The sequence below is a fragment of the Dipteris shenzhenensis genome, chromosome 4 (assembly GCF_047967505.1).
Source record: "Dipteris shenzhenensis isolate YYH24624 ecotype China chromosome 4, Dip_SZ_1.0, whole genome shotgun sequence".
In the NCBI taxonomy this organism is placed as follows: Eukaryota; Viridiplantae; Streptophyta; class Polypodiopsida; order Gleicheniales; family Dipteridaceae; genus Dipteris; species Dipteris shenzhenensis.
This window is the reverse complement of record NC_141599.1, coordinates 2,409,233-2,481,321: the sequence shown is the minus strand read 5'-3', so window position 1 is coordinate 2,481,321 and position 72,089 is coordinate 2,409,233. Positions and strand designations below refer to the sequence as shown.

General features: G+C 42.8%; 1 protein-coding gene across 1 annotated transcript; it reads right to left on the bottom strand.

The window, feature by feature from the left end:
* Positions 1 to 41,626: 41,626 nt before the first annotated feature.
* On the bottom strand, positions 41,627 to 70,159 carry LOC147902321 (uncharacterized). The gene is made up of 4 exons (XM_087373534.1): positions 69,917 to 70,159; positions 69,750 to 69,820; positions 69,474 to 69,593; positions 41,627 to 42,167 (listed from the first exon to the last, which is right to left on the bottom strand). The coding sequence occupies exons 1-4, from the start codon at positions 70,068 to 70,070 to the stop codon at positions 42,147 to 42,149; spliced, it is 366 nt and encodes a 121-aa protein (XP_087229660.1). The 5' UTR covers positions 70,071 to 70,159; the 3' UTR covers positions 41,627 to 42,146.
* Between the last annotated feature and the right edge of the window lie 1,930 nt (positions 70,160 to 72,089).

Genomic DNA, 72,089 nt, shown 5'->3' with positions numbered 1-72,089 from the left:
GAACTGAAATAGGCTTACAGCCTGTCATCCCATATTTGGACAGCATGTCCAATCCATACTGCCTCTGCAAGAGCTGTATCCCACTTGGTGATCTAATCACCTCAATGCCCAAGAAATAACGCAGCTCTCCCAAATCCTTCATCTCAAACTTCTGCCTCAATAGCATTTTCACATGAAGGATATCTTCATCACTATCACCTGTGATGATCAAATCATCAACATAAATGACCAGCAGCATAATCCCTTTCTCTGTTTTTCTCACATAGAGTGAGAAATCTGCCTTGAAAATCTGAAAGCCAATAGTGACAAGATACTGTCCTATCTTGTCAGACCATGCTCTAGGTGCTTGCTTCAAGCCATACAAGGCTTTCTTCAACCTGCAAACAAACTCAGGATGAATAGCATGAACATAACCTGCTGGCTGCTCCATAAAGACCTCTTCTTGCAAATCACCATGCAAGAAGGCATTCTTTACATCCATCTGATGTAAAGACCATCCCTTTGATGCAGCCATAGCAATGGCTGCTCTTACGGTTGCCATCCTTGCAACCGGGCTGAAAGTTTCTTCATAATCAATGCCATATGTCTGTGCATACCCCTTGACAACTAATCTTGCCTTGTATCTATTCACAGAACCATCTGCATTGTGCTTGATCTTATAAACCCACTTACAGCCAATTCCATTCTTGCCTTTAGGCAAAGGCACCAATTCCCACGTAGCATTAGCATCCAAGGCATCCATTTCTTCATCCATGGCTTTCTCCCATTTTTCATTTCCCATGGCTTGCTCAAAAGAAGTGGGTTCTGGTTCCTGTATCACTTTGACCATATAGGCATAGTGAATGGCTGTAAATCCATCATATTTCAGCCTATCCACAGGATACCTAACCCTGGTAGACCTGCGCAAAATAGGCTCACTTCCACGTGCTCTCAAAACATCCCTGGTCTTCCTTACTTCAGGTGTAACAACAAAAGGAACACCCAACTCATCATCAATGCTCTGTTCTGAGCCACTGGATTCACCATCCACACAAGAGTGACCTGCATTCACATCAAACATGGGCTGATCTACCTTCTCTTTTCCTTTTCGTGATACCTGCGTACCACTCTCTGCATTGCTTTGAGGGGATTCTCCTGATCTCAATCTACCTGTCCATGGCGAAGCATGTGAACCACTGGTAGAGGACACTCCAGGTCCACTGATATTTTGTGATTGCTGCTGTGCATTCTGTGCAGCATTACCATTTTGTGCATCTACATCAATCATCACATTTACTGGTTTATACCAGCTGCTCATCTCATCAAAAACAACATCTCTGCTCACTGTGAACTTACGTGTAGAAGGGTTATAGCATCTATACCCTTTCTGCTACAGAGAATAACCAATAAAGACGCACTTCTCAGCTTTTGGATCCAACTTGGACCTCAACTCATCTGGCACATGGACATAAGCAATGCAACCAAAAATATTCAAATGAGAAATATCTGGTTTCCTACCAGTATACATCTCCTCTGGCGTCATGCCATGTATTGCTGCAGTGGGAGTCCTGTTCATTATATAGACTGCTGTAGCAACTACTTCAGCCCAATAATAATCTGGTAGATCTTTTTCATTTAGCATAGCCCGAGACACCTCTCCAATATGCCTGTTTTTTCTTTCTGCAATTCCATCTTGCTGTGGGGTATGACTGCATGAATATTGCTGCTTTATACCATGCTCCTGCAAGAACCTTGCAAACTCATTTGAGAGGTACTCTCCCCCTCCATCTGACCTTAGGCATTTTATTTGCAGGCCTGTTTCTTTTTCAACCATAGCTTTGAAAGCTTTGAAGTGCCCAAACACTTCACTTTTCTTTTTCATAAAATACACCCACAATTTTCTGCTGAAGTCACCAATAAATGTGACAAATAGTGACAGCCTCCAATAGATGCAGCTTTTGTAGTCCACACATCAGAGTGGATTAATTCCAATGGTTTTTTACTCTCTTGAACATGCCTAGGAAAAGGTTTCCTTGCCTGTTTCCCAAATTGACAGGCTTCACAAATCTTGTGCATTTCTGCAACCTTGAATTTTGGCAATCCTGCAACAATATTTTGGGCTTGCATTGATTTAAGTCGCTGTATATTAACATGACCAATGCGTTTGTGCCAGATATCAATATCTGCAACTACACCAGTCCCATGTGCAAACATTGCTGCACTCAATTCAGACATGTCTGCATCCAACGTAAACATCCTGCCCTTCTTCTTTCCTTTTGCTATCAAGCGACCATTATTTTTCATATCCTCAACAAAGCATCCATGAGGATTAAATCTGACCTGCAAGCCCTGCTCAACCATCTAACCAACAGAAACCAGGTTCTTGGTGATGTTCGGGACATGAAATACATCAGACAAGTATTTCTTTTTCCCATCCTACATAGACAAAGGAATTTTGCCAATCTGCACAATAGGATGTGCAGTATCATCACCAGTCTCCACAAATCCTGGTTTTTTCATTTTTCTTGCATCCTGCATCCATTCAGCGTGACCTGTCATGTGGTTTGACACACCCGAGTCAACATACCACACATCATTGCTTTCTTCTGCACTTGTTACAGAATTTGTCATATGGTGCACCATAAACAAATGCTCATTTCTATCATCACCCTGTCTACTAGAGGATATATAATTGCCTTGCTGCAATTTTCCATTCATAATGTCATTCTGCTTTTTATAGCAGTCCTTAGCCATATGACCCATTTTGCCACAATAGTAGCATTCAATATTGCTGTTTGCATTTTGGCCTCTCTGCCATCCACCACGGCCTCTTTGGCTCCCCCTGCCTCTAGAGTTCCCACGTCCTCCTGCATAGGACTGGTTTTCTTGCGTTTGCTGCATATTCTAATTTCTACCACGGCCTGCAGATCGGCCTCCTCTACCTCTGCCTCTACCTCTGCCAGCATTTGAGTAGAAGACAGTTTCTTTTGAAGTTCTTGCTGAAGAAGATGCACCCCCATTTCTCTGCTCTTCAGAAATTAGAAGAGCAATCAACTCCTCAAAATCAGGAAAGTTTTCACGGACGGCAATGGATGTCTGGAACTGTGCATAATCCTTTCCTAGACCATTCAAGGTCACAGAAACCAAATCGTCATCATCCACTGGCGACCCAATGGAAGCAAGTGCATCTGCAATTTTCTTCACTTTCATGTGGTAGTCATTTATGCTCAAATTTTCTCTCTGCACATTGTGCAACTCTTGTTTGAGTTGCATTTTCCCGGCTTGCATATTTGTGCTATACATTTTTGCCAAAGTATCCCATGCCTCCTTTGGCGTATTTGCATCCTGAATATGCACAATCATGGAGTCCGAAATACTGATAGACAGCCAGTACATAACTTTCCTGGCTCTCTCATGCCATCCTTTGAATGCCTGCATTTCCTGTTGACTGGGAACATTAGGAAGAACAGGTTCTTCTTCATTTCCTGTAATGAATTCCCAATAGCCTTTTCCCATCAAGAAATTCGTCATTCTAAACTTCCATGCCTGGAAGTTGTTCTTGTCAAGCTTTTCAGTGACAATTTGTGAAAGAGAATCAGATGCCATTACAGAACACTGCAAAATATTCTGTCACTGCAAAAAACACAGCTTTTGCCTCACACGGGCAGATCTGCAAAACTGACGAAAGTGGTATTTCACCACACAGTCACTTCCTAGTGACGATTTTGCATCAACAGGCAACAGGCATGAATCTGCAACTCCCAATATCTCTGCACACAGGCATACGATGCAATTTCTGCGGCACCTTTCCACCGACTAGCCACGCAGTGGTCGCACAGCAAAAAACAGGGCCTTTTTCTGAGTGCCTGCGAAGAACTTCCGCCTTCAAAACGGGCCCCGAAACGGCCTCAAATCAGAAAAATAAAGTCACTGAGGGCTTCGCCCACACCCGCAGCATATACTGCGCTCTCGCCACACCGCGAAGGGCGTCTCAATCTGAAACAGTGCACTCCTACACTTCTGGCTGTGCTACCTGCAGAGATTTGCTCCCAAACTCGAAATAGGAAAGCAACACTTGTCCTCTTACCAGGACACCACGAACTTGGCTTGCTTTCTTGAGCTCCTTACCACGAACAAGGCTCTGATACCATGTGAAGATTGTGGGAGAGAGGGAAGGAGTCTCACTTGCGGCTTTCTCACATGCACAATGGGGGAATACACACAAAGGTGGAGGCTAAAAACAGTTTTCCTCTTCTTAGTTATGTAAGCCAAAAGAACCCTAGTACAAAGAAATAGAAGAAACCTATATGCGGGTCTCAAACACAACTCAACTAACTAAGGTGGCATACTAACTGAGCCACAAACTAGAGTAGATAAGGATAGCTGTCATCCAGCTATTATTCGTGGGCGATGTACCAACCACATCTCCAGCTAACAGGTTGGTGACATAAATGCACAACAGTCACCCTGGCATATCGCGAGTGGAGCTCGATATCTCAACACTTTGCACATTGTAAAGTGCCGACGGGCATAGGATGACGGTGTGGTCATCTTGTTTTTTAGCCTATGGCTGATTGTATTATATGTGTACTATACTCCCTTAAAGGCACACTACCTTTAAGTGGGAGGTTGTTGGGGTAAAGGGCAGTGTGCCCACCCACTTGTACAGTGCCCATGTATACTCATATATATATGATAGAGGAATAAGCTGGAGTAGCTTTTGCTCCACCACTTTTGGTGTCTCCTTATTCCTTTGTGTGTGCTCTCCTCTCTCACACTCACCCTCCGCCTGGATGATTTCCCAAGCCTTGCCCACGAACCCCCCTCCTTCCTACTCCCCTAGCCCCTCCTGCTAAAGAACTCGGAGTCAATGACCTTGCCAAGGCCCTGAATGATCTTTGGCTAGAGATGGTAGGCATTAGAAATCAAGCTAATTGCCCTCCAAGAGAACGTGCCAATGTTGTGTGCTACGAGTGCCACCAAAAGGGTCATTATCGAACCAAATGTACTTATATTCCAATGGTGAATCTTCTAGGTGAATTAGGCACCGAGGATTCTAATGTAGAGGTCCTTAACCTCGAGAGAAGTCGTACCACCTGGGACCCCTCTCCAACGGGCCACCCCAAAAAGAACTTGGTGTCCTTCTCAGAGCCCCCAGATGCTGAGATGATAGACCCACCAACAGAGAAGGCTAAAAGATCTCGCAGAAGTAAGTGGTTGCCCTCAAATTTTCCTATCAGCTCAAGGCAAGAAGACTATTCAGTCATTTAGGACCTTGCTCATCGATCTTTGAGCATCACGCTTTCTGACTAATAGCATTAAGCCCTAAGATGAGATGTGAGTTACAGTAAGGGCTCTCAACAAGGAGGAGCAAGAAAAAGGGAAAGGTACAAGAGATTTCTTCTATCTCTAAAGAAGTTGATCGGCACCCACATACAGTAGATGTCATCATAGATAATTGTCGTATCAAAAGTGTGTGTGTTGATGGGGGAGCTGCATGTAATATGATGGTGCCCCGTATTATGAAGAAGTTGAATTTGAAATGAACAAGGCATTCCTCCACTCAAATCAAGGTAACAGATGGTCGATGACTTGCCACCCTAGGAGTCATTTAGGATTTGCCCATCACTGTCAATGGGTTGACCACCACCGTCAATTTCTATGTAGTGGACATTGAAGATATAAGCAGGAGTTACGCAGCCATACTCAGGAGACCGTGGTTGAGAAAGAGTGATGCAGTCAGCTATTGGAAGACAGAACACATGTCTTTTGGTGCTTCAAAGGAGAAGATCCCGATGCAACCAAGTGCCACTGAACCAGAAGAAGAAGAGGAGCAAGACAGTGATACTATGTCATCCTCGATGTCTGAGTCAATGGAAGATTCAGGCAGGGAGGAGGAGTTCTCAGATGAAGAAGTTTACATGATGGGGGTGTCTCTGACCTCGCCACCCATGGAAAAGGTAACAACTAGTTCTCAACAACTTGAATCTATGCTTTCCCTAGACCTCATTCCGAGTGAGAAAGATGAGTTCCTAGAAATGTCCAAAGGTTTTCCTGACCTCTTAAGCCACGTGACTGCCATAGAACACAAGATAGAGCTGAAGCCTAATGCTAAGCCAGTGGCTCAGAAGTATCAGAGATTAGGGCCCCTATAGACCGATGCTTTGCACTCAAAGTTGCAGAAGCTTGTAGAAGCTGGGTCTATTGTTCCAATTCACAATACTGAATGGGTTTCACCAGTGGTAGTCACCCCAAAGAAAAACAACAAGTGGCAGGTCTGCATCGATTATAAGAAACTCAATGCAGCCACCAAGAAGGACCATCATCCTCTACCCTTTCAAGACCTCATTCTTGAGAAGGTAAGTGGTCATGAGATGTATACTTTCTGCGATGGTTACTCCGGGTTTTATCAAATCAGAATTGCCGAGGAGGATGTGCTTAAAACCACATTTGCCACACCCTGGGGGATGTTTGCATTCAAAGTAATGCCATTTGGCCTCACCAATGCTCCTATTACCTTTCAAAGATTTATGCAAATGGATTTTGCTCCTTATTTGGGGTTTTCTTGGAGGTGTTTTTAAATGATTTTTGTATATTCTCAGTATGTAAGGAGCATGCCATGAAGGTTAGGTTGGCCTTCCAAAGGGTCAATGATGCGAATGGCAGCCTCAACCCTGATAAATGCACCATTGGAGCCACTCAAGGGAGGTTAATGGGACATATTGTCTCATCCGAGGGCATCAAGCCTGACCCTGAGAAGGTAGAAGCTATCTTCAAGCCCTCCCCACCAATAACCAAACATCAGGTACACTCATTTGTCAATCTAGCAACGTCACCGCTTCATTGATCAATAAGCTGCTTTGACGTGACCCATGACTAAGCTATTAAAAGATGGGGTTGATTTCTCTTGGGATGAGGATTGTGATTATGGGTTTGTACAACATGGGTTTGTACAAATCAAGAGTGCTCTGGCTTTAGAACCCATTCTACACAATCCTGATTGGTCAAATACTTTCTATATCAATCTTGGGTTTGGTGAGCACACTCTGGCGAGTATTCTTCTCCAACAAGGGGAGGATCGGTTCATGTATCCTGTTCGATTTGCTTCTCGACAATTGCTCAAAACTGAACGACGCTACTCTAATACTGACAAGCATGCCTTGTCTTTGGTGTTTTGCATTGAGAAATTTAAGCATTATGTGGCTAGAAAGTCCTTCCTCTAGCAATGGTCTTGCAAAGCAGGTTCTTCAATCACCAAATCCCATGGGCCAGTTGGCCAAATGGTTGGCAGTTCTACAAGAATATGATTTTTCTTTCAAAATTGTAAAGGGGGGTTGTTCCAACTTGAAGAATGCTTTGATTGATTTAGAGGAGTGCCTCGATGTAACCCTTGTAGCAGCCATAGAAGTTGGGGATCCATGGTATGGTGGTATCTACAGGTTTTTGACCGTTTTCTCCTTTCCTCCAGAAAGTACTAGCTACTATGAGAGAAAGAAGATCCGTAGAGATAGTAGGCGCTACACTCTCTTTGATGGGGTGTTGTATCATCAAGGCATGGATGGGGTACTAAGATGGGCCATTGATGCAGATGAAGTACCTAAGGTATTGAAGCATTATCATGATGGATTTTGTGGAGGCTACTATGCCGGTGACTATACAGCTAAGAAGATTTTACATGATGGGTACTATTGGTTGACCTTGTTCAAGGATGTCATTATGTATTGCAAAACTTGTGAACCATGCCAATTCTTTGGTAGGAAGGATTTGCATCCTAGGAAACATCATCTAGTGATGTCCATCCATCCATTCAGAAGTAGGGAATAGATTGTTGGGCCCATGCCCATGACTGCCCGCAAAAAGAAGTATCTTCTGGTAGCCACTCAGTAAGTCACTAAGTGGGCTGAAGCTATCACCCTCCCCGCTGCAAATGGTAAGGCACTTTCAAATTTCATATTTGAATGTATCTACACAAGGTTTGGTACACCCATGGAAATAGTATTTGACCATGGGAGTCCATTCTTAAATGAAGTAGTGGAGTTGCTCATGGATCGCATGGGTATTGAACATCGCAGTTCTAGCATCTATTATGTAGCATCCATGGGACAAAAGGAGTGGACCAATGGCCTCCTTTGTAAATCCATGGGAAAAATGGCCACAAGGTATAGGAGCTCGTGGGATCAGAAGGTCACTAAAGCCATGTGGGGTTACAACATCACCCATAAAACATCTATAGGTCACACTCCTTTTGAGTTGGTGTACGGTACTGAGGCAGTTTTACCACTAGAGATAGATATTCTGCCTTGAGATTGGCACAAGAATAGAGGATGACAGAAGATGAACATGTAGAGGCCAGGTTGGTACAACTTGAGAAGTTAGATGAAACCTGATGCCTTGCACTACATCAAACAGAGATCCAAAAGAATCGCCAAAAGGCCCGCTTGGATGCTAAGATTTGCAAGGGATGGGAAAGACACTTTGCTGAGGGGGATGTTGTGCTATGCTTTGATAACAGATTGGACCACCAAATGGATAAAAAGTTTCTCCCACTGTGGACCGGTCCATACAAAGTCATCAAGGAATGTAGCAATGGGTCTGTACAAGTTCAGGAGTTACATGAGCCATATGGCAAGAAGGTGATCAACAAGCATTATCTAAAGCCCTTCTTTGTGCGTGATGGTCCCAAGCATGGAAATGTTGTGCATTCCCTGCCTGGGAGGGGAGCTATTATGGATAAATTTGACCAAGGTAAAAGGCATAAATATGCGTGTGTGCTTGTATGTGTGTCAATAGTATAATAAAATATGGTGTGCATAGGGCCCATGTTTGAGGTGGCACGGCATGACCATGTCCCACCCTTCCACATAAGAGAACCCATAGGTGTGTTGTACATAATCCATGGTAGAAATATTATAAAATGTTAAGGTTGCATGGTTCCTCCATGTGCCACCCCTCCACCTAGGCAGTCCCATGCCTGCATTTAGTGAGACATGGCCCAAGGACCATGGGAGAAGTAATATAAAATAGGTGGAGATGGATATTATATTGGATAATTCCCTCCATGTAGGATAGGCCCATGTGGGGGGGTGTAGATAGTCCAAGAATGCAAGTTAAATAATGGGGAAAGTAGGATGAGGTGGCAAGATTCCTTGTGACAACACTCCACTTGTCCTACTAGATGTTTGAACATATTATAAAATTGAGAAGAGACCAAGGGAGTATCTTAGACTTGGGATATGGGGTTTGATTTATGTGGAAAAAATGAGGCAAAGGATTGTCGCACACAATTGAGAGTTCGTACCCACCTAGCCCACATGGGAGATTCCTTCACACACACCATGCATGTGGGAGGATGCATTTATTGGGAGAGACCCCCTCTCTTGGCTATAAAAGGAGGGGGCTATTCCTTGATGTGACACACTCATTCTTGTAAAGCCACCATGCTAGTACTTTGATTTCCCCCATCCTTCCTTCTCTTCAAATAAAGCATGACTCTCTTCCCTTGATGTCTCCGTCTCTACACTCCACCTCCCATCATGTACATGCTCCTCTTCCCCCTATCCCTTCCCCCGTGTGCCATAGTCTCCCTCTTCATTCCGCCCCTCTCAATCCCTTTTCCCCACCCATGTTAACACTTCTCCCCTCACGTTCCCTTTCCCTCTATGGCCCTTGAGCATTGCGATGCCTAGCATTTAGCCTCATGCCTTGATTTCTTTTCTAGCTAATAGTACACAGAAGATTGTAAATGTGCATCTTCACAAAAAAATACATACCCTCCTTTTTCGCTATATTCTTGCTTTTGTACAATGACCGCACAGCAGATTTGTTCTTGTGTTGTATGTGGCGCTTCATCTTAGTAAGAGCTTCCTTAGCTGGCAAACTTTCATCTGTTGAACAATATATAATACATGAATAGATGCAAAATATAAAACAGGAATAAATGAAATAGATAAAACAAGAACTTATAAAAATAAATACCCTCTTTTGGCCACATAGGAAAAAAAATTATCCTACCCCTCTCCTCTGCAACTTTCATGTCCCCCTGTGCCACTACCTACTGCTTTTTTACTTTGTCCAATATTTCATCCTCGTCGTATTCCTGATCCCCAACATTCTCCAAGGAGTTGGCATCTTCCAATTGACTTCCATCGACGAATAGTTGTTCATTGTCTTCTTTTCCACACAAGGCATGCCCCTCTACCTATTGTTCTTTCTTCATGTCTATGAACACATTTGAAATGTTAGGAGTTTCGCATTTCTCATTTTCAATAGCTTCAGCTTGGTTTGTACCAGTCTTCAACTTTTTTGGACATGGTATTTCGATGTCTTTACCTATTTGTGTAAGGAAAGGACAATTATTTCAAAAGGCAAATAGATTATTTAAAGATAGACAATAATTAAAAAAATAGTAGTATTTAAACATGAAGGAAATATGGCCCTTGAGGGGTCCCCTTTAGGGGCAAGGGACATATTCCAGCATAGCCCTTGCCCCTAAAGAGGACCCCTCAAGGGCCATATTTCCATTGGTTGTGTTGCAATCTAGATGTGATTGGTACTAAATAGTACTAAGTGCTAAGTGCTACTAATAGTGCTAAATACTACTAATACTACTAAGTACTGCTACATAGTACTAAATACTACTAATACTGCTAAGTACTAAATAGTACTAATGCTAATCCTAATACTACTAGATAATATTAAGTGCTAACTAAGGTATTAAATACTACTAATACTAAATATTACTAAGTGCTAACTAGTGCTAAATACTACTAAATACTACTAATAGTACATAGTACTAAATGCTGCTAAATTCTACTAAATACTACTGATACTACTAAATAGTACTAAATGCTACATATTAAATGGTACTAACTGCTAACTTAGAGTGCTGAATAGTACATTAAATAGTATTAAATGCTAAATAGTAGTGAATGCTGAATAGTACTAAATGATAAATAGAACTAAATACTAAATTATAGTTCTAAAAACTAAATAGTACTAAATAGTAAATAGTATCAAATAGTACTAAATGCTAGATAGTGTTAAATGGTACTACATGCTTAATTAGTAGTATTTAGCCTTTTAGGGTATCCTTTTAGTACTAAATGATATATAGTACTACATGCTAGGTGGTGCTAATATTACTAAATGTTGAACAGTCCTAAATGCTAAATAGTACTAAATGCTAAATAGTGCTGAATAGTACTACATGCCAAATACTACTAAATGCCAAATAGTGTTAAATGTTAAATAGTGTTGAAACACACAGTACTAGCAGTGCTAGATAGTGGTAAATAGTACTAAATGCTAACTAGTACTAAATGCTTAGTAGTATTTAGCCTTTTTAGCTATCCTTTTAGTACTAAATACATAGTACTAGCAGTACTGTACTACGAAATGCTAAATAGTTCTAATCCTAAATGTTAAATAGTACTAAAGTATAGATAGTGCAAAATGTTAAACATTTCTAAATGCCAAATAGTTCTAATCCTAAATATTGCTAAATCACATAAATAGTACTATTTAGTACTAAATAATTGACTTCAAATGTTCAGCATGTACAATATTATATTACTCTATTGAGTAATAAGTAATAAGAAAAAAAGAGTGAAGAAAATATACCTACTTTGTCAAAGCCCATGGAAGCCAACCATGCATTTGACACCAATACAATGCAAGACGGATGAATACATTGCAAGTTCTTAGAAAAATGGAATGATGCACACATGATGTGGTATGTGTGCAAGCATGGTGCAAAAAGCACATCAATAGTTTCTTGAGAAATCCAAGCCCACAGAAAACACACTTGCACATTTATTGAAAGGGTAAGTACACACTACTTGTAAGAGGACCCAACTCGAAAAACTAAAACATCGATTTGTACATGGAATTTAAGAATCTCACCATTCAATATTCACATTCATAGTCACTGTTGCAGAGCTTGTGGGATGGTGAGTTGGTGCGAGATTCAAAACTCGGGGACCCTAACTTAGGAGCTTCTCAATCAGATGTTGCATGTTGCTTAAAAAACTTGAGCTTGCTTGGTAGTGCTCTTCAATGCTAATTCGCTGCCTTTTTGCTGATTCAAATATTACTTTTGCTGCATCCAGCTCTACCTCAAGTTTTGCTACATCCATCAAGAACTCGTCCTGTAGTACACTACCATGTCATAAATTGTCTACTTTACTATGCACCCAGCTAAGTGTATGTAAATTGATTCAACTTTTGTGAGGGCTTCGCCCTCAGTTGCAGTAGCAGCCTCAAAATTTGCATGCAATCTTACATTCTCCTTTGACATTGTATCCTTCCACTCATGTAGTATACCTTCTTACTCCATGCTGAACTTCCGTTGATCTTGTAAACTTACAAGCTCTCGTTTTGCTGTAGACATTCCTACATCATGTTCGTACTTTACTATGCACCCAACTAAGTGTATGTACAATTGATTCAACTTTTGTGAGGGTTTTGCCCTCAGTTGCAGTAGCACCCTCAAAATTTGCATGCAATCTTACATTCTCCTTTGACATTGTATCCTTCCACTCATGTAGTACACCTTCTTAATCCACGCTGAACTTCCATTGATCCTGTAAACTTACAAGCTCCTGTTTTGTTGTAGACGTCCTACATCATGTTTGTGCTTGATACACATGTTGTCCAAGCTAGTTGAGAGAGATTCATGTCTCTATGTTGGGCAAAGTCATCCCAATCCACATCTACTCCATGAGAAGATGCAGCAAATGCCCATGCTACACACTGTACCAACTTCATTGTTCGTGATGGTTTTTGAATTGTAAATCCTATAGTAAATCTTCATAAGATCGTTCAACAACGATTTCTTTAGCCGACCTATATGAAAGCCATGCCGGCTCTCTTTGTCATTGTTTCCCCATATTTCTCGGATCCAGGTGTCCAACTCCAGATATGAGTCTGGCTTCGCTCTCGGGAAAAATCTCCATCCAAGATTGACTCCAGTCAGAATTGCTATTGGTTTGTTGTCCTTAGTCTTTGGCTTCTCTTTGGTTGGAGTTAGAATAGAAGCTGCTTTGCTGTCCGTAGCCTTTGCCTTCTCTTTCTTTGGTTGCCGAATTCTTGGATGGAGATTTCCTTCTTGGAGAAAGGACATCGGGCTTCTTGGAGGTGGGAGATGTGATGCCTTTGGGCTTCCTTGGAGACATGGCAGTCTTCAGCTACTACAAAGAGAGTAACATTTTAGTACTAGGACTCACACTAAGATGAAATGGAGTAAAATAACAAAGAGAGAGAGAGAGATAGAACAACAACAAAAGTAGAAAGTTTGCATGTCGACAGAAGGAATGGCAAAAGACAATCGCATATTTAGAGAATGGAGGAAAAGAAAAGAATGAATAGAGACTAGGTGAAAATAGAAGAACGAATGGAGACAAAGAGAGAGAGAGTATGAGAGCAACCTGCATCAACATCTTGCGAGAAAATTCGACGTGGAAATCAGAAGTTCAGAGGTTCAAAAGTGAAAGCTAGAAATCAGAAGTTCAGAAGTTCGAACGTGGAAGTGATAGAGTGTAGGTTTGAAAGTGAAACACCTGAGAGGAGACGCAGTGCATGAAAATGTGTGTATGAGCATGAGAATGCGTACGTGAGAATATCTTGTGCATGAGAATCTATAATCAATAAATATATTAGTGCACATCAATTCGAGAAATATCTCCATATAGCACACTACTTAGTACTACCACATTCTTGCCAATAGTACATACACCATAGCATGCTTTCACCCACAATTCACTTGTGTAGATACTCCTCAGTAGAATGCAAGACCTAAAAGGAACAATGGTACTTTAGCAGAAAGGGCTAGAGCAATGCTTAGTGACAAGCATCTTCTTTAATTAGCTTCTGACAGAACCAATTCAGGGTATGACACCTGTTAACATCCACAGAGTACAACCACCAAATGTAGGTAATTAGTGATTAAAGGTAACCAGGTTGCATGATCTACTTCAATAGACAAGCTTAGGGAGTTTGACCCCCAAATACCCCAAGGCCAGTGATTAAAAGCAATGTGCACACAAAAGGAGTATAGCTCAAACTTAGGGAGTTTGATCCCCAAATACCCAAAGTCTACTCCAAAGTCCAAGTATTCAAGGATTCTAGGCACAAGTTGTATGTTCCAGCTAATACTCAGACCAAGGAGTGCAAGCAACGTGCACATTTCAAGTCTACATTCACGAAAATAGCCACGCCAATGAAAATAGTCATGAAAGGAGTACAGCTCAAACTCAGGGAGTTCGATCCCCAAATGTCCCAAGGCAAAAGATTGCAAGTAATGTGCGGGGTTATTGTTGAGTGTCTCGCAGAAGTTAAGCCTCACCACTCCAAGTTTTGAGTCGCATTCACGGCATTTGAGCCCCAAATGGTTTAAGGCGTGAGGGTGCTCAAGGATTTTGAGCCTCAAATCACCTAAGCCTAGGAGGGGCAAGGCTAACACAAGCTCTATTTGGGAGCCGGTTAGGAACAGCTCCTAATGCCAGGCTTGTCCCAAGCACTCTAATATGGTTAACACAAGATAGTACTACGGCGTCAGGTCAATGTAGGTTGACTGATGAAATATGGCTAATGCGCTGGTCAGTGGGGTATTTGGTCAGCAGGATAGGGCTATGGCATCGACTCGACAAGATAGGCAAACATAGTATCGCTACTTGATTTTTGATGATTTTTGAAGATTTTGCAGTTTTTGTTCATGATTTTTTGTGACGAGGGGATGCTAAACTACCTAATCTACCTACTCAATGAAAACAAAACACTTTTTGAAAGCCAAAATGCCAAATTTCAGAAAGGGTGAGTTCTAAGACACAAAACTACTTCAAAATTTGGCAAGAATCCTTATTTTTATTGTTTTTTGAGGTGTTTAGACCTCAAACACACCTTAGCAGTCAAACCCACTAAGTTTCTATCAACTTGAAATACCAAAAAGCATCAAAGACAAGCTTCCAATGCTCTCAAATGGCCTTCCTATAAGAAAAAATAGTTTTTTGTCTTCACTCTCACTTTCTCCCTCTCTTTTCTCCTACAACTCCACTAACAAGCTCCAAGTTAAGCTTGAAGACTTGTGCAATGGGAATATATCAAAGGAAGACAAGTGCAAATGCAAAAGCATACCTTTTCTCCCCGGTAGTGGCACAAAAAATGTAGTGGGTCTCAGCACTAACCCACATGTCGTGGGGATGTTGAAAATATGCCGACGGAGTCTCCACTCCTAGCTACTCCTTGTGGGAGCAATGCATAGCATGAGTCATCTGCAAGTGTCATGTAAGCGGCCTCCAGATTATTGCAACATGGTTCCACGCGAGAGAGAGGGAAGGGGAAGAGGGGAGTAGAGAGGGAGAAGGGAGGGAGAAGGAGAGAGGAAGAGGGAAAGGGGAGAAGGGAGTGAAGGGGGATAGGGTGGCAACCACAAGGGCACTATGAAGGAAACAAGAGAGCACCCAAAACACTCTCTTGGAAGAGAAGAGGGAGCTTCTATTCAACTTGTGCAAACAACAATGAAGACCAAAGTCAACCATTTGGCCTTTTATACATGTCACCTGTTGAAGGGAGGGCCAACCCTTTTCCTTTTTAGCACTCTCCCTCTCTTTACAACCAAGGGCTCTTGGGCCTATAGGGTGCCAAGGCATATTGCTATTCTTACCCTCTCTCCCTACTAGTGGAAATATGACCTAACTTTTGACCACCGTCTACCCCGCCACACCGATTTAATGCATGCCAGAGTTACTATACCATTGATCTGAGAGCCATTGACCCATGACTGTAGGGCTACCCCGCCATTGCAGTGAACCCACCCCCATTCCCGTGGTCATATTTGTACCCCTCTGCTCGTAGTGTTACCACCATCACACCGCCCATTGCTATTTTCATTTGGTCGATCATCGCTATTTTGATCTCGCCGCTCGAGGTTATACACTTACACCACTATCATCACGATACGATTATTCCATCGATTGTTTCCGTTTTGATCCCCATGCCATTGTGATAACTATATCACTGACCGGCACATTGACAAAGATCCCACCAATTCCCTAGCCTTCCATCCACTATCTTAACCATATCCCTATGCCTGTAGGGATAGCACGTGCGACCGTTCATGTTGACCATGTGGCAATATCTATCCCATCAATCATTGCGATACATCTATCCCACCGCCCATGGTTACATTCTTACTTCTCCACCGTCGCTATGCACTTATGCCGATTGCCGCTAAACCCGTATTCCACCACCTAGTGCTATACCGGATCCCTTCAACCGTCACTATATAGTTATCCTGTCGACTGGTGTGATACCTCTGGGGTAGCCAAAGAATTAAATGAAAATTACAGAACCTCATTTCAGCCTAAGTGTGCCCATCCAAAGGCATCCCACATGCACTTGAGGTCCAAAAGTATTTTGCCAAGGGATCCCATGCCAGAAGAAAGCACTTTGAGCTACGCTCAACCCACCCTCCATCCTAGCTAGGAATCCAAAAGCTCAATCCCGAGCCTCCACTTGTTAGTAGGTCCCTGACCAAAAACTCTATCTAGTTTTGATGAAACAGAGAGTCTGGAAGAAGTAATGCAAGACCCCTTGGGTCCAAGTGCCTCGGAAGCTCCATTTTCAAGTGTAGCCTCTCCCAACTCTCTTGCACCTTCGGTTGCAATGAGGCTTAGAGGTATGTTCTCCAACATGTTCAGCTGCTTAGGATGAACAGAGTCGGCTGGCATGGAGAATCTCTTTACCAGTATGTCAGCAGGGAGGGAAGGCCAGCAGCAGCCAACTCCCGAACCCTAGACCGGGACGAAAACCACTTTTGCTAATCCAGGTTCCTCTGCCTATGCCAGACCTCCCCAGTGGGAAAACATGGATGATGAAGATCCATGGATGAGGGAATTCCGTAGGCTCGACAAAATCTATTCCCCACTTTTAAAATGGATGGATGGACATCACTGGATGATGCCTAGGAAACAAATCATTCCTACCAAAGAATTGGCATGGTTCACAAGTTTTGCAATACATAGTGATATCCTTGAACAAGGTTGGCCAATAGCACCCAACATGTAAAATCTTCTTTAGCTGTATAGTCACTGGCATAGTGGCCTCCACAAAATCCATCATGATAATGCTTCAATACCTTAGGTACTTCATTTGCATTAATGGCACATCTTAGTACCCCATCCATGCCTTGACGGTACAACACCCCATCAAAGAGAGTGTAGCACCTACTATCTCTACGGCTCTCATAGGTAGTACGTTTTGGAGGAAAGGAGAAAGTGGTCAGAAACCTATAGATACCACCATACCATGGATTCTCAACTTCTATGGCCGCTACAAGGTTTATATCGAGGCACTCCTCTAAATCAATCAAAGCATTCTTCAAGTTGGAACAACCCCCTTTTACAATTTTGAAGAAAAATCATATTCTTGTAAAACTGCCAACCATTTGGCCAACCGACCCATGGGATTTGGTGATTGAAGGGCCTGCTTTACAAGACCATTGCTAGAGATTATAATGAAGGACTTTCCAGCCACATAATGCTTAAATTTCTCAATGTAAAACACCAAAGACAAGGCATGCTTGTCAGCCTCAGAGTAGCGTCGTTCAATTTTGAGCAATTGTCAAGAAGCAAATCTAATGGGATATATGAACCAATCCTCCCCTTGTTGGAGAAGAATACTCGCCAAAGTATGCTCACCAAACCTAGGATTGACATAGAAAGTCTTTGACCAATCAGGATTGCATAGAATGGGTTCTGAAGCCACAGAGCACTCTTGATTTGTACAAACCCATGATCACAATCCTCATCCCAAGAGAAATCAACCCCATCTTTTAATAGCGTAGTCATGGGTTGCTTCAAAGCAGCATATTGATCAATGAAGCAGCAATAATATCCTGCTAGATTAACAAATGAGTGTACCTAACGTTTGGTTGTTGGCGAGGAGAGCTTGAGGATAGCTTCTACCTTCTCAGGGTCAGGCTTGATGCCCTCGGATGAGACAATATGCCCCAGTAACCTCCCTTGAGTGGCTCCAATGGTGCATCTATCAAGGTTGAGGCTGCCATTTGCATCATTGACCCTTTGGAAGGCCAACCTAACCTTCATGATGTGCTCCTTATGTGCTGAGAATATACAAAAATCATCTAAAAAAACCTCCAAGAAAACCCCCAAATAAGGAGCAAACACCATCTTCATAAATCTTTGAAAGGTAGCAGGAGCATTGGTGAGGCCAAATGGCATTACTTTGAATGCAAATGTCCCCCAAGGCAAATGTGGTTTTAAGCACATTCTCCTCAACAATTCTAATTTGATAAAACTGGTAGTAACCATCATAGAAAGTATACATCTCATGACCACTTACCTTATCAAGAATGAGGTCTTAAAAGGGTAGAGGATGATGGACCCTCTTGGTGGCCACATTGAGTTTCTTATAATCGATGCAAACCCGCCACTTGTTTTTCTTTGGGGTGACTACCACTGGTGAAACCCATTCAGTATTGTGGACTGGAACAATAAACCCAGCTTCTACAAGCTTCTGCAACTCTGACCGCAAAGCGTCGATCTATAAGGGCCCTAATTCTTGATCCTTCTGAGCCACTGGCTTAGCATAAGGCTTCAACTCTATCTTGTGTTCTATGGCAGTCACATGGTGAAGGTGGTGGTAGCTAGTTGCAAAGAGGTCATGGAAACCTTTGAACATTTCTAGGAACTCATTTTTCTCACTCGAAGTGAGGTCTGGGGAAAGCATAGATTCAAGCTATTGAGGACTAGCTATTACCTTTTCTACGAGTGGTACGGTTGGAGATACCCCCCTCATGAGAACTCCTCCCTCCCTCTGAATCTTCCATGATTCAGACATCAAGGATGAGAGGGTATCACTGTCTTGCTCTTCTTCTAGTTCAGTGGCACCTGGTTCCACTGGGATCTTCTCCTTTGAAGCACCAAAAGACATGTGTCCTGTCTTCCAATAGCTGATTGCATCACTCTTTCTCAACCACCGTCTCTCGAGAATGGCCGGGTAACTCTTGCCTATATCTTCAATGTCAACTACATAAAAATTGATGGTGGTGGTCAACCCATTGATAGTGATAGGCAAATCCTCAATGACCCCCAGGGTGGCAAGTCGTTGACCATCTGCTACCTTGATTCGAGTGGAGGAATGCCTTGTGCATTTCAAATTCAACTTCTTCATGATGCAGGGCACCATGATATTACATGCAGCTCCCCCATCAACACACATACTTTTGATATGGCAATTATCTATGATGACATCTACTGTATGCGGGTGTCGATCAACTTCTTCAGAGATAGAAGAAATCTCTCGTACCTTTCCCTTTTTCTTGCTCCTCCCTGTTGAGAGCCTTGCTACAACTCACATCGCACCTTAGGGCTTAATGCTATTAGTTGACGAAGCGTGATGCTCAAAGACCAATGAGCAAGGTCCTAAATGACCAAATAGTCTTCTTGCCTTGAGCCGATAGGAAAATCCGAGGGTGACCACTTACTCCTGCAAGATCTTTTAGTCTTGTTTGTTGGTGGGTTTGCCATCTCAACATCTGAGGGCTCTGAGAAGGACACCTTCTTCTTGGGGTGGCCCGGTCCACGGTTTGGAGAGGGGTCCAAGGTGGTATGACTTCTCTTCCCGAGGTCAAGGACCTCTACATCAAAATCCTCGGTGCCTGATTCACCTAGAAGATTCACCCTTGGAATATTGGGACATTCAATGCAATAATGACCCTTCTAATGGCACTCGTTGTGGGGGTTAAAGGTCACTGTGCCTTTACCCTGGTTATGTACAATACTCAAACACATATATAAATGAATGAAAAAGAAGATTAGGGTGGTTCTACACCCACCAAAACTTGTGTGGCTGTCTATTTCTCTCTCACCCTCTTCCGTTCTTTCTTTCGTTGAGAGCACTCTCAACTGGTATCAGAGCTCAGATGATCTAGCTAAGCATGCGTGAATGCCTGGAAGCTCAGCAGCTCTATGGGAGGAAGGAGAAGCTCTGTGAGAAGCTTTGTGGGTGACTTTACTTGCATCAGAGTATGCAAAGACCTTGGAGGAACCTTTGGAAAAGTCACTTTGGCTTTGCGAAGTGGTTTTGAGAGCCTGTTAAGTGTTTTCAAAGAAAAAGTCGTTTTTAAAGCTTTTCCCTATTCTGTTCGACAACAGAGACTGTGTATTGACTTGTAGAGGCAACTATTACTTGCTTTTGGTGTCCACTTCACTTCAAGAGCTTGGAAACACCTTCATTCTTGAATCTGGGATCATTTTCATTGGATTTCTGACTCACTGTGTTAGTTTCTGTGTTTTTCTGCCCGGGTGTTAGAACTCAAGTTTGGAGCAACCATTTGTAGATCTATCAGTTTCGGTGGACTCAGGAGGTCCTAAAACTTCTATGTTGCTCATCATTCGTACTCCGGTGGAGTTTACAAACAGCTCTATTTCCAAAAACTTTTTTTAGTCCGTGTGTTGGACCTAGTGATTGAGACCACGGTTTCCAAAACTGTCTGTCCCATTACGTTCCAGACACCCAAAAACCCCTACCTGTCAGTTCTTACACGACTCGGTGGAGTATTTTCAGAGTTCTAGATCTCTGTGTATTCGATTTCGTCTCTCTGTTATGCATTTTTCATTCTAAGGTTTTGAAACCTTAGATTTATGCCACATGGCAGTGGATAAGTGTTGACTCCCATTTCTCACTCATCGGTTGGGATTTTGGAGTTCTGGCAAAAGAGAGGTATTTGTAGATTTTCTTGCTGAGTTTGATTATGCAATGGCGCCCATGTTTTGAGGCATCTCAGGTTCTATTTTCAGTAGCGGTCATTACCATAGGACCATAATTTCTTGAGCATACCTTATGCAGATCACTCTGGTTGCAATTTGAGCCATGTGCCCTTATTTGTGGTGTGCATTGGGTTGTAGTGGATGATTTATAGGCCATTTGGATGCATTGCGATCCTTATTGGATGCGCTTATAGGCCCAGATTGCCTTGTGGGATGCTATTTTTATGGACGCTTTGCACATGGATGTTTATTTATGCTAAGGGACAGATTTAACACATTGTAGGTGATGCACTGATAGTGCTATGCTCTCTTGGATGAGATATTATTGATGCATATGCTAGTGGACGGTGTTTATGCTTGAGTCATTTGGCACTTATTGGCATTTTGGATTGCCATTGCAGTTGGCATTTTCTTTTGGGCCAGATTTGCTCATATGGATGCATAGTATATGCACATGAGTCAAATGCATCTTTTGATGCTTTGAGCTTTGAGTTTTGGTGATATTTCACTCTATCGTGGCATACACATTTGGGTGCACCTGGTATTTGGTGTGATTCTCTCTTATAGGCACTAACATTTGAGATTTTTGCTTCATTTGCATCATGGCATCCTCTTCCATGTCTGAAAAGGAGTTTTTCAACATTAAAAAGTTTGATGGGACAAACTTTTCTTTGTGGAAAGAACAGATAAGGGATGTGCTTATTCAAAAGAAGCAGATTAAACCCTTGGTAGGTATTGAAGCTAAGCCTGCGCATATGTCTGAGGATGATTGGAATGAGTTGGATGCATTAGTAAAGTCTACTATCAGACTTCATCTTGCAGAGTTAGTTTATTTCACAGTAGTAAATGAGCAGACTACGGAAGATTTGTGGAAGAAACTGTGTGCCACTTATGAGAAGGAAACTGCCTCTAATAAAGTTTACCTCATGAAGAGGTTGTTTAAGTTGCAGATGAAGGAAGGGGTCTCCATTGCTTCTCACTTGAATGAATTCAGGCTCAGAAGAAGAATTTTGATGTGGAGACTAAGGCAATATTTCTCTTATGTTCATTGCCATCCTCATGGGATACCTTACGTATAGCTGCCAGTAACTCTGCACTTAGTGGAGCACTAAAATTTGATGATGTTGTGGGTAGCTTGTTGGCCGAGGAGATTAGACGGAAGTCTATGGATGGCAATAAGTAGGATGCAGCCTTAAATGTGCAAAGGGGTAGATCACAGCTCAGGGGGAAGTCCCAAGAAAGAGGGAAGTCTCGTAGCAAATCCAGGGCACGAAACATTGAGTGTTACCACTATGGCAAGAAGGGCCATATGAAAAAGGATTGCTACAAGCTGAAAAGAGAGCAAAAGGATAAGAAAAAGAATGCAAATTGGGGTGCAAATAAGAAGGAAGAGAGTCCAAGTGAGGACAAAGGAAAAGTGAAGATCGAGGAGATCAATGTAGTCACACATGATAGTGACAATTATGACGTTCTCTTCATGTCTAGTTTATCTGCAGAGTTGCTTACCACTTCAGATGATGCATATTCCCAGGATTGGATTTTGGATTCTGGTGCTTCATTCCATGTTACTCCCCATACGGAATGGTTCTCCACTTATGACAGTGGAAAGACAGGTTGTGTGCATCTTGGAATGACTATGCATGTGACATAGTCGGAGCAGGTGACATAAAGTTTTCTTTTGCAAATGGGTCTGCATTTATTTTGAAACATGTGAGACATGTGCCTAAGTTGACCAAGAGTCTTATTTCAGTGGGTCAGCTAGATGATGCTGGTTTTCACACCACTTTTGGCTTTTAGAGTTGGAAAATTCAGAAGGGCTCTATGCTTTTGGCTAGGGGTGCCAAGTGTGGGACTTTGTATCCCTTACATGTACCAGGGGTATTTGATCATGTTGTTGCAATAACCAAGCAGCCAAGCACCTCTTTATGGCATTGCCGGTTGGGCCCTATGAGCCAAAATGGGATGAAACTCTCATGTTGTTTGGGTTATGTACCGCATTTGAGTTTCTCTGATTTTGAATTTTGTGAGCACTGTCTCTATGGGAAGCAGACTAAATCAGCCCATAAAAGAAGGGGAAAGAAAGCTTGATTTGGTACATTCAAATGTATGCAGTCCCATGCCTACACGATCATTAGGCGGGGCTGAATACTATGTGACATTCATTGATGATGCAACTAGGAAAGTGTGGGCTTATGTTATAGCTCGGAAGAGTGATGTGTTCCAAGTATTTCAGAAATGGCTGGCCTTGGTTGAGAATCAGTCAGGTAGAACACTTAAATGCCTATGAACTGACTATGGTGGAGAGTATCTCTCTCATGACTTTCAGCATTTCTATGATACACGTGGGATTAAGAGGGAGCTCACATCCCCTTGTACTCTAGAGCAAAATCCAATTGCAGAAAATATGAACCGTACCATTCAAGAAAGGTTGCAATGCATGCTTTCCAATGCAAGTCTTTCTGGTGGTTTTTAGGCTGAGGCAATGAAGACTGCAGCGCATGTGAGCGCATGTGATCAATAGATCACCTAGTAAGAGTTTGGATGGTGGTATTCCTGAAGACGCATGGAGTGGCAAGAAGCCCTCTTACTCTCATTTGCATATATTTGGGTGTGAGACATATGCACATGTGCCAAAAGAGCTTCAAAAGAAGCTAGATCCTAGTCTAGGAAATGCATCTTTCTGGGTTATGGTGAAAGTGGAGAGATGGGCTATCATCTCTGGGATCCAAAAGCAAAGAAGATCATACGCAACCATGATGTAGTCTTCAATGAGAAGAAATGCATAAGGCAGCCATGAGGGATGTGGAAATGAGGAGAATCACTTTCCAGAATGTGAATCCACCTGCATATGTTGATAGACAGCAAGCTGTCCATGCACCAAATGTGCAAGAAATGGTACCACCAAGTACTCCCACAGGTATACAATCAAGGGTAGATGATGGATCATCTATTAGTGGAAATGATGAGCCAAATGTGGCTAACATGCAGGTGGGATAGCAAGCTGAAATGCCCTTGAGAAGATCATCTAGAGTGTCTAGGCCACTTGATAGGTTTGTTTCAGGGGTAGACTATGTGATGCTTACTGATTGCGGGGAGCCTTCTTGCTACAGAGAGGCTATGATGCACGAGGATCAATGCAAGTGGGAGTATGCTATGCAATCAGAGCAATCAGAGATGAGTTCACTTATGAAGAATAAGACTTGGGACTTGGTTTCTTTGCCACATGGAAAGAAAGCATTGCCATGTAAATGGGTCTACAAGATGGTCACAGGTGATGATGTGCCTAGGTACAAGGCCCGTTTGGTCACTAAAGTGTTCAAGCAAGAGAAGGGTGTGGAATTTGATGAGATATTCTCTCTGGTTGTGAAGATGACCACACTTAGATGCATGCTTGGACTAGTGGCAGCAGAGGATATGGAGCTTATGCAGATGGATGTCAAGATAGCTTTCTTGCATGGGGATTTGCATGAGGAAATTTACATGGTGCAGCCGGAAGGCTTTGAAGAAAAGGGCAAAGAACATTTAGTTTGCAAGCTGAAGAAGAGTCTCTATGGTCTTAAGCAAGCACCTAGAGAATGGTATCAGAAGTTTGATGCTTTCATTCGGTCCCCGGGTTTTAGGAGTGAAATTGATCACTGCCTCTATACTAAAAGGGCTAAGGATAATAGCCTAATAATCCTGGCACTATATGTGGATGATATGCTATTGGCTAGCAAGAATACTTATGAGCTAGATGCATTAAAGGCCAAGTTGCATGAGGCCTTTGATATGAAGGATTTGGGACTTGCAGGTCATATTCTTGGTATGCGCATCACGCATGATCGGAGTAGGAAACTCCTTTGGCTTTCACAGAGGGAGTATGTTACAAAAGTATTGTAGCGTTTCAATATGGAGGGGGGAAGGCAGTGAGTAATCCATTGCCTCCATATGTGAAACTGAGTCATACAGATAGTCCCAAATTAGATGAGGAGAGGGCCATGATGGCCAAGGTTCCTTATGCATTAGCGGTTGGGAGTCTTATATATGCTATGATAGCTACTAGACCAGACATTGCATTTGCAGTGGGAGTTGTTAGCCGGTATATGGCTAATCCAGGAAAGAGGCATTGGGAGGCAGTTAAGTGCATCATGAGGTACATGAAGGGTACCAAGGAGATGTGCATCTGCTTTGGTAAAGGAGACATGCATGTACTTGGGTACACAGATTCAGACTATGCAGGAGGGCATGTGGATAGTAGGAGATCCACTTCTAGTTATGTGTTCACCTTTGCAAGTGGTGCAGTGTCGTGGATGTCTCGCGCACAGAAGTGTGTTGCTTTGTCTACCACAGAGGTTGAGTATGTTGCAGCCATAGACGGTTGCAAGGAGGCTATATGGCTTGATCAGCTAGTGGGAGATTTGGGGATTCATACAAGTGTACCAACATTGCATAGTGATTCCATGAGTGCTATTCAGCTAGCACGAAATCCGGTCTTTCATGAAAAGACCAAACACATTGAGGTCAGGTACCATTTCATCAGGGAGGTACTTGAGGACAAGCGCATAGAGCTTGTCAAGGTTCATATAGATGATAACCCTGCAGATATGCTGACAAAGAGTCTACCTAGTCAACGGTTTGAGTATTGTCGTGTATTGATGGGCATTGGATAGTATGCTCACTAGTTGTTCTCCCTTAAAGGCACATTGTCCTTTAAGTGGGAGGTTTTGGGGGTAAAAGTCACTGTGCCTTTACCCCGGTTATGTACAATACTCAAACACATATATAAATGAATGAAAAAGAACATTAGGGTGGTTCTGCATCCACCAAAACTTGTGTGGCTCTCTATTTCTCTCTCCCTCTTCCGTTCTTGCTTCTGTTGAGAGCACTCTCACTTGTAGCATACAACATTGGCATGTTCTCTTGGAGGGCGATTGGCTTGATTTCTGATGCCCACCATCTCAAGCTGAAGATCATTCAGGGCCTTGGCTAGGTCATTGACTCAGGGTTCTTTAGTAGGAGGCACTGGGGAAGTAGGAAGGAGGGGGGCTCGTGGGCGGGGTTGGGGAAATCTTCTAGGTAGAGGGTGAGGATATACACCTTGTTAAGGGTAAGTATCTAAGGGAGTACCATACATTTCAGGTGGAGGCGGTGGATACATCCCTGATGGGGGGGGGGGGGGTATGCGCTTGAGTTGGAACCCCCAGGTGTTGTTGCAAGAATTGAGGGGGTCACGAAGGGACAACCATCTTCTTTGAAGCGGGGTCAGACTGAACTTTATCAAACTTTTGAGCAATCTTGTGTGCTAGCACCATGGTATCTGGATTCTCCCATTTAAGCTTGAGGTGGAATTCATCACTTGCTCTTGCTATAAGGTAGCCCAGCACATGCTGAGTCATTCCAGCTCAAAACCTGACGTTGTCCTCCTGTGTGGCAATTAAATAGTCTAGGAGCATGACCACTCGATCTACATATCAACGCGATGTCTCACCTTTTGACTGCTTCAGGTTTGCCACCTGTAGATACACATTCTTCGACTCCTCTTCTTTGCTGAAATACTCGATCATAGCTACTGTCAACCTCAGCCAACTTTGGCGAACGTCCTTGGCGTACTTCTCATACCACACTTGAGCCAAACCCTCTAGAAATGTGGGAAGAACTAACAACCATCTATCTTCAGTAAGAAAGTTGAGAGAAACACAATAGCGCTTGAAGGCCACAAGATACTTATTTGGATTTTCTTCAACCCAACCATAGAACACAGGAATTTCAACCATGCTTGGAAAATGGAAAAGAGAGAGGTGAAATGAGGCTTATCTATTGGCAAACAATGGAAAGAGGTAGCTTGAAGTGAAAATCAGGTGAAGATACATCAACAAAGCACACATAGGCTGGGTAGGGTGTGACCGGTGTATTGTGAAATGCTATATGGGAAGAATCTTTAGCATAGAATAGCTCATAGACAATCTTAAAAGGACCAACACTTATTGGTCGAGGCATGATATTGTATCCATCTTTACGAGCGAGGGTTAGAGACATGGCGCTGCATGAGGTTGTTCATCAAGGCAAACAAGAATGCCATGACAAATGTCAATAGTTGGAGGGCTTGCACATCACCTTTAGCTTCTTCCAGTTCTTATAGTCGCCATGCTATTTCTTCAAGGGGTGTGCAGTTTGGCATCCTTCTTTTGAACAATGTCCTTAAGGACCTTTTTGATGATGTTTTGAAGACGGTAAACTCGTATCAAATATGCACAACACTTGGTTTCATGATGACCACAACTTTTGCATTCCTTACAAATGATCACCCTCATTCATGGCTTGCGGCTTTGTTGGGGCAGTGCTTCTACTCATTTCATGTGTGATTGAAGTACAAGCTTCACGTGCCAAGAAATCAGCAACTAAATTTTGAGCTCGAGGGATATACTGAATTTTTACCTCTTCAAATTGTTTGCAAAGCTCCAATGCTTGTTGATGTCGTGGAACCAATCCTTCGCTCCACACCTTCCACCTTCCACTAACTTGTTCACACACGAGTTAAGAATCTCCTCCCACCTTAAGTTGCTTGATGTGATGTTCTTGCGCCCTTTGTAGCCCAAAAATGAGTGTCGAGTACTCAACTTGGTTGCAAGTACTTGCAGGTGCAGACTTGCTATAATAATACACCTCACCCCCCGGTGAAGTGAGCTTCACACCCACACCAACAACCTTGGTCGAAGGTTTGTATGCTTCGTCAAATTGAAGGATCCAAGATGTCATTCCACCAAGACAAATCCGGACATCCCAGGTTTCTCGGTAGTCCAAGATAGGTAGAAGGAGAAGGTGGGGAGAATTCAATACTTGAGCAAGACGTTCAGCACCAAACAAACTTACTATCCTTTGTTGATAGTTTATTTTTCAACCACAAAAAATTACAACATGAAGCTCAAAATGTGGTGCAAATGGTTGATTAGGTACAAAGGGATTCCTTGGTCAAAACATTACCAACCATAGTCAAGCCCTAGAAACCTTTGTAGTGAGGTAGAGAAAAACTCATTCAAGACGATCTTATCCACAGGAATTAATAAGTAGATGCAAAAAATCTCACCCCAAGCTTGTGGATCATCCCACCCTTGGAAGAATGTCACCCTTTTAATTACCTCCGATGTAGCCAGTAGCTCGATCACTACACAATGAGTAGAGTTGGAATCAAATCCCTCCCAGTGTATCACTAGTTCTTCATCTTGAACCATCCAAGGTATAGCTTTTGGGTTAGAGTCATCCACATATACACAATGTCTTCATTTTGCACAACTTCATGCTTGTACACGGCTTATTTGTGAGTATAAATTTCTTTACTAAAAAACAGTATTTGCAATGTTTTGTGACCATGGGAAGAAGAACACACTTATAGAAGAAGCATACCGATGCACAATTTTTTAGCACTTACGTGCATGCTAAAAAATGAGAGAATGTGTGTGTCCCACTCTAAAAATTATGTCTAATCATTATAAATCTATGCCAATATATAATAACTTACTTATTTAAAGGTCTTTTCAAAGTTTCATGACACATGGAGGTATAGTATAAGCATATTAACACACATAATTTTTTGACAACAATGTATCATCCATGATTGAAAATGAGAAAATGTCCATTTCCCACCCTACAAATGATGTCTGGTAGCTATGAACCATTGTGAGTACCATACCAATACATATTATATGTTGTAAGCATGCCGATTCACGATTTTTGATAATTATGTAGACAAAAATGAGAAATGTGCATGTCCCAAAATATAAATGATGTCTGAATATTTGTGAGTGTAAGGTCGTTACTCATTGGAAGATCTTTACAAATTTTTGTGACCATCAACAATATTTATCTATGTTATAAGCATGTTGATACACAATTTATTAGCACTTATGCATTCTACATGTTTAAAAATGAGAAAAAGCCATGTCTCACAATATGAATGATGTTTGGTCATTATGAATCTTTGCGAGTATATGAGAATTAGTCATTAAAGCATACATACAAAATTTCATTACCATTGGATACATAGAGATATCATATAAGCATATTGATGCGCATTGTCCATTGTCGAAAATATGAAAATATGCATGTCCTCCTTATGAAACTTTGAAAATATAAGATAATTACTTATTGAGGATTATCTACCAAGTTTTGTGACCATTGGCAACATACACCTATGGTCTAAGCATCAATGCACAATTTTTTGCAATAGCACACTGCGCATGTTTGAAATTTTGAAAATGTGCATGTTTGTTGAGAGTTCACGCTCAACATCATGTGATCATGTGTGCATAGCACCATCACGTGATCATATGTGCATAGCACTAACCAAATAAAGTGCTATAAAGGAAAGGGTTAGATGCACTAACCGTAACCCTAAATGGGTTTGTATATATTCTACATTTTCAACTAAATCTAGTGTAAGTTAGTCATTTGTGGTGTGCTCTCTAGCTGTGCCCTCTCTCCTCATCTCCACTCTTCTCCTCTCCACTCTTCATATTTTGTCATGGTATCAGAGCTCCCTTGCCTTCCGTTGAGGCATTGCGATCCTTGAGAGTGCGAGAGAGATCGAGATAGATTGAGTGTTCCATTCACTTCCATAGAGTGAGAGAAAATTTCCGTTCATTGGAAGAAAATTCCGTCCATTGATTCCTTCCATTGCATTGAGGGAGTTCCATATATGTGAGAGAGAGTTTTTTGCTTGAACGTGCGAGAGAGAGAGCGCTTGTGAGAAAGAGAGTACTCTACTTGTGAGGTATTCTTAGATAGGGAGCGATTCTCTTGTGATAGTGCATGAATAGATTTCTTTGAGAGATAGAGAGCTTAATGCTCTTAGTGGAGATAGCCTTGCACCTCCTCGAGTCTTCACAGTATCGATTCACCTAGGCCACTTCGAATTGATTGTGAAGGACGTTGTAGAGGCTCCAAACGCAAGGCAACCAGCCTCGACGACCTTCTGCTGCTCACGCTCCGAGAGCGCACCTACAAGCAGCAAGACTCAGCCAGCACAACTAATCTAAAGCTGCCTCCAAACGACCAGTAGCTCCTTCAAACTTCCATCTATCGACGACTAGCGGCGCTCGACAGACTCTCCTCCACAAGTACCTTTGACTCAAAGCTCCAAATGATCTCCAGCCCGGACCACATCTCCAGCACCGACGACAGACTCCACACATAGCTCTATCAATGCTCAACCATCTCCATATGGGCCGCCTCACGGCACCTCCAACAACTCCTAGCGACCCAGCCTTCACGAAAAGAGTGCATCCAACGCTAGTAAGACGGGCAGTCTTCATAGCACGACTCCTGCACTACCTCGACGACCAAAGCTTCTGCCCAGCAACGTCCATACGGGCACCCGACTCTACTGAACCACCGGCCGACGGTTCTAAGACCTTGCTTCTCTGCCAACGCTTCAGCCTTGCCTCTTCGTTCGGCTAGCGCCTCACAGCAAAGATACGAAGTAGCTACCTCCAACCCAGCGCTGCAAGCTCCTGGCTCCAACCTTGCCAGCCACGGGCCTCTACACTAATGCTGTCACCAACGACTAACGCACATCACGGGCGCCTCTACAAACAACGAGCCAAGAGCTCTTAAGCTCCCTAGCCGCTCTAGCGCACACAGCTCCTCGCATCGCCATCGCCTCCATGTTCAAAAGCTCCAGACGACGGAATCCTCATATTGACACGTGGCACGATAACTCCACCCTTAGACTTGGTCCATAGTTTGCCATGTGGCCGAACTCATCTACCACATCACCTCGGGTGCCATGTCATCAACCTGATCCTCAATGACACATCAACAGTTTGCCACATCAGCCCTACCAGCTCAGTTGTTGCCACATCAACAAATGCCACATCATCATTGACATGTCATCCTACCAGCTCATCAGCCACATCATCAGTTGACATCAGCATGTGCCACATCATCAAGGTCCTAGGTACAGTAACCTTGGTCAGGTTAACCTTTGGTTAGGTTACTCAATTGCCACCTCATCAGTGCCACATGGCACTTTGACCCCTGCAGGCACAGTTAGTTGCCACCTCAGCACCCTACTCCACAGGCACACCTCTTGCTAGGCACAGTGCCACAAAAAGAAGTATCTTTTGGTAGCCACTCAGTATGTCACTAAGTGGGCTGAAGCTATCGCCGTCCCCACTGCAAATGGTAAGGCAGTTTCAAATTTCATATTTGAATGTATTTGCACAAGGTTTGGGACACCCATGGAAATAGTATTTGACCATGGGATTCCATTCTTAAATGAAGTAGTGGAGTTGCTTATGGATCACATAGGTATTGATCATTGCACTTCAAGCGTCTATTATCAGCATCCATGGGACAAACAGAGTGGACCAACGGCCTCCTTTGTAAATCCATGGGGAAAATGGCCACAGGGAGCAGGAGCCAATGGGATTAGAAGGTCACTGAAGCCATGTGGGCTTACAACATCACCCATAAAACGTCCACAGGTCACACTCCTTTTGAGTCAGTGTACGAGTTGGTGTATGGTACTGAGTTAGTTTTACCACTAGAGATAGAGATTCCGGCCTTGAGATTGGCACAAGAATAGAGGATGACAGAAGATGAACATGTAGAGGCCATGTTGGTACAACTTGAAAAGTTAGATGAAACCTGATGCCTTGCACTACATCAAACACAGATCCAAAAGAATCAACAAAAGGCCCGCTTGGATGCGAAGATTCGCAAGGGATGGGAAAGACACTTTGCTGAAGGGGATGTTGTGCTATGCTTTGACAACAGATTAGACCACCAAATGGATAAAAAGTTCCTTCCAATGTGCACTGCTGGTCCATATAGAGCCATCAAGGAAGTGCATGATGGTCCCAAGCATGGAAATGATGTGCATTCCCTGCCTCGAGGGGGAACTATTATGGATAAATTTGACCAAGGTAAAAGGCATAAATATGTGTGTGTGCTTGTATGTGTGGAAATAGTATAATAAAATATGATGTGCATAGGGCCCAACGTTGACGTGGCAAGGCATGACCATGTGCCACCCTTCCATGTAAGAGCACCCATAAGGTGTGTTGTACATAATCCATGGTAGTAATATTATGAAATGTTAAGGTGCGGCATGGTTCCTCCATGTGCCACCCCTCTACCTAGGCAGTCCAATGCCTGCATTTAGTGAGACATGGCCCAAGGACCATGGGAGAAGTAATAGAAAATAGGTGGAGATGGATATTATATTGGATTATTCCCTCCATGTAGGATAGGCCCATGTGAGGGGGGGTGTAGATAGTCCAAGAATGCAAGTTAAATAATGTGGGGAAAGTAGGATGAGGTGGCAAGATTCCTTGTGCCAACCCTCCACTTGTCCTCCTAGATGTTTGAACGTATTATAAAATTGGGAAGAGACCAAGGGAGTATCTTAGACTTGGGATATTATGGGGTTTGATTTATGTGGAAAAATGAGGCAAAGGGTTGTCGCACACAATTGAGAGTGCGTACCCACCTAGCCCACATGGGAGATTCCTCCACACACACCATGCATGTGGGAGGATGCATTTATTGGGAGAGACCCCCTCTCTTGGCTATAAAAGAAGGGGGCTATTCCTTGATGTGACACGCTCATTCTTGTAAAGCCACCTAGCTAGTACTTTGATTTCCCCCATCCTTCCTTTTAAATAAAGCATGACCCGCTTCCATTAATGTCTCCATCTCTACATTCCACCTCCCATCATGTACATGCTCTTCATTCCCCTCTCCCTTCCCCCTTGTGCCATAGTCTCCCTCTTCATTCCCACCCTCTTTATCCCTTTTCCCCCACCCATGTTAATGCTTCTCCCCTCATGTTCCCTTTCCCCCATGGCCCTCGAGCGTCGCCATGCCTAGCGTCTAGCCTCATGCCTTGATTTCTTTTCTAGTTAATACCACACACCCTTCGACGACATGGATTGCAAGACCTACTTCTAATAACGAAGAAGATTGCCACCATTCAGGTGTGCACGGGTCAGGTGGTGAGCAACCTGGTGGTCACCTATACAAATGCTAACAACTGGACAAAGATCATCCACCATGGAACTCACAACCACAATCCCGACAGCGACCTTAGTCCAGAGCTGGTGTTACAATCGGGCCGTGTAATTACGAGTTTGTCCGACAAGGTTGCCAAGGTTCCCGACATGTCATCTGGTCCAGTTCTCACCAAACTTAGCGTGATGCTTAACGACGGCCAGCCGATCTCAAGCGATTCTGACAACGGAAATCGTTTTGACTGGTCATCCGTCTTGACCAATCTCCTTATCATTTAATGCTACCAATCTAGGAAATTCATGATATTTACTAGATAGAACTATCCATGTTGTCCTCTTTGCCTATAGAATTGTATTTCCCATGTAGCTATCTCAAAAATGTGAGATCCTTATATGAGAATGAAGTTGAATTTTCCTTTCTTATATAGAGAATTTGATTAGGAATTGTGAGTTTGGATATGGAGAATGAAGTGATCGATTTCACGTTTGCTATATGGGGAATTGTAATTTCTATATAGGCCAAGTATATTGCTCTCTAAGTTTTTATATGGAGAACTAAGTTGATTTCAAGTTTGGTGTGTAGCTAATTGTATTTCCAATATAGCCCACGTATATAGATATCTACTAAATGTGAGTTCCTAGATGGAGAATGAAATAATTTCTATATAGTAAATGAGGCCTTTATCTAGCAAATTAGTAATTGTAATTATCTATATATGGAATGAGTTGTTTATCTAGAAAATAAGCAAGATCTCCATGTTTTTTTTAAATAAAAAATAAAAAGTGAGCATTGAAAAAAAGAAACATATTAGCATAAATGTCAAGCTGGTATATTTATATCATAGGGCAATCTATAAAACATTGTCTTATTTCTTCTATACATTTAAAAAATATTAAAAGATTTCAAATCAAAATTGTTCCATTATTAAGGACATACTAGACATCAGGGCTTAAATTTGGAGGTTGCAACACCCTTCATAGGGTCCCCATAAGGGCAAACTGAGAAATGAACCTTCAAAAGAAGTGCCAGGGTGGAAATTTTTTCAAAAGACATGCTACATCACCCTTCAAAAATAAGATAACTAGAAGTAGAACTCTTAAATGCTCAATTTCAAATTGATAATTAAGTGAAAGTGTCTATTATTTCTTTTTTTAATGCATAAAGCTACCACTTAAGAAAAAAGTTTCTAATGAAGGGTAATTAATTTCGCAAGCTATGAAATGCACGCTTGTAATGCCAAATTGAATTTTAAATGTAAGACCAAGCCTTTTATGATAAAATTATAACTTAAAAATTTTTCACTAACATAAGATAAATAATTATTATATTTAATATTGATTCAGTAGGTGTAACATCATGATTTCTAAGAAAAGTAATTGAATAGATATCTTGCATGCATAAGCTTTAAATTTTTGACAATGTGAAACGAATTTTCAAATATTATACTGAAATATGTTCTTAAATCAAATTTAAATTTTTTGTGAAAGCAAGCAAGCCACACTTAACACTTTTAGGCCTCAAGAATGGGAGCATGGTTGCTTCCAAGAGGGTAGAGGTTGAGGTGCGGGGAGTGAATTGAGGCCACCCAGTGCATGGTTGCCAACCACCCCAATGTGGTGCATGGGAGTAAGAGCTCCTTGAAAAGATGGAGTGACATTTGGATTTTTGAGTGCATGAGGGAAATGAGTGTGGTGAGTGGTGTGAAGGTAGTGCCTTGAAAGAGTTGGTCGCAACAAGTCACACTTAACACTTTTAGGCCTCAAGAATGGGAGCATGGTTTCTTCCAAGAGGATATAGGTTGAGGTGCAGGGAGTGAATTTAGGCCACCTAGTGCATGATTGCCACCCACCCCAATGTGGTGCATGGGAGTAGAAGCTCCTAGAAAAGATGGAGTGTGGTGGACGTGGACCCAGTCACAGCGGCTACATAGAACTTAGAGACTGTGTGGGACACTTTGCATGGTGATGGAGACCTTCCTCTTGACACAAACCACAAGAAGTGCCTCTCGGAAGAGAAGCCTCACGAGGACCCACAGGAGTCGTCTCGCTAGGAGGGTTGTGCAACACCGGAGGCCTTGGTCCCCTTCAATCAACCAATGACCAAAAGTATTTCCAAAAGAATCAAAGAGGTGGCTCGGTCGGTGAGAACTGGGAAGGAGAAAAGGCTTAACTTCTTCATAGATGCATACAAAGTCCTCACTAAATAATCGGGATGCAGTAATGTCTTGGAATATTAGAGGTTGGTGCGACAAAGGGAAACAAAAAGGTTGTCTAGCAATGGTGAAGAAATTGAGGCCTCAAATTCTTCTACTTCAAGAACTGAAGTGTGGTCCAGATGATGAGTGGTGGTTTCATTGTCGAACGTTGGGGTTTGAATTGTTTGCCAATTGCCCTCAGAGAGGCAAGGGTGGCGCGGCGCTGTTGGTTCAAGGTAACCTTTGCCTGAAGGAACTATATCGAGATGAAGAAGGATAACCTTTGCCTCAAGGTAACCTTATATTGCATGGGGAATCAATCTTGGGCACGGGCATCTCTGATCATGTGCCGCTCGTTGATTTGGTCTGGAGATGACTTGGTCCTCGTTCAAAAAGCCAGTGGGACGGCACTGGCATTAACTTCTACGAACCACTTCCTCTTGAATTTTATGGTTGAGGCAGAGTCAACCTTGAAAGTCAAAGAGCATGAAGAGGCAGAATGGACCAGAGAGAAGTACAAAGCTATGGTTGTCAATCTCGGGGATCGACCCTCTAAATTTCTCTTCGAGATGGTCAAAAAGAAGCATGAAAAGGATGTCATGGATAGAGTCATGGACAAGGAAGGGAATCTGGCCATAGAATTCTTGCATATCACAGAAAAAAGAGCCAAGCACTATCATAGGAGAGAACGCTATTCAGGATGATCGCTGGCGGAAAGAAGTGGCAGATTTGATGGATGGAATTCGCCCCAGAATCTCTAAGTACTAGCCAAACCATTCTCTACAAAGGAGCCGAAAGAGGCTCTTAATGCCATGGAAAATGATAGGGCACTAGGTCTAGGCGGCCTCCCGACAAAGTTCTTTAAGGATTTTTGGGACGTTTTAGGGAATGACATGAGGGATATGGCCAACATGGCAATGGCCAAAGGCTTCTTATCTAAGGACATTAACATCACCCTAGTTAAGCTCTTCTCAAAAAGGCAGACCCGCATAAAGGTTGGCACTTGGCACCCAATAACAATGCTAAACACAGCCTACAAGCTAATAATGAAAGCATTAGCAATCAGGATCAAAGAAGTCTATTCGGAGATTTTGGATCAAAAGCAGAGTGGCTTCATTAAAGGCCAAGACATCTTTGATAACACCCTGAGAGTCTCTCTAGCGTTGGACCATGCTATCAATCCTCACTGTTTTAGATGACTTCGGTTTTGGATGGGTTCATTATAGATGGTGTCTAGTTTGTTTGGCAACTCCTCAGTCATCCTCTATCTTAATGGAGGGGTCATAGGCATGTATTCCTCTTAAACGTTCAATCTGTCAAGGATGTTGCCTAGCCCCTCTCCTATTTACTATCTACACCATCATATTAAAGTCTCAGTGTCTCAATGTAGGATTAAGGGAGTGTCCCTTCCCTTAGGAAATTAACTAGTCACGCAACTATTTGTAGATGACACGATCGCATATTCAATCGAGGAGGAGTCGAGTGTGGCTAGTCTAATAGATGTAATGGACAGGTTTTGTCGAGCCTCAAGCTCTCAGTGTAGTCTTGCCAAAACCTTTTCTCTAAGAACTAACCCAGTACCCCCTCCAATCTGATTGAGTGCTTTGGAAGTCAATATGCTCCCGAGAGGGGAAGCGGCTAGACACTTAGGAGCTCCGTATCGGGGTCTCGGTCAAGCAAAGGTTCAACTAGTTTATGGAGAGGATCAAGGGCAAGATTAAGGTATGGCATAGCCTCTAGTTGAGCTAGAATGCAAGAGTGTTGGTTATCCAACATATTTTGTCAGCCACCTCAACATACTTAGCTACCATTTAGCAGTTCTCTAAAACCAATTGGGATGGGTTTGAGCACCTATCATGATCCTTTCTATGAGTTGACTATGGAGGAAAGAGAAAATTACACCACATCCCATGGGAGCTCCTTAAGCCTCCTAAGCTCCAAGGTGGGCTTAGTATCATGGACCTAAGGCTATGAAACCAAGCCCTCATCTATAAAAGATTGGCACATCTATTCAACAGCCGCTCTCCGTGGCTCATCATTCTTAAATATCTAATCAAGAAGGACCAAGGCCAGGGCGTTGGATCCTAGAATGATCTCTATTTATATGATCGACAGGTTTTTGGTTTCGGAATCAAGGTGGTTGGCTCAGATTTGGCTACAGGTTAGTAACATCTTGGAAGGAAGGGGTGAAGCTCCTCACTTGTAAAGGTCAAAGTGGTGTGAGAGACAACACTAGTCTCCTCGAGTCAATTTGGTGGAGAATCCAAAAGGTAGCTTCTATTTATAAGATATTGGTTATATGTGTAGATTTCTTAAACAGTAATGTATAGAATGAAAACCATTTTCTTCTCTTGTTTATTTATCAATAGATAATTCGATAGTGTAATGTTTAGCATACTAGACTCCAATGGGTCACAATTGCAACTTATCATAGGTGATAATGCAATATCTCATACTAGACTCCAATGTCCCACAACTAGTCATTCATTCCAATACAAGCATTTTCTGACAAGTTCTTGCATTGGAACGTAATTTGAGTGCATTTGTACTTTCGATTAAGTGCATGAATGGGAACATTGTCAAATTGTGAACATTATCATGGTTAATTGGGTGCCTTCAGAAAATGATTGTGTCAATGTAGTAAAGCATTGTGGCAGGTTGTTGGGCTATAGTAATGCTTTAATTATGCTCTCTATTTGTGTTATTGTGAGCCCATGAGGTCATACTTTTTTTATACATGGAGTTTATGAGGGATATACTACTTGGCAATGTGGCAGTATGCTATATTTTTTGAAAAATGATTGCATTGGAACATGGTTTGAGTGCATTTTGGGGATGTGCATGAGAAAAGTGATGCAAGTGAGAGTTTGAGATAATATGAGGTAAGTATTCAGGGTCTTGGCCACCCAAAGTCCCACTTTTACATGGTTTTTTTAGGGCAATACAACATTTTGTTTGGACTATGTGCGGCATGTGCTCAATTGAAGAGAGAGATTGTGGGAGTTTTGGGAAAGAAATGATTGCATAATTGGATTGGAGGGGATTAAGGGATTACTTTGGGTGAAAACCTCTATAATTTGAAGCATTGTTAATCCCTTTGTACATCAGTCCACATCATGGTCCACATGGCCAGTAGTCGTCACAAAAGTCTCTTGGATGGGATGGTCTCACGGTTGAATTTTTTCTTGCGTATTGGGATATTCTGAAGTCTATATAATATTGCTCCTTGGATCACCATAAAGAAGGGGCATTTGATGTTGGCACTCATTGTGACGGGCAAGCATAAGGTGAAAAACATGGATATGTATCTAGCCCCTCTGGTGGACGAGTTGCAAATATTACAGAATGGCATGCAAGTTTATGACATTTCAAAGCATTTGGGTCAAAGTCATTTTCAAGTGAAAGTCATTCTAATGTGGACCCACTACAAGACACGAGCCGCTTTTCGACGTTGATACCCATGCTAAATACAAAGAAAAATAATTTAACAAGTGAAAAGTGTCAGAATGTCCAGCTATGTGTACATTGTAAAGAAAGCATCGATGTGAGCATCGGTATAGGCATCGTAAGTGATACTTGTTAGTGTTGGTATAGGCGGTGGTACAGACGTCGATATATACCGACATTGTAGTGTCAGTATAGGCGTCAATATATACCGTTGTTTTGATAGGATTTTAAAAAACAATTGTGGGACAAGATGGGGCTTTCTCAATCCGATCCTATCCCATAAATATTTTTTTCATTAGAATCATGATTAAATGTTACAAAAGAGGTCTACAAAATTATGTTACAATGTTACAAAAAAGGTCTACAAAATGGCAAAAGTAGTGCCAAAGTTTAGAATGGCAAATCTGCTGACGTAATGCGCTACAAAATAACAAAAGTGCCAAACTCAAAAATGGAAAATCTACCAAAGTAATGTGCTACAAAATGGCAAAAGTGCCGAAATACAAAACGACCAAATGTTCTATCCTACTATTGCTCCTCCTCCTCCAAATTCTCCTCGTCCTCCTTGCCCTCCTCATCCTTGGCCTCTCTACATAGTCCCGATGCCTCATCCTCCTCTTATGCTAGCCTCTCCACTTCCTCTTAAGATCCATTCTCCAAGTCTGAAAGAGAAAATGAGGAGAGAATAAGAAGAGAATAAGTGAAGGAAGCGAGGAGAGAAAGAAGAGTAGGAAAGAAAGAAAGAGAGGAAGAGAGGAAAGAAGGGAATAATAAGGAAATAAGTAGAAGAAGAAATGAGAAAGATCAGGAAGAAGGAAGAAAGAAGGAGAAAAGAGGAAGAGAAGAGAATAAGAAGAGGAGAGAGAGAGGAAAAGAGTGGAGCTAAGGAGAGAAAAGAGAGAACAAGGGAAAGAAAGAGAGAAAAGAGAAGAGGGAGAGAAAGAAGGAAAGAAAGAGAGAAAAAAGAAGAGGGAGAAAAGAGAAGAGGGAGATAAGAGGAGGGAGAGAAGAGTAGGAAGGAGAGAAAGAAGAAGAGAAAGAGAGAAAGAGAGAAAGAGAGAACGTGAGGAAAGAGAAGAGGGAGGAAAAGAGAGAAAAAGAGAAAGAAGGATACAAAGAGAAATAAGAAGGGAATAGGAGTAGGAAGAGAGGAGAGAAAGAAGAAGAGAGAGAAAGAGAGAACGAGAGGAAAGAGAAGAGGGAGGAAAAGAAAGAAAAAGTGAAAGAAGGGTAGAAAAGAAAGAGGAATAAGTAGAAGAAAGAAGAAAGAAAAGGATGGAGGAAAGAAGGAGAAAAGATGAAGAGAAGAGAATAAGAAGAGGAGAGAAAGAGAAAAAGAGAGGAAAAGAGTGGAGAGTTCCTACGCCCATCACTACAGGCCAATGTATGTACAAAAAGAAAAAGAAGGGGAGAGAGAGCACGTTCTTACCTAGAAAGTACGTGTCTTCGACGCAACCACAGATGATCTCGCTCAAAATTTCGTGTTTTTTTACCTATAAAAGAGAGAAAACATAGCATTTTAAAGAAAACTAACTAGTGAAAGGAGGAGTTTGGAGAAGCAACATATCAAAGGAATGAAGACGAAACAAAGAGAAGCCTATAAACAAGGACAAAGCACGAAAACAAGAGGTAGAACTTTCCTACTCCTCTCTTTCATGATTTTTTTCATGTACTATTCTTTCCTTGAGAGAAAGAACACGAAAAGGAGGAGAGAAACGTAAGAGAAAGGAAGAGAAACTAGAGGAGAGAGAGAAGGAAAGACAAAGAAACAACAAAATCTTGAAATAGAAGTAGATGAGAGAAATTCTAACCTTGAGATGAAGAGGGAGAATGTAGGATAGGATGGAGAGATGGGAGGGAAAGAAAATCTTTCTCCTTGTCTTCTTGCCTTTGCATCCTCGTAGCTTGTCACCCATGTTTTCATCACATCACCATTAAGCATGCAATAGAGGTTGATATTATCAAGCAACTCTACTTTGCTCTGTCCTTTTTCTTGAGGCACAATAGAGATCATCCTTAGGTCTTCACCATCTCTCCATAATCGTGGGAGAGAGCTATCCACATCAACAAGAAACTCAAAAATATATACAAGTGACTCTTGTAGCAACCAACCCTCGACCATGCTACCTTCGGTCCTTGCATTTTGCCTCACGCAACCCTTCAAAGTCTTCATGAAACGCTGAAGGAAGAAAAACCATTGTGCATGTACAATGCCGCATATAGCAATCTCATCCACCAAATGCACTAATTATCACTACAAGGGTCTCAAGGTGATTTTCCCCACCACACGCATCTACAGTTGGGAAGGTGTTTGTAGCATTTGTTGCTCACATGTCCAATAGATACTCAGAGATAATACACTACAAAAAGCAAATAGAGCATGAAAGACAAGGGCAAAGCATGACCATTAGAACATAAGACATCATGCTAACAAAACTAACTAAACAAAGGATGGTAGCCATCACATCATAATTTGAGGGACCCAAGCCCAAAAAATTAACACTAACCCCAAAATAGCCTTTAACTTAACCTCTTGCTAAGACCCCTAGCAATGTTAATAAAAGAACAAACTATTTGGATAAGGGTTAAAAAGGAGGGAGGGGAGCAAAGCATTCATCAACAAGCACACTCTATTATTCACCTTAACATAGTTCAAAGTCCCAATACTGTAAAAGTTGTGCTATTTTGATAAAACTAGACAAGAACTTAAGGAGGAATCGAAGTTTGACCTAGAAGAAAAAGGGCGACAAACTATGCATGGACAATTTCATGCAATCGCACATGTACATACGTGAACATAATTATTTAGACAAGGAGATAACCTACAATTTTAGTCCTCTATTTTAATATTCCCTAAAAGCCAAATCGAATATACATTAAAAATAGTTTCCACGAACCTTGATAACGGCTAAACAAGTATGATAACTTACATATTCAACTAGGGACAAAGGCTACACCCTCATTGTAAAATCATTACCAAGTGTAGAAAGGCTACAGCCTCATTGTAAAATCATTACCAAGTTTAGAACTATCTGCACCGTGCATGATTGAATATCGACCTCAGGTTGAATAGGAATACTGACAACTTATCATGCAAGTAAATTTCACACATTAATCATGCTAATGCATAATTGTGTAAACGAACACTAGGCCCAACAATTAGCCATGATCATAAACTTGATAATTTGTAAGGAGCAAAAATGTTCCTCATTCTTGCAAGAGGCCAAATGTGACAATAAAGCATACTCCTGACATAACAACACATTCCATCATGGAGATACAGGAGATGGTTCACTGCTCAATCTTTTACCATTTCTTGAAGCATCTCCAAATTTCAAGTTCTAACAAAAAACAATTGCTTGTACAAGATTCAATTCTGTCGTTGCTGCTGGTGGAGTTTATTTCATAAGAGAATCTCTATAGAGAAAGGCCGTGAACTATGGAATGGGTATATGCATGCAAATGCAATAGTGCATACATGAACACGAGTGCCCTCATCACTCTTTGGAGGTTTCGGTACCTAATCGTACCACCTCACATAAAATAAAAATTGTGTATAAATCATGCTCATGCACAATTATGTAGGAGATCTTAATCTTCAACCTGTTTTTGAAAAAAAAGGTTTTACAAAAAATGTGTAGTACATTCAATTTCTCAACTGCCTCTGCCGTCACATCATCTGTCACCATCTTTATGGGTGAAGATATCTCACCATATGTCCAGTCCAGTTTCCACTTTTGCAGTACAGCAGCCTAGTAGTACCCTATTCTGACCTGTTACAAGAGATGCAGACAGCAGTACAAATCATACAGCAGGCAAATAGATATATGCATCATGAGAAATATTATCAGTATTTTGACAATGAAAGAGGCTATAATATATTTTAGCTCACGAAAGTGCCTTTTCAGCATTTGACTATTCTCAGCTTCAGCTCTGATCCCCCCCCCCCCAATTCCAAATTTCTCCCTTTCTTTGACCCAACATGATAAAAAAATTCCACTCATGCACAGATAATGATGTTTAACCCTTTGTTAATGGGTTGAGGTCAAAAGTTTTTTTGGGGGTTAAATACCCAAGGAATCCTGGCAAAAATATCATGATCTTTTGTTGCTCCAAAATGGAAAATTATCATCAAAGTTTGATAAAATTGAGTTTTTAAAGCCATTTTATAGCCAAATGTTGCACTCGACTGCACTATACCTGGCATAAGTATATGGAAAATTGTCTAAAAGATAAGTTGTCGCCAAATGTTCGATGCACTTCTTCAGGCGGGCCGGTTTTGGGGGGGCGGGGGGGAGGGGGTCACATTTATTGAGGTTGTTCAGTCAAATCTACCCAGGAGCTTCAGAATACTACTCATCAGTATCCAGGCATGAGTTTCTTAGAAAAAAGAGCTGTTTGCTGTAGCCAACTCCCACGGAAGACTTGTCCCAAGGGTTCACACAATGCATTAAAAAATCTCATTCCATCTCTTGTGCACACAAGTAAAGGTGAAGCAAATCACAGACCCAAACTACAGCATGCTCATGAAGTAGAATAGCCAAAACATGCAGAATAGATTGCACCAAATAGGCAAACCCTGATACAAAACGGTATGCTCACTGTACTACCATCTAGCAGCATGTGTGATGTACACCTCCAAAATACTACCTCCGTTAGCACCTCCAACCTTGTCAACCTGCGTGCTCCGATTGAGAAACCCAATTATTGATTGAGGTTGCTCAGTCAAATCTACTCAGGAACTTAAAAGTACTACTCATCAGTGAGTTTCATAGAAAAGAGAGCCGACTTGCCCTAGCCAACTCCCACAGCAGAAGACTTGTCCCAAGGCTTCACACGATGCATAAACAAATCTTATTCTATCGCTTGTGCACACAAGTATTAGTGAAGTAAATCGCAGACCCAAACTAGAGCATGCTCATGAAGTAGAATAGCCAAAACATGCAGAATAGTTTGCACCAAATAGGCAAAACCTTATCCAATCTTCCTTTACTTTGTTGAGGTAAAGCCATGAATTGGCATAATGCTTCCCCTTCTAGAAGTATCATTCCTGTTTCAGCTAGTAGGTGTTTGTGCCTTTATCCCTAACTCCCCTATCAGAAAATGTTTTTGTAGAGTTTCTATCATTTCCCAATACATCCGGGATAATCCTGGTGCCTAAGCTAGGCATCCATGGAGTATTACTGTCTATACAAGCATGGTGTACAGAAACTTTCTCATCTCCCAATTCCACAGATGAGTCTTCCGGCATTTATTTTGGACACTATATAAGACATTCAAACCCCCCAGAATCCTTCTTTCCACGCATGCATTGACAATACATCTTGGATAGCTCTGGTGCCCAAGCTGGGCGTTCATAGAGTATTATTGTTTATACAAGCATGGTGTACAAAGACTTTCTCATCTCCCAATTCCACAAATGAGTCTTCCTGCATTTATTGTGGAAGCTATATAAGGCTTTCAACCCCCCCAGAATCCTTCTTTCCACACATGCATTCCACTTATAGTTGTCGATGAAATCCAGTCCCATATATTTATGTGTGTTGACTGTTTCCAAGGGCTTCCCTTCAAAGGTGATATCTACTTGTCTATTACGTGTTCCGGTCACAATTACCTTTGTCTTATCTATGTTGACCCTGCATTCCTGAGTGCTGGAAGAATTCTCTCAGTGCATCCAGCTCTTTGCGAAGAATACCACATCGTCTGTGTAGATAAGCATTATCAAAGCATAGCAACAATCCGAACACCTTCCTTGCTGTATATTCTCATCCATCCCTCCAAATCACCGATAAAGAGACCAAAAAGTGTTGGTGAGAGGGGGCAGCCTTGCTTAACCCCTTTGTCACTGCTCATTACAGCTTTTCCTGTAGAGCATGATCCATCTACCAGCGGTTGCACAAGCTCTTGAGGGACTTCGAGCTTTTCCAGTTTTTCCCATAATTTCGTACATGGGACTGTATCGAAGGCTTTCCTGAAGTCTACAAAGCAACCCTAGACAGCCTCTTTCTTATACTCGGCCCCTTCAGTTGCAGCCCTTATGGCCACCAAATGATCAGCTGTTGAGAGTTTGGGAAGAAACCCTACTTGGGATAGTGTCCTGACCCCTTGTTCTGCTGCTCATGTGCTGATTTTTCGCTCAAGAATAGTGCCATATAGCTTTGCCATTATGCTACTCACCATGAGCGAAAAGTGCCATTAGGCTACTCACCATAATTCTTTGCCATCTTGCTATCTCCCCCCTTATGAATTGGTACAATCCTACTAATCTGCCGATCTACTGGGAATCCTTCTTCTAACGCCATATTCCTAAGCTTAGTAAGCATTTTCTTTGTCTTTATGCCTCCCCATGTCAACATTTCGGCTACCAGCCCTTGTATATCTGGGGCCTTCCCATTAGTTAGTTTTTTCAAGCCTTTTTTTGTGTCTTCCTCTGTTATGATTCCATCTGTTGCTTTAATGGTGTATTTGTGACTATCTTCTTCTCTTCCCCGTCCCTTTCGTATAAGCTTTTGACAAACTGTATATGTCCTTCCAACATGTGTTCCTTTCTTCGGGTTTTTTGCCATGTAATTGTTGAAAAAAAATTTAAAGATTTTGTTTCAGCACTTTCAAGCTGCTTACTCTTGATAAATAATCATTTTTGGTTCCTTACCACTTGCTTGTACATTCGAGCTTTGCTCTCCTTTTCCATTGTGAGTGCTATCTTCCATACTTTATTTACATCCTTACAATCCTGGTCATACCAGTATTTACATTGCATTCCCTTGCTTCTACCCTTGCTTTTAGTGAAGCATTTTTGGGCTGTTGGCAGCAGCATATCTGTTATGTACTCTTTCATTTCGTGGCGTGTAGATGGCATGTTCCCCTTTGTCATTACCTCCTCTAAATCCCTTTCATAGATAAGGGCATTTTTGAACTCCATTCTTGATCTGGGTTGTGCAATAACTTTCTGTTTTTCCACAGCATTACTTATCCTCTTTATGCTTATAGATGTGGCCCCGGAGTTGCAACTTTCTGTTTTTTCACAGCATTGCTTATCCTCTTTATGCCTATAGATGTGGCCCCGGGGGACAACCTTATTGGAGACAGATTGGTCCTGCTCGGATGATCTGCAACAAGTCATCGGTCCCACATTACATCACATCATACTAGCAAAGTTTAGGGCTATCCCTCTACAGCTTAATGCAGTCTTCTAGGTGGTTACTTATCTACATAGGGTCAAGGATTTTGATACCACACATGCGGACAACATAGATTGCCATGGCTAGCCTGGTATCATCTATGGCATTGGAGGCAAAGGGGGATCAGAGGAGCTAGACGCGCAGATGGTTTGCAACCTTACAGATGGACAGACTGTCACCTTTTCAGTATAGCCTTAAGGCTTTATCCATTCCACTTGCTTGTCAAGAGGTGGACCAGGTCATACCTGCTCATATGGTGTCCAAATTGCCCAAATGATGTTCTAAGCGTACCCTAGATCAAGTAGTCATCTAAATAGTTGGGCTCATGGTACAGTGTCAAAGGCTTTGCACAAAACCACCAAGCAACAATAAACTCTCTACTTCTTTGCTCGAGCCTCCTCAATGAAAGCTCTCAGTATAAAGGGGTATTAGTGTAGCATGATTTGCCCGAAAGCCTCCTTGCCCCATCACTCTGAATCCCCTATATATAGATGAAACTACGAACATGTCCAAACTCATCCTCTAAAAACACAACACACAGTGCAATTTCAATCTCATGAAAGTCACTCATAAGGTTGAAAATCATAAATCCTGTCACTCATAACAGGGACTAGCTACTATGGCATCCCCACCGATATCATCAGCACCCAACAGTGACTGTAGACCATAGTATGAAACATTTGTTTTCTCACACATAGAAATCCACACACCCACACATACTTGAGCATCCATTTATACAAAGGTCTTCGTACTGAGTTTTTGTGGACATCCAAAGCTGGAAAGGCAGACTCAGACATGACTACGGCTAGCACTAAGGGAGAAGGCTAATTAAAAAGTAGTCCACATTCTCTTCATTGGAACTATAACTTCTTGTGAAGACTATATGATGAGCCAAGCCTTTTATAGAAATTGGGGCAGGTTGTTTTACAACTCTGCATGTGGGATAATTTCCCCAAAAACTACATGTGGAATCTTCCTAGCAACCTAAACTACAAAGAGCTAATAACAAAGCCAATTGAAAAGCCATTAAACTACCTTTTGTTACAAATGACCATGACACAATTCTCCGCTTCAACAGAATGCTAGGCTTCAATCACTGTGAAGAAAAAATGTACTAAAGCTAATTACAAAGCCACTAAACTACCCCTTTGCTACAATCACCATGACACAAATTCTCCGCTCCAACAGAATGCCACGCTTCAATCACCAAGAGAAAAAAAATGTCCTTTCTTGTGATCATCCATTGATCAAGCTTCTCCGGTAGACCAAGCACCTGATGGATGGCGGTCTTACCTCCATAGTTATTCCTCTATGTAAAATCGTTGCTCATGTGTTCAAACCCGAGCTCTTGAATTGGATAGGCTTGCCTCTTCCTCTTCCAATCACGCACCTACTTACACTGGTCGCCAATTCTTCGGTTTAGACACATCTTACCTCCATAGTTATCCCTCTCCCAAGGATGAGGAAGCATCTATGTTCCAATGACTGCTCTATTGAAAGGCAACACATTTGAGCTATGGCTTTTGTCTCCAATGTCAACTGCCGCAAATGGTAGTGCTACCAATGCAGCAGTATTATTTATTGTAGAGGGCACCCTAAAGGGAGAGGGACCAGTGCTAGAAGAGGCCACCCAAGTTTAGGAAGCAGTGAAGCAGAGAATCAAGGAAAAGAGAGAGCATGCGTACTTGATGACGCCATGGGGAGGCTTCTCCGATGTCTTCTTTGTGGAAGAGTTAAACTTAAAGGAAGCTGGATATGCAATGCAAGTCTTGATAGGGATACAAAGATGCATGACATCTCGATAACATAAAGAATTGGGAATTGCAAAACCCACCCCTCCCTCTCATGTATGCGTTAAAGTACTATATGATTGGAATGAAGAGATGCACATCATGACAATGGGAAAAGAAACAAGTATAGTTGTATCAATAACAAAAAGAAATGAAGTTGAGAATGTGTTCGCGATATATGAGGACGGAAAAATCATCACAAGTACCATTCCAATAAGAGCAATTGCTCCTCTAACTGTAGGAGCAAAGATGAGAAAAACATAAGGACAAGACAAACAAAATTTCCCAAAGAATTTATGAAAAATGACTACTAGTGAAAGAAGAATATCTAAAGAACTATATGATTGGAATGAAGAAATGCCCATTATGACAATGGAAAAAGAAAAAAGTAAAGGTATCCACAACTCCATACAAAATAACCAAAAGAAAAGAAGTTGAGAATGCCTTGGTGAAAAATGAGGTGGACAATTTGCCAAGACCACGTTGGAAAGGTCACCTCCCCATCTATAAGCCCCCATATTAGGAGAGCATGGGGGAGGGAGACCTAGGACAAGGTGACCTAGGAGAAGCTGCAGACTGAGCTAGAGTGGCTGCCCACCTAGGCTAGCTTCCGGACAGCAAGGTGGAAGGGATCTAGACAGAGAGTCTACATATGCTCGAGGTGGAGCACGCGGCCTCAGAGATCTAGAAGTGCCAGGCTTGTAGTTGAAGAACCTTTTGGTATTGTATCTTATCCTAGTTTCTCGACGGACGGAAGTATAAAGTGTTGCTTCTATATTTGTCTTTGAGCATTGTCTATTTACTGGCTTGCACATCTATACACATAAGTTAAGAAGTTTGTGATTCCACACCCCACACCACACTGTGTGAGCTCCTGGGCAATACTATCAGTCTTCCACTGTGCATACCCTCTGTTGGGTAATTTCCAACATAGCATTAGAGCCCAAGTACGAGGCTCACAGGTGTGGGAGCCTGAAGGCAAGGACCTTGCTGAAGGACGACCCTGATTCAAACGTTCTTGGGAATCGACTTCCACGACTGGAGGATTGTGCCCTTGCGAGAAGGAGGGTGACTCAGGTTCAATCAAGTGCGTTCAGAGTTCTGGTCTACTAAAAATTGAGTTTGGTTGACTTTGATGTGTCATATAACAAAGATGTCAACCTCTACAGCCTCTTCAACTCCTGCTCTCCCTTCCTCCTCCCCCCAGTTTTCTCATTCACTACCCCTAACTTCAGAGAGTCTGGGAAACTAGACGAGACTAACTACCCGATCTAGAAGGTAAAAATCCGGAGCCATTTAGTGGCTCGAAAGTTATGGAAGCTGACAACGGGAGTGGAGACGAAGCCGGAGGACATGGTGGACATGCAAGGGAAGATAGTCATGGCAATAGACAAAGAGGAGCTCGAAGCTTGGGAAGACAGAGATGCCCATGCCCTGGCATTACTGATAGGGACTACGGCGGACTCTGTTCTTCCACATATCCAGATGGCCGAGACGTCAGTAGAGGTGTGGGTCACTCTAAAGGATCTATACGAGACGGACAACACCTCTCGGATTTTGCTTCTTCAGCATCAACTCTACAATCTTGATATGGAAGAAGGAGATACGGTACATAGCCACTTGACGAAGGTCAAGGTGGTGAGGGATCAGCTGGCAACAGTGGGTCACAAGACAGACTCATGCCATTTGGCCTTGATGGTACTGAGGAGACTACCTCGGAGTTTCAAGAACTTTGTTACGACCGTGACGGCAGGACAGAGGACCAAACCTTTGACGTTTGAGGAGTTTGGTCCATTACTAAGCTCGGGAGAAGCTCTACAACGACGACAAAGACGACAAGGCGATGCTGGCGAAGGATTACGTTGGTAAAGGAAAGGGCAAGCCTAACGGTGGCAAGTCCAAGAAAGATGACTCTGACGACGAAGAGACTTTAAAGAGGAAGCAGAAGAATTGCTTCTACTGTGATACGCCAAGACATTTTGCAAAGGACCGCAAAAAGAAAAAGGCGGATTGGAAAAACAAAAAGGAGTCCGACTCAGATTCAGAGGGAGAGGCCAAAGCAAATGTGGTAATCAAAGAGTTGTTCCTAGTGACATCACCGAGTGTTACCGAGGTCACATATGTTGACCAAGAAATCACAGTGAGAATGTCTGACATAAAGATGTGGGTCGACGAGGAGTCAAATACCTTTGTAAAGGTGAAAGACAACACGGAGAGCTTGGTACCTTCCAAGTGTGTGGCTATCGACATTGACACGAGGGTGGATTCCATGGAGGGCCCTGGGGTCTCATGGTCAAATGGACGCTGTACTTCAGAAAGGGACAGTACAGGATTACACAAGCTCTTGGTGGGTGCCTCCATGAGATACAGGGTTTGCTTTCAGAGCAAACACACAGGCAATACCACAATCTGGTATGTACTTGATATTTTGCATTTGAGCCTTTATCACATGCTGTGGAGAGACTCTGTTCTTCATTTTTCTCAGGAGATACGAGATTGGAAGGAATTGGCCTTCTTCGAAGGCAGAAGGGGAAGTATTGGTGCTTCTTTAAATCTCAGACGCAGATTGCTAGAAGGTAATGGACAAAGAGTACTAAAGCCAGAAGAGTACCTGCTTAAGAACTCAGCGAGAGTTCATGGTCCAGGTTATCTGGAAATATTCATTGGTTGTAGACCTTGCTAATGGAAGGACGGGTTGAAACAGACCCTCAAAGCATGGTGTGTGGAAGACTCCAAGTTGTTCACTCATTATGAGGGAAACAATTGAAAGATCGTGACGACTGGATTGCTCGAGTTCGAAGGCGAGAACGTGACTGAAGGAGGTGGTGCCAAGAGGTGCTACCAAAGATGGACCTGTGTACCAGGATGGTGTGCAGGAGTGGAACCAGGCCTGGTGGAGTAGGAACCACTAGATGAAAAGCCAGGAAAAGATTGCAACATCGAAATGCCAGGAAGTTACTGGAGCATCGTCATCGACGTGTTGGCATTGGACCTGGATGTGTCGGTGAGAGGGGGTTTTGGAAAGGTCACCTCCCCATCTGTAAGCCCCCATATGAAGAGAGCATGGGGGAGGGAGACCTAGGGCATGTGCCCAAAAGACTCATGGTGGAGAGGGGGCTGCCACATGGGCAGCATCTCACAGGGAGAGGGCTAAAGGGGCTGCCACATGGGCAGCATCTCACAGGGAGAGGGCTAAAGGGGCTGCCACATGGGCAGCACATGGGCTGCCATGTGGGCAGCACAGCAGCCTGGCAGAGGCACCTCAAGGACTGTGCATACGGGCTAAGGTGGAAGGGATCTAGACAGAGAGTCTACATATGCTCGAGGTGTAGCACGCGGGCTTAGAGATCTAGAAGTGCCAAGCTTGTAGTTGAAGAACCTTTTGGTATTGTATCTTGTCCTAGTTTCTGGACGAACAGAAATATAAAGTGTTGCTTCTATATTTGTCTCTGAGCATTGTCTATTTACTGGCCTGCACATCTATGCATATAAGTTAAGAAGTTTGTGATTCCACACCCCACACCACACTGTGTGAGCTCCTGGGCAATACTATCAGTCTTTCGTTGTGCGTACCCTCTGTTGGGTAATTTCCAACAGACCATAGGAGCAAAGATGAGGAAAGTATACAACAAAATTTCCCCCTTTCCCAAAGAATTCATGAAAAATGAATACTTATGAAAGAAGAATATCTAAAAAACTAAATGATTGGAATGAAGAAATGCCCATCATAACAACTGAAAAGAAAAAAGTAAAGGTATCCACAACTCCATACAAAATAACCAAAAGAAAAGAAGTTGAGAATGCCTTGGCGATAAATGAGGCGGACAATTCGCCAAGACCATAGGAGCAAAGATGTGAAAAGTATAAGGACAAGCAAAATGAAGTTTCCCAAAGAATTTATGAGAAAGGAATGATGGTGACATAAGAATCTGTGAAGAATCAACACAAAGGATCAACCAAGCCAAAAGACATATGAAGCATAGGAGGTGTTCTTGGAATTCAGCAATTTATTCACTTTGGAATACCATATACCTCAAGGGTGGACCTGTTAGAAATCAACCAATAGAGGGTACGCACAAGGGAAGACTGATAGAATAGCCCAGGAGCTTACACAATGTGTGTGGTGAGTGGAATCACAAACTTCTTAACTTATGTGCTTCAAATAGATGTGCAGACTCATAAATAGACAACGATCCAGCCAGATAGAGAAGCTACCAAAAGAATATATTTCCGACCAAAACTATGAACACAATACAAAAGCGAGATCCAAAGTCCCACCAGAGCGTGGTCCTTTGATATTACCACCATGTTTTTCTACTATCTGCCGGATATCTCTAGAACTTGAGCCCGCGTGCTCCACCTTGAGCGTATGTAGACTCTCCGTCCTTCGACCTCAGCTTCTTGCTGCCCAGCCCTAGTAAGGCTCACTCTGCAGCCACTCACTAGTCTTCTCTGCCTCCTGAAAGTGTGCCTGAGGGTGTGTGAGTAGCTGCTCCTGCTGCTCCCCAATTTGCTGGACTGCTGGATGGTGAAATGCCCTGTCATGGGCTGGGGCCCAGCCACCCCTTTGTTGTGTGCGCCAGCCGACTGGCTGGCCCCATCCACGCCCCCCTCTTTCGGGGCTGTGTGCTGGGCCATATGGCCGACCAGCCAGCTCCTTAGCCATATGTAAGGGCAGGGTGCTGCCCACTGCAGCCCCTCCCTTCCCTTGCCATCTAATGTGCTGCTCTGATGTGCTGCTGCCAGGCCCTCCTGCAGGCCCTTCACCTGCCCAAAGACCTGTTCTTACCTGCTGCTCCAGCTCTGCCCCCCGTCTCATCCCTTGGAGGCCCCGCCTTTTGCACTGTCTCTGGCGCCATCTGTTGCAGCCTTCATCTCTTGTGAGGTGCTGCACCATGTGGCAGCCCCCTCTCTCTCTCTCTCTCTCTCTCTCTCTCTCTCTCTCTTCTAGGCATGTTCTCCCTCCCCCACGCTCTCCTCATTTGGGGGCTTACAGATGGAGAGGTGACCTTTCCAACAAGCCCCCATAAATTTGCCAATACCGAATCCCACTGATCCAAACAAGAAACCAATGACACAGAAAGATAAAAGATTCTGATGAAACAAAAATACATCAAGTGTTTCAAGCATGATTAATTTACGCCGTACATAGGAATGGTAGTTTGTTTTCTATTGTGAGTGCATTGAAGAAAAGTAGCAAATTAAGCATGTATGTAGACTCTAGGAAAAACGCCCAAGCCATTAGAAATCCATTACCACTACCATTCACTAATGAAATAACTCAACAAGGTGGCAAGATAAAATCAATTCATTCATGGTAAATACAATGGCTGCAATCACATTTCCCTAATTGAAAAAGATAAGGAGGTGAACCTCCATACCCAAATGGGGAGCATAAGCCAACAAGATCCAGCAACGAAATGCACAAGGAACTATCAAATATTTGTAGTTTCAAGAGTACACAAGTGAACTCTTAAAATTTCTCCTAGACCACTTCGCAATCCATAGCACCAAAGAGAAGTATCTTCACAAGGTTTTCTCAACGCTAGATCCATACTATGTTTCATGCGTTCTGGTGAATCCTACTACACGACAAAATTCAAATGGAATGAAAGAAAAGAAAATGCATTTAGGATATTGACGGACATTGCAACAAGTAACAATGTTTCAACCAAATTAAAATGTGAGTTTCGATATTCATGTGGATGCTTTAGAAATCTGGCCACTGGAGTACAATATTGACACCCCGAAGGGAATTGGATTCCCCAATATTCTGTGCTTTCCTTCTTAAAAGCTACCTTTCCAACCCAAAAAAAGATCCCTATTTAATTGCAAGTCACTCGCTTTCCCTGTAACAGGTAGCCAGGATGTGTGCCATGAAGCCTTGCCTACGCTATCACTCGTGCTACCAGCTCTATTGTTGGAAATATAGAGGTCACCTCCCTGTCTGTAAGACCCTATATGAGGAGAAAATTGGGTGGGTGAACCTAGGGTTAGAGGGAGTGCCACATGCACAGCATCCTGCCTCCTATTCAAACAAGGCAAAGAGTTAAGGGGCTGCCACATGGACAGGATCACAGCTGTCAAGTGGGCAGCACATCTGGAACCATGCCTGGCTGGGAGGGGAGGCCTAAGGTGTACGTAGTTGCCACGCAGGTAGTGCCGAAGCTGCAGGACAGATCTAATGGCAGGACAGTGCTGAGGTGGCACAACTGTACGGCTACATGGCAAGACCCCTGGAGCACATGATAGACCAGTCTTTGGGTTGGACAAAGCCAGCACACAGGCAGGCAGGCAGGCGGCCTGTAGGAGAGGACTCTGAGCAGGTTATGGGCCCTCCAACAAGGCAGGCAATGTCAGCCACGTGGACGACTGGTTGGACTGGTTGGAGCCAGCCAACCAGATCGGGGTTGGCAGGGATGAGCCCCACATGGAAGTAAGGGCATGAGTGCCCAGTTTTTGTGAGCTCTAAAAGTCGGTTTTGGGGGGGGGGGGGGGGGGGGGTATTTGGGTCGGCCATTTCCCACCACTGGACAGTTAGTTTGGAGGACTTTGTGCCCTATAAAAGCGAGGCACCTTGGCCTCATTATTCATCTTTTGGACCAGTAAGCCATAGTTACTAGGGAACGGCGTTCTGACATCCAGAACACCATTCCAAGAAGCAAGTGGGAACCAGAACGGCCCCGAAACGTCACCCAAAAAAAACTTTGTTTTTTTTTCCCTCTTTGAAAGTTTCAAATGGGTATTTTAGAGCTTATATAGAAAGTTGAAAGCTGTTAAATGTTAGTTTCTTTCATTTTCTAACAAAGGTTTAGCTCATATAATGACGTGTCATGTATGACGTGGCATTCCCGTTCTCGTTCCCCCTTCCCGGAACGTTCTTGTTGCGACACCGAATTTCTGGAACGTTCCCGTTCCCTGGTAACTATGCAGCAAACACCAAGCAGCAAGGAGCAGCAGGAGCAGCCTCTTCTAAGCCTACATCCACAAGGAGAGAAGAGTCTTGGAGTGCTGCAGACTAAGCTTGGAGAAGCTGCCCACCTAGGCTGAGGTCTCGGACAGCAAGGTGGAGGGATCCTTTGGACGGAGAATCTACATAAGCTCAGTGGAGCACGCAGGCTCAAACATCTAGAGGTGGCAGGCATATAGTAGGAGAACCTTTTGGTATCGTATCCTGTTGAGTTTGTGGATGGACAGTAATATATAATTGTCGCTTCTATATTTGTCTCTAAGCACAATCTATTTGCTAGTCTGCACACATGAATGGTTGTGAAGTACACACTTGATGAAGTTTGATTCCATAGTGAAACACTTCCGCAAGTAATTCATGGGCTAATCTAATCTATCAGTCTTCTGTTGCAGGATACCCTCGGGTGGGATTCAATTTTCTACCATGGTATCAGAGCCTTGACGGAAGTAGCTTTGGTGTCTGAAGGATTGTACCCCGGCAGGAGGCTCAGGCTCATGTAGACGCCTAAAGGATTGTCCTATTTTAGTTCATTAGCATGGCCAATAGATACCAGATCCCAAACTTTGGTGAGACTAGAAAGCTCGACGGGACCAACTACCCATTGTGGAAAATGAAGGTTCGGGGCCACTTAGTGTTGAGGGAGTTGTGGGCCACAGGGATGGAGCTAATACCTCATACCACCGTAACTACTCCAACCACATCAGCCTCAGTGGCTATGACAACGCCATTGGATGCTATATTAGTGAGAGCATGGCATATCCGGGATGCAAAAGCCTTGGCTATCATTGTGGGTATAACGGAAGATATGGTGCTGTCGCATATTCAAATGGCGGACACTTCTTTCAAGGCTTGGACAACCATGAGGGATATGTATGAGCTCGACAATGACGCGAAAATCTTGGACCTCGAGACAGAGCTATATAGCATGAGTATGGATGAAGGGGAATCAATACACGAACATATCACCAAGATGAAGGTAGTGCGGGATCAACTAGCGTCTATTGGTCAAAGGACGAGCTCGATTAGGGTGGCAAGGCTATTGCTAGGAATGCTCCCTCGGATCTATAGCAGTTTTGTGACTACGACGACTGCAAGGCATATGGCGGCGCCGACGACTTTTGAGGAGATGGTTCCATTACTGTTGCAACATGAAGCTCGAGAAAAGAAGTATGTACGGATAAGGATGACAAGGCCCTAATAGCTCAAGAGGCAAGGTCAAGGGTAAGCCTAGTAAAGGCAAGCCCAAATCTGATGACGGAGCGGACTCTTCAAATGAAGACAACAAGAAAAAGAGAAAGAAAGAGAGGAAGTGCTTCTATTGCGATGAGCCAGGACTTTTTGTGAAAGATTGCAAAAAGAAGAAGGTTGATCAGAAGAAGAAGGGTGCCAACTCGGAGAAGAGGAGTCAGCTCAGGTGGCAGTAGGAGAACTTTTCTTGGTGGCCACTCTGTGGGCTATAGAGATCAGATATGTGGACATTGGTGTGACTGTCAGAATGTCATACAACAAGTTTTGGTCAAAAGAGGAGTCGGGATCCTTTTTGAAGGTGATGGACGATGACAAGTGCCTGGAATCATTTAGGTGCCTGGTTGGTGTTACTGAAGGGGGGATTCTTCGACAAGACCTGAAGACTCAGGGTCAGGCGGTGGGTGACTTGTAGGCGAACAACAATACAAAACCACAATTGAAGCTTGAGGGTCCAGGTAAACTGGATTTTGCCTGGGATATGATGTCTCGGGTATGATGTTGGTTGCAGATCTAGCCAAACGAGGACGGGTTGAAACAACCCGGAGAGCTTGGTGCCTAGAGGACTTCAGGTTGTTCACCTATCATGAGGGGGACGGCTAAAATATACTAGTGCCTAGAGAGCTCGAGCTCAGAGGCGGGTTTGCGACTGAAAGTGGTGGTGCTATCAAGTTTTGCCAAGTATGGACCTACGTACCACACTAGTGTGCGAAAGCGGAACTGGACCTGGCAGAGCAAGAGCCACGGGTTGAAAAGCCAAGAGAAGTCTATGACGATGCCAAAATGTTCCAGAGGCCTACGACACGGGAGCTACTGGAGCATCTTCATTGACGTGTTGGTGTTGGGCTAAGCTAGGTCGGTGAGAGGGGGCGTTGGAAATATAGAGGTCGCCTCCGTGGGGTGGTGAACCTAGGGTTTGAGGGAGTGCCACATGGGCAGCATCAAGGCTGCCATGTGGGCACTATTCAAACAACAAGGCAAAGAGTTAGGGAGCTGCCACGTGGACAGCATCATGGCTGTCATGTGGGCAGCACATCTAGAACCATAACTGGCTAGGGAGGGAGGCCTGAGGTGTGCGAAGTTGCCATGCAGGAAGTACGGAAGCTGCAGGATCGATCTAGTGGCTGCAGGACAGTGCTGGGGTGGCGCAACTGTACGGCAACATGGCAGGACCCTTGGAGCGGATGATGGACTAGTCTTTGGGCTGGAAAGAGCCAGTACACAGGCAGGCAGTCAGGCTTCTTGTAGGCAACGACTATGAGCAGGTTATAAGGCCTGCAGATGGCGAGGCAGGCAGCAACAGGGTAAGCCACATGGACGACTGGTTGGACTGGTTGGAGCCAGGCAACCAGGTTGGAGTTGGGCATACCAAAGGGGGGCTGAGCCCCACATGGAAGTAAGGGCCTGAGTGCCCAATCTTTGTGAGCCCTAAAAGTCGGTTGGGGGGGGCTGTTTGGGTCTGCCATTTCCCCCCCTGCTGGTCGGTTATTTTGGAGGGCTTTGTGCCCTAGAAAAGCAAGGCCCCTTGGCCTCATCATTCATCTTCTAGAGCAGCAAGGAGCAGTGGGAGCAGCCCTACATCCACGAGGAGAGAGGAGTGTTGGAGTGCTGCAGACTAGGCTTGGAGAAGCTGCCCACTATCATGACAAAAGAAATGATTATAGAGTTAATTAATAGTCATTAGAACCTTATTATTGTTAGGCACCAATTTGCTGGTGCAGTTATATGTTTGTATTTATGATCGATCAAGCGGTGTAAATAGTACCACCAAACTATGTAACATTGGCCAATGATTAGTAATAAAGATGGCACACGCGTGTCTAGGTCCTAGGGGCAATAGGAAAGGGAAGGGTGCATTAGAGTGCATTGAATGGTAGGTGCATGGGTTATAGGATAAGGGTAGGTGTAAATGGGAAGATGGAACTTGAGTGATCTCAAGGGACATTAATGAAAGGGTATCGCCCTTCATTGTGAATCTCACGTAGCATTCTCTCTACCACATTGCATTCATCTGCCTTCTCTCTCCCACCTTGCACCTGGTCAATATAGAAACAAGTACTCTCACGAGGGTGCATCTTCCCCATTGGAGGGCCATTTGGCATTCAACTTCTGCATGCATTGCACACATTTGCATTCTCAAGAAGTCAGGTTCTTCACATTTGGTATCAGAGCGCTGATAGTCCATGATCGGGACGAGAAGAGGAGCGAGGGAGCAATGCAAGGGTGGACAGAGACTGTTGCGAAACGGGAAGAAGTGAGCAGCACTTCAAATTGTGGCAGACGTGATCACGGAAGCACTCGTGCACGGCGGAAAGAACACATGAAGCGAGGGGCCAACACTCCAAACCAAGCATCGGACGACGCGCAAGAGCAAGAAGCAACAATCTGGGAGTGCAACACAACGGAATCGTGTGGCAGAACGCTTCAATAGCAAGTATTTGATGCGAACAATGTTTTCTACACGTACGGCCAATTTCAGACTGCAAACAAAGTTTTCCTTCCCTCAAACCCTGCATTCTTGAGGGTTCGAGACAAGGGCTTTCTTGGAAATTTTCTTGAGTATGATAACCCACAAATAGATTTACAGCTGTCTCTCCTTCAAGAACCTCTTAATAGGGAGTTCTCCTTTCTTAATGAAAGAAGAAATGAGACCAGCCAAGAACAAGGTGATGAGTTTAAGCCTTCAACTCAAAACCTAGCACACATGGATTATAATCCAAGTGCAAGAGGAAGAGAGGAGACTCTTGTTGATCAATATGATTGAACAGTCGATTATGACAAGATTAGGGAGTAAGAGGACTTTCAACTTTGGGGATGAAGAGTTAAGTATCCCTTCTAAGAGATCCAAATTCCAACCGCGAGAGAGAATCAAATTCCCCAAATATGATGGAGCAAGGGAGGCTGACATAATCCTCAATTGGATTTGCCATTTTGAGCTATACTTTGCCCATCAAGACAAAACCGAGCAAGAGAAACTTGCTCTTGCCACATTGTATATGCAAAAGGATGCTCTAATGTGGTGGTCTTTGTAACAAACAGGAAAAGAGCCTATTCATAAATGGGCTAAGTTTGTGGAGCAATTGAAAACCACTTTCATGCCACCGAGGCATGAAGAGAACCTAACTTTTCATTGGGAGAGGTTTAGGCAGTTCAATAATGAGAGTAATGCAGATTTTACAGCCAAGTTTTGGAAACTCTCTCTAGAGTTGCCCGAAAAGAGTGAGGAAGATAGGAGAAAGAAGTATTTAGCAACCTTAAGCCCAAAAGTAAGATACGAGGTAGAAATGTTTACCCCGACCATGCTTAAGGACCTCACTAAGCTGGCTGAAATAGCCGAGAGGAAATCAAATCCTCATAAACCCTTCAATAAGGAGAGTGGGTCAACATCTAAGACCAACAACATACCCACTTTTAGGAAACCAAACCAGTTGAAGAATAATAAAGGGAAGGGTAAAGCTCTTGTAAGGAATGAACAGCCAATCACATCCTAGATGGGTACCTTTTCCTTCTATAACGGACAAAGAGAAGAAGAAGTTGATTAAGGAAAATGTTTCGGGTGTAAGAAACATAAGCCAAGGCACGTATGGCACAAGTGTCCCGTTCTCTTGGCTAAAATCGCCAAGATGAATTCAATAAAAGGGAAAGCCAAGCAGGAGGGTGAGGCTTCTACCTTGTCACCCTCGAAATCTACCGTGACTATCGAGCCAATAGTGAATGCTATCCATTCAACCAATACCTTTGGGCCTCATGATCTTTTTAAGGTGTACGGATTCGTGAATGGACAAAGAATATAGTGGTTCTCTTAGATGATGGATGTAATTATGACTTAGTGAGCGATAGATTGGTAAAATTACTCCATCTTAAACCAAAACCTATAAAAAACATGTAACTCTCAGGAGCTTTACGAAACATAATGAAGAAGACACATCCATAGTATAGAATATCCCTTTTCGTGTACAAAAATATGGAGATCGAAGGGATTTTCTAGTAGCTCCTTTACAAGACGTTGACATGATTCTAAGTAAACCTTGGCAGTATGATTTTAACCCTGCTATTCATCATCATACTTATCATTGTTGCTTTGTACATAAGGATCGTAGGGAACCGAGACGTGTATACAATTCCATTGATTACTCCTACCCAAGCGAAAAGATTGGTAAGAAGAGGGGTAGATTGTAATCTTGTGTATATGCGGGATTCACAAGATCTTCATATCTCAAAAGAAAATTAGGAGAGAAATGAGTTCCTTAGAGTTTATGAGGATCGAATTTCAAGAGATGACTCATTCGAATTACCTATGGAGAGAGAAGATGATCATGCCATAGACTTATGAAGGAGAGAGAATGAGTGAGAGCAAGAGAGATAGAGAGTGTAGGGAGCTTGGAAGCTGAAGACGTAGTTGCAATAGAATAGGATGCAAAAAGTACAACACAAAGTGAGAAGGATAAGGTTTTGTCCTAGTGACAAAACCTTAGTAGTCACTAACCATAGTTAGTGAACTAACTGCAGTTAGGGGGAAAAACCTCTAAAAGAGGGAAAAGTGCCCCTAACTAGCTTATTATATTACATTGGTCACTGCTGAATTATATCTATAATTCTAACACCCCCCTGCAGTGCCAATGTCATGTACAAGGTTGATCAATCACCAAACGGATATAAGTTCAGGGCACTGCGAAATGCCTCAAACTTCTCACGTGGTAGCGCTTTGGTGAAAATATCTGCAACGTTGTCATGTGTGGACACAAAGATCATACTGATCTCCCCTGCATGCAATTTCTCTCTGACGTAGTGATAGTGAACCTCAATGTGCTTCGTGCGAGCATGAAACACTGGATTCTTTGCCACTGCAATGGCACTCTGACTATCAGTGAGAATTGGAGAAGGACCCTCCAAAGACAGATGAAGATCAGCAAATAAACGTCTCAGCCAGACACATTCAACTGTTGCTGTGAAAGCTGCCCTGTACTCAGCTTCACATGATGAGGTAGCCACTGTAGATTGTTTCTTGCTCAGCCATGAAATGCAAGATTTTCCCAAAAAGAAACAATTGCCACTAGTGGACTGCCTAGTGTCATAATCACCAGCCCAATCTGAATCACTGTAGGCATGCATCTGCAAGTCACCCCCCCTGGGAAATAGTAAGCCAAAAGACTTGGTGCCCTGCAAATAACGGAAGATGCGCTTAACTGCCTGCCAATGCATAGTTTTGGGGCTGTGCATGTACCTGCTCACCTGAGATACTGCAAACTGAATATCAGGTCTAGTATTGCAGAGATATATGAGGCATCCAACAGCTTGACTGTAAAGTGTGGCATCAACTGATTCTCCTACATCATGCATTGTGAGTTTCAGCCCCGGTTCCATAGGAGTGGAGATGGGCTTACACTCTTGCATGTTAAATCTGTCCAAGAGTTTCTGAACATACGTGGACTGAGACATAACAGTGCCACGTCTCTCATGAGAGAACTGGATCCCCAAATAAAAGTGAAGCAGCCCCAAATCTGACATGTCAAAGTTGGTCTGCAAATCAACTTTGAAATCTGCAATTTTTTCCTCATTGGACCCTGTGAGCAGTAAGTCATCAACATAAAGAAGGATGACTAAGATTTCCCCCCCATCCATCTTGATGTAGAGGGTGCTCTCAGTAGGACTATTGTGCAGCCCCTTGCTGGTCAAAAAGGCATGTATCTTGGCATACCATGCACGAGGGGCCTGTTTCAGCCCATATAAAGCTTTATTAAGCTTGCAGACTTGAAGTGCATTTGCTGTAATTTCAAAACCCGGAGGTGGTTTGACATACACCTCTTCCAGCAAGTCCCCATTTAAGAAGGCTGTTTTTATGTCCAACTGATGAACATTCCACTCAAAATGTGCAGCCATTGCAATTACTGATCGGATGGTGGTCATCCGGGATGTAGGAGCAAAAGTCTCCTCATAATCTATGCCCTTTTTCTGAGCATAGCCTTTAGCAACCAGCCTAGCTTTATATCTGTCAATGGAGCCATCTGGCTTCCGTTTGACTTTAAATACCCATCGTGTGCCAATAGCATGTTTACCCTGTGGCAAGTCCACAACATCCCAAGTCTGATTTTTTGCAATGGACTGCAACTCATCGTGCATGGCATTCATCCAATGCACATTACCTTTTGCTTCTTCAAATGTGGCAGGCTCCTCCTCATCAAGGAGAGTACCTGCATATGCTGATTCCACTGAATTAGCACCTTCCATGTGCCTTGCTGCACTGCGAGTCCTGCCAGGTAACGGAGCATCAAGTTTACTCTCGCGGAGAGTCTATAACAGCCAGTTTGGGACTGTTTTTGCTGCATGTATGTCTGCAATTTCTTGCTGCACCACTTGTTCCACTGCCTGTGGAGGAGGCATGACATCCTGTGGCGGAACTGAAGCATTTGAAGGTTGCTGTAAATTCTGATTTGGATCAGAAAAATCAGCAGAGGAACCCAAAGCAATGGGTAGCAACCCTTGAAAGACATCTTCTGAAGATGAAGGCATTTGAAAATCAGCCTGAGTGTGAGCTGAATTTTCAGAAAATATCACATCTCTACTTACAATGATTTTGCGTGTAGCAGGATTGTAGAGACGATACCCCTTGCTTTCTGCACTGTATCCAACAAATATGCATTTGATGGCTTTATCTGACAATTTGTGCCTAAATTCAACTGGCACATGTGCATAGGCAAGGCATCCAAAGACTCGGAAGTGATCCACTGAAGGCTTCCTGTCATTCCAGACCTCAAAAGGAGTTTTTGTTTTTAAAGCCTTAGTGGGAGCCCTGTTCAAAATGTAATTGGCACACATCAAACCCTCTAACCAGAATTTATGAGGCATGTGTTTGCTTTTCAGCATACATCTGTCCATCTCCATGAGGGTTCTATTTTTCCTCTCAGCTTTGCCATTTTGCTGAGGGGTCAGCCTGACTGTGAGCTGATGCACAATACCCTTTTGTTTGAGGAAAGCATCAAATTCTGCAGATAGGTATTTCCCACCTCTATCCGTGCGTAATGTCTGTATCTTGAGCCCGGTTTCATTTTCAACCATGGCTGAAAAGTGTTTAAACACTGTGAACACTTCAGATTTCTTTTTCAGCCCATAAACCCAAGTAAAATTGGAGTAGTCATCAATAAATGTGACAAAGTAGAGATGACCACCCAATGACGGAGTCCTCATGGGACCACAGACATCACTGTGTATAAGCTGCAATTTGCGAACAGCTTTAACTGAACCATCCTTCTTGAAGGGAAATCTATGCATTTTACCTAAAATGCACCCTTCACAGGCATGTGGAGGAGGTATCTCAAGAGGTGGCAATGCATCAACCATTGAAAATTTCTGAAGTGTCATTAAGCTGTTGTAATGCATGTGGCCATATCTGGCATGCCATAATTCTGCATTTTGCATGGCAACTGTAGGGGTAGAAATTGCCAAAGCATGAGCTGCTCTTTTCTCAAAAATATCAAGCTGAAAAAGCCCACGCAGCAGAGTATCAGATAACATTAAGGCATAGTTAGCTTCCCTATCTCGGACAGCACATTTGTCATCCTCAAAGATGACCTGAAATCCCCCTCTGTTAAGAGTGGACACTGAAAGGAGATTTTTGGTTATGCCAGGCACATATAAGACATCAGAAAGTCTGAAAATTGAGCCATCAATTGCAGTGAGCTCAACTTCTCCTGTGCCACGTACTGAATATGAGGAGTTGTTGGCACAAGTGACTTTCTTACCAACAGGAGGTGGATGCAAGGAAGTAAAAAGACACTTCCTCGAAGTGATGTGCTTGGATGCACCGCTGTCAAAATACCATGTGTTCAGTGTTTCATTAACACTGAAAGCAGATGCATCTGTAGAAGAGTCAAAGCTGCAAGTCAAAAATGCATATGTATCATCACTGCAAGAGGCTGTACTATCCCGAGCATCTGGAACAGCCAACCTAGAATCAGAAATGCAAGATAAAAAGGCATAATCTTGACCAACAAAGTTGGCTGCAGCATCCCCACTGTCAGATGCACAAGGGGCTGAATCTGAAACAGCCATTCCTGAGCTGTTTTTCTTTTCTTTTGCAATCCTTTTCCTGCATTCTGCTATGTGATGACCTGGCTTTTTGCAGTAGTGACAAAAACCCTTCTTTTTGGGCTTACCTGCATCACTTTTAGCCTTTTGTGAAGGCTGTCCTGACCCACTGGAAGGCTGATTTGCTGTTGTCTTTGCCTGTCCCTTTGTTTTTGATTTAAATTTTGAGAGCATGGCTTGTTCACCTGCACGTGAAGCCAAATTTTTCCTGGTCTGCTCTTCCTGAAGCAGAAGTCCTATCAACTCATGAAAAGAGAGAGGATTTGCCCCCCCCTCAATGATAAATTCAGCGAAGTGTGAAAGCTGAGATAAGACTCAGGAAGAGAATTCAGAGTGGTTGTAATCATCTCTGAATCAGGAATAATTTCATCTATGTTTAACAACTGCTCTCTGAGATCCTGTAGCTTTGTGAGGTGGACTGACATGGAGTCACCCTCCTCCATATGTGTATTGCTCAACTCTCTTTTTAAGAAAGATACTCTGGCATCATTCCATGCTGCATACATGCTTTCCAAAATATCCCACGCTGCCCTGGAGGTCTTACACGACCGGATATGCGGAATGATTGATCTTTTCACTGAAAGAGAGATGCATGACAAGGCTAAGGCATCCCGTGAATCCCATCTCTTTTGCTCAGGAGTATTGACTGTAGCTGCACCAACAACTTGTCCTGCAGCTGCACCTTGTGCACGACCTCTTCCACCTCCTTGCTGAGGAGGGGTAGCAGGTGCAATATCTGCTGGTCGGATTTCATCCCCATTGACATAATCCCATAAATTGCAAGAAATCAGAATATTACGTACCATGAAACTCCAGAGGGAGTAGTTGGTACCATCCAACTTGTCTTCCTGTGAAAGACCACCGAACTGGAACTCATTCTGATTTTGATGGGCCATATCTGAGAAAGAGATTGAAGCAGATACTAAGCTGAATTCCCTTACTGGGAATAAAATGCACAACTCCCAAAAACACAGCCAAGCACGGGCTGTATATGCAACTTAGATTTCTGTACTTGAGCTGTCAGAAATCTGTCCAAGCATCAAACACTCTCCAAAATCTGCCAAAAGTGTTCCAAACACTCCAAGAAAGGCAGTATGTACTGAATACTCCAAAAAAATGCTCTCCCAACACAAAAGCCCCAATTTGTGGCTAGAAATTGCAGCCAGAAAGGGGTAAAAATGCTAAAAGCCCCAAATCTGCAATTTCTGAACAAAAGCCCCAAATTTCAGACTAGATCTGCAATTTTGCTCTTGATATAGCTCCAAACTTGCACAATGATTGCAATGTCTGCAATCTACAAAATGCCCCAAATTTACTCCAAAACAACTGCACCACACTGTAGTTTTCTGAAGAATGAGCCTGTCAAAGAACACCCGAGACTGACAGCGACTGGTGCAGATCTGCAAGGACAGACTGTACGAACTGTACGGTCAGTGTGTACGGCAGTACGGTGGAGTGTACCGATGCTCCTGCGACAGACACGACACCCTGTACGGCGCTGTACGGTCAGTGTACGGAGATGCACGGACGCCTGTACGGAGATGCACGGACGCCTGTATGGAGATGCACGGACGCCTGTACGGAGATGTACGTACGCCTTTTCCGAAACGTACGGACGTGGTACGTCGACTTGTACGGAAGCAGTACGTAGGCTGTACCGGAGCTGTACGGCAGGCGAAACTGTACGACGAGCAAATCTGTACGGACGACGATGAGAAGATCTGTACGGCAACGTGCATCAGGATGCCGTACAGTCGTACGGACTGTACGGACAGATTGGAGGGGGCTAGAGCTGGAGGCAAGGCGCTCGTACTAAAAGGAGCAGAGGGCTCAAAGGCCTAGAACCTGCTCTGATACCAAATGAAGGAGAGAGAATGAGTGAGAGCAAGAGAGATAGAGAGTGTAGGAAGCTTGGAAGCTGAAGACGTAGTTGCAATAGAATAGGATGCAAAAAGTACAACACAAAGTGAGAAGGATAAGGTTTTGTCCTAGTGACAAAACCTTAGTAGTCACTAACCATAGTTAGTGAACTAACTGCAGTTAGGGGGAAAAACCTCTAAAAGAGGGAAAAGTGCCCCTAACTAGCTTATTATATTACATTGGTCACTGCTGAATTATATCTATAATTCTAACAACTTAGAGCCAGGAGCTTCTCCTCCATGTAGAGCCCCATATAGGATGAACAGGGGAGGTAGAAAAACAAATTAAAGATCTATTGCAAAAAGGCCTGATTCGACCAAGCAGTTCTCCATTTTGAGCACCTGTATTATTGGTTAAGTAGAAGGATGGATCATATCGTACGTGTACAAATTACCGTGCTTTGAATAAACTTACAATTAAGAACCGGTATCCGATTCCAAGAGTGGATGATTTATTGGATATGCTTAAAGGTGCTAAAGTTTTAGCAAATTGGATTTGAAATCCGGTTATCATCAATTTCCGATGAAAGCTGGAGATGAACATAAGAATGCTTTTCGCACTCTCACTGGGCATTATGAGTTTTTGGTCATGCCTTTTGGCCTAACTAATGCTCCAGCCACTTTTAGTAGGTTGATGAGAAGGGTTTTGCGACCCTACTTGGAAAAATTTGTCGTAGTCTTCTTTGACGACATTTTAGTTTTCAGCCAGACTGAGGAAGATCATAAGGATCACCTTGCTAAGGTGATGGAGCTCCTAAGGAAGGATCGATTGTTCCTAAATACCAAGAAGAGTGAGTTCTTCAAGACAAAAATAGAGTATTTGGGACACATAGTGTCTGCTGAGTGAATTCGGGTTGACCCTTAAAAAGGTCAAGGCCATAATTGAATGGCCAATACCCAAAAATATACATGAGCTGAGATCCTTCCTAGCGATGTGTAGTTATTATCATAGATTCATTTAGAATTTTGCACATCTTGCTTCTCTACTAACAGATTTGTTGAAGAAGCATTCCTTGTATGAGTGGGGAGAGGTTCACCAAGTAGCTTTTGAGGAGCTTAAGAGAACATTGGTCACTGCACCAGACTTCCGGATATGGACAAAGAGTTATTTGTTGTATATACGGATGCGAGTGGTACCTTGATTGAGGCAGTGTTCATGCAAGGAGGGCATCCCATTGCTTATGAGAGTAGGAAGCTTCAAGGGGCTGAATTAAAATATATCACGTATGAGAAGGAGTTACTGGCAATCATTCATGCTTTGAAGTTATGGAAGCATTATCTATATGATTCTGCTTTCAAGATTAAGACAAGCCATCAAAGTATCAAACACTTGTTTTCTCAACCCATTGTTTCTTGAAGACAACTCAAATGGGCTGAATATATTCAATCCTTTGGGCAACCAAACATTGAATATCAGCCAGGAAATGAGAATTTAGTAGCTGATGCTTTGAGTAGACGGCCCCAAGTTAATCACATTTCTATGATTAAGGAGAAATCATTAGGAGCGATGGTTGAAGCTTATCCTTTAGATGAGGACTTCGCTGAAATTTATGGAAAGAATCAACGTAACAAGGTCGGGGATTTAGAGGCCTATGCCATCGTGGATGGATATGTGTACCCAAAACATTTCGATATCTAGTCATGAGTGAGTTACATGCAAGTCCATATTCTGGACATAGAGGCATTAGAGGGACCATTGATAATATTGAGAGGTAGTTCCATTGGCCTAAACTTCGCAAAGAAGTTTCAACCTTCATTCAACAATGTGACATAAGTCAGCGCATTAAATCTGACACAAGCAAGACTGCTGGTCTTTTGCACCCTTTGCCTATTCCCCATTATAATGGATTTTGTGTCAAGTTTCCCCAGGCTGAGTAAACAGGCTCATTTTATTCCCTGTAAAAATTTTTAGGTTACATGGGTTACCACAATCTATTGTATCCAATAATGATGGCCGTTTCATTAGCAACTTTTAGACAGCCTTATTAGAGAATCTCGGAACCAAACTGAAATGTACTACAACCTTCCATCCTCAAGGAGATGGATAAAGTGAGAATGCCAATCAAACCATAATTACTTTACTTTGAGCTTATGTCCATGACCAACCTAGAAGGTGGTCAGAATTCTTACCCATGTTAGAGTTTGCTTATAATAACACTGTATATACTTCCACCAAGAAAGCCCCATTTGAAATTATGTATGGGCAATGTATACCCACTCCAATAACACACTTGGGGGAGCGAATTTGTGCTGCTGACCAGTTTGCTGAGGATATGTCAGGTTATTGAGCAAGTAAAAGAACATATTAAGAAGGCCCTAGGTTCAACAATCCAAGGCAGCCAATAAGAAAAGAAAAGACAAGGAGAATGATTAGGTTTTGCTGAAGATTAATAAAAGAAGAATAAAGTCAATGAGAGGAAGTACAAAACATGTCAAGTTAGCACCGAAGTTTTATGGTCCATTTCAGATTTCAGCAGCTTTATATCCAGAAGAAGGATTCAGAGCGTATAAGCTGAAATTACCAGCCCACTGGCGTATGAAGAATATCTTTCATGCGAGCAATTTGAAGAGATACCATGGCGCTACTTCTGTGTTTTTGGATACTCAAACATCAAGAAGAACCTGAACATGGGACTAAAGTTCTTACTTCGGAACAGATTGTGTACCATGAAGAGAAGAGTACTCGTGGAAAGAAGAGATATATGTATTTACTAAAGTTTAAAAACCAGGCAGCTAGTGACGCACAATGGATGAAAAAATAGTTCTTTACAAATTTTCCACAGATACTCGCAAACTATAAAGAGGTAATGCAATTACAGAAGCAACAAGAGAAAGTGCACTTAAGAGGAAGAGAGGCAATAATCCAAAAGAGGACTTCTGGTCATTCAAGCAGGAGGGAGTGTCATGACAGGAGAAATGATTATTTAGTTAATTAATAGTCACTAGAACCTTATTATTGTTAGGCGCCAATTTAATGGTGCGGTTATATAGCTGTATTTATGATCGATCGCGCGGTGTAAATAGTACCGCCAAACTATGTAACATTGGCCAATAATTAGTAATAAAGATGTGCACACATGTGTCTAGATCCTAGGGACAATAGGAAAGGGAAGGGTGCATTAGAGTGCATTGAATGGTGAGGGCATGGGTTATAGGATAAGGGTAGGTATACATGGGAAGATGGAACTTGAGTGATCTCAAGGGACATTAATGAAAGGGTACTACCCTTCATTGTGAATCTCACATAGCATTCTCTGTAACACATTGCATTCATCCGTCCTCTCTCCCACCTTGCATGTAGGTCGATATAGAAACAAGTACCCTCACGAGGGCGCTCTTCCCCATTGGAGGGTCGATTGGCATTCAAATTTTGCATGCATTGCACACATTTGCATTCTCGAGAAGTCTAGTTCTTCACACCCACTAGGCTGAGGTTCTAGACACTAAGGTGAATGAATCCTTTGGATGGAGAGTCTACATAAGCTCAGTGGAGCACGCGGGCTCAGAGATCTAGAGGTGCCACTAGTCTGCACACATCAATGGTTGTGAAATACGCACACTTGATGAACTTTGATTCCATAGTGATACACTTCCGCATGTAATTCTTGGGCTAATCTATCAATCTTCCGCTGCGGGATACCCTTTCAATTTTTAACATCTATCATCAACAATAATCATTGCGAGTGCCACCTAAGAAGTAGATAGGCACGCTTGTGCTTCGGTATAAGAAACAACAGACAAAAATCGTGTATCATTAACTGCTCTTAGGCACCCAACTTCCATATGCCAACCCAAAAAAAAAAAAAACTCGTTTGCGTTGTTACTTTCCATTACACTGCAAATCGTTGAAAAATGAAGGCAACGTGGGGGAGAGGGGAAGCGTGAAGACCTGTGGTGCTGCCGGACTGGGGATCCAGCTCTCCGGTGGCAGAGATAGTCCACCTGCCTGTTGACCTTGCGTCTTTACCTTCGCTCCCGCATCCTCAATCCATAAAGGCTCATCCGGTCCCTTAACGAAACAAGCGAAATTTCTTATCCAATGACGCACTGCTCGAATGTAGAAAGTGAAAAAAATGACTACCCGCATGCAGAAGTGGAATGCATTCTCCACTTTTATCAGATTCAACACTGTTTCAGAACCTCCTGCGAAAAGGTAAAGCCTTACCTCCTTCGCCCTCCAATGCTGTGAGCCTAAGATGAATTCTCGCCAAAGCCGCTCTATTCGCATTTGTTGACCTACGGGTTAATGACGCAACATGAAGAAAACTTCCTCGAGCGTCTTTGAAACATTGCTTTTGAACGGAAACAAATACAGAGGAATGCGGGGCACACCAGAATATGAATTGTCAGTGGAAAAGGCATGTGACTGTAAACTCTCTCTCGGTCTTACTAGAAGCCATGTCGATCGAATGTCGATGGACAGAGCAACACCGGCATGCGTAGGAAGAAAATTGCGGACTCCTCTGTGAAGAAGGCTTGCAGCCATCGCTTCCAAGCAAACTTCCAAAATTCCCTAACACTGCTTTTAAGTATGACGAGTAACCTGACCCGTCTACGACGCGTAGACGGGCTAGAGACCAGCTCCCCTGGTCTCAAATGATAGGTTGCCTTCAATTTCACGGAATAAAAATTTAAGGTTTTTTTATGAATTTCAACCTTTGAAAATTTTTAAGAAAACTTTTAATTGAATCTCAACTCCGTTCCTCCCTTAATTTCAAAAACCCATGATTTGCCCTTAGGAAGGATGCCTCCGACAACCCCCTTTTCTCACCATGCCAAGAAGCCCGTGGCACATCTCCCCCTCCACTCTAGCTCCTCTTGCCACATGGTAGCTCTTCCTTAAGAAATAGTATAGAAAACTTTGGCCTCATGCATAATCTTTCCTAGTATGATAAAGAAAATTTTCATCTTCATGAAAGATGATGCAAGTATTATGTAGATGCCACCATCAATATATAGGTTACTTAGAAAAAAGGGGACTTGAAAACTTACATAAGAGACATGATATGTTCACTGCCATTGTATGAGATAGAGGTACATATTGATTACAAATGTAATTCAATTTCTTAAATGCGATTATCGCCAATGTAATTCTAACATGTATTTGGTGGGAATAGTCTATTGTCTAGTTGAGTCTTGCACATGAATTATCCCTTATGCATCTCACAAAGCTTGATGACACTAATCTTTCCTCTATTATGACCAATTGTGATCGTACCATTGCTTCCAAAGTTTACAAACTCCACTAAATCGGTTTCAATCAATATCTTAATCATATTGTTATCTTTAATCCATACATCACATGTTCTTCAAGGACATAAAGGATATTCAAGATTTCAAGTAAAGCACATTTGAGTCTCAACATTTTCATTGCAAACCACCTGGTACTTCATGAAGCATTCATGGATTTGTAACTTTGAGGAGTAGCATACTTTTTAAAATTGAGAACTCTAGAGCCACTTCACATAGTGTTGCATCATGTTAAGACCATCACTAAATACTTTCTACCCCTTTATAGGTTTAAATGGAAATAGGCATAGCCTCTTCCAAAATGTACAACTAACCAACTTTCATTCAATGTGTCTATGGTATTGTTTTTAAGCCTTAGGTTAGAACTATAAGTTTTGAGATTTCTTCCCGTACAAACTCTAGTGTCGAATGCAAAAAAGCAAGTCCAAATGAACATACAATGACACTCTTATGCATAAATGTTTAGCTCCAGCAACATATTATGTAGATGCCATCATCAATTTATAGGAGACTTAGAAAGAAAGAGACTTGAAAACTTACAAAGAGACATTATATTTTTTCTTATAAATGTTCACTGCCATAGTTTGAGACAGAGGGACATATTGATTACAAATATAATTCAATTTCTTAAATGTGACTGCCAATGTAATTCTAACATGTATTTGGTGGGAATAGTCTATTGTCTAGTTGTGTCTTGCACATGAATTATCCAATATGCATCTCACAAAGCTTGATGACACTAATCCTTCCTCTATTATGACCAATTGTGATCATACCACTGATTCCAAACTTTACAAACTCCACTAACTCGGTTTCAATCAATATCTTGACTATATTATTATCTTCAATCCATACGTCACATTTTCTCCAAGGGCATGAATGATCTTCATGATTTCAAGTAAAGCACATTTGAGTCTCAACATTTTCATTGCAAGCCACCCACCATCATTAAAAAGGAAGATGCATTGCACTAATTCTACTTTCAATATCTCAACTCATTTCAACACGGTGCTTCATGAAGGATTCATGGATTTGTTACCTCAAGGAGTAGCCTACTTTTCAAATTTGAGAACTTTAGACCCACTTCACATAGTGCTATATCATGTTAAGACCATCACCAAACACTTTCTACCCCTTTATAGGTTTGAATGGAAATCGGCATAGCATCTTTCATTCAATATGTCTATGGTATTATTTTTTAAGCCTAAGGTTAGAACTGTAACTTTCGAGATTTCCTCATGTTCAAACTCTAGCG

Excerpts from the sequence above, each read along its gene's own strand:
- LOC147902321 (XM_087373534.1), bottom strand. The coding sequence starts at position 70,070 with ATGGCTGCAAGCCTTCTTCACAGAGGAGTCCGCAATTTTCTTCCTACG. Across the intron at positions 69,821-69,916 it reads CACTGACAATTCATATTCTG|GTCAACAAATGCGAATAGAG; the intron begins GTGTGCCCCGCA and ends ATTAACCCGTAG. Across the intron at positions 42,168-69,473 it reads CCAGTCCGGCAGCACCACAG|GTCAGAATAGGGTACTACTA; the intron begins GTCTTCACGCTT and ends CTCTTGTAACAG.